The 72,089-nt window shown below is 42.0% G+C and overlaps 1 protein-coding gene across 1 annotated transcript; it reads left to right on the top strand.

Moving 5' to 3' along the window:
• Nucleotides 1-40,010: 40,010 nt before the first annotated feature.
• On the top strand, nt 40,011-48,307 carry HAS2 (hyaluronan synthase 2). The gene is made up of 3 exons (XM_058027522.1): nt 40,011-40,676; nt 45,147-45,248; nt 47,240-48,307. Exons 1-3 carry the CDS (start codon nt 40,050-40,052, stop codon nt 48,170-48,172), a joined length of 1,662 nt encoding a protein of 553 aa, XP_057883505.1. The 5' UTR covers nt 40,011-40,049; the 3' UTR covers nt 48,173-48,307.
• Nucleotides 48,308-72,089: the final 23,782 nt, after the last annotated feature.

The following is a 72,089-nucleotide window of genomic DNA, read 5'->3' as shown; positions in this document are numbered from 1 at the left end:
CTACAGGCTACAAGATGATCTGTCTTGATGTTTGCATTTGGACAGATTGACTCAAGAGAATGTCATAATTATTTATTAACAAACTCCAGAGAATAAAGTGTTTTCTGCAGGAATTAATATAACTCACATAGTTAACTCACTGACAAAAATGAACTTGATTGCTCTTTTTAATTTGGTGAAGTTATCCACTAATCAAACAGGTTTGAATGTTACTTTCTTGTGTGGTCATATCTTGTTGGAATCAGTGTTTTTAAGAGCAATAACAGTCAGCATGGGAATTTATAGCATGGGAATTTATAATTGAAAGAGTTTAGAAATCTCATAGAAAATCGGTTAAACACATCCCTCAACCCTTGAAGGAGTTGACAAACAAGACCACAGGTAATTTATGGCTCAAAAAGGAAAGCAAATTTGAAGGAAAAGTTTAACCATTCATAACCAGATAGTGGTCATAAAATTTCACCCGTCATTAAGCTTTGATACTGCAATTTACAAAACTGCTGGGCACCAGATCTCAGTGTCAGCAAGACACTCTATGGATGCTGTTATTGGAAAACTGTTTATAGATCCCAAAATTATGATTTTCAGGTACTTTGTTGTTTGCTAATCAGTAGTTTAAAATTATATTTTATTATATGTGACAACATGTGAGGCCTAATTCTTTTCAATACTCTTTTATAAGTCTGTAATTACTGATTTATGTATTTGTTTCCTCCTTCTTCCCCTCCAAAAAGGTGCTGCCATTAAATATTAATAAGCATTAATAAATACAATTGCATTCATTTTCAGTTATCAATATAGTGTTAACACTGATGACACAGAGCTCTGTTAAAGGTAGATTTACTTGGCAATTCAATACTTCCCATTCTTTTTGAATGCCTTGGGAGGAGGCTTCAAGAGAAAAAATACTGGCGTGTGAGGTATATGCCCCCAAGGAAAAAACTGAAAAGTGAAAGATGGCAACTCAACAGCATCACTGAGCCTGCTGTACCCCTGGGCAGTAAGTGCCAGGCCACCATCAGGTGTCTTCCAGGTAGCAATGAGCACATTTATGGATGTTTGCTGCTTTTACTTACCAGGCATGCATTGCACAATACTTGGTACTCCTGAATTGTGTAGATGCTGCTTGCAGAGTCTCCTGATGCAGAGTGAAAGTGGTTTGGACAGACATGACCCAACAAGCAGAGAGAGGTGCCTTCTCCATACCCTGAAGTAAGTTTGCTCAGTTAAAAGAATATTATGTGTATGATGTGGTTTGTCTCTTTATTCACATGCACATGACTTGTTTCCTTGCATTTTACCGAACTATTTACTATTGACTGGCAACTTTGGGCAATTTATTTTTTTTAAGAAACAGTGTGGGTAGTTTTGCCAGCCTCCTGACATTCTACTTCTAATGCCTTATGGTATAAAGCAATATATTCCTCATTTACTTGCTGAGCTTGTTCTAAAATGCAGTCAGTCTGTCTTCACATGAGTGGTTTGCTGCCCTATCTGTTTCTGTTCTGTTGCATTCATCTTGGCATAGTTTGTTTCTTCAGTCTTTGCTTTCAACACAAATGCCTGCTTGCATGTGAGGCTCATGGTCATTACTGTCATAGTGTTAACTTTTACCTTGAGTTCCTGCACAAAGTCTGAGATCCATTTTCTTTTGCTTTCCTTGTACTGCTTTGGCAGAATAGTCTGTTTATTGCCATAACTGCAGTTTGCATACAGAATTCACTCCTTAAAGATTTACTGAACTCTCCAGATATATTTTATGCACTTGTTTTAAACATAAATTGAGTTTACATAAGTACAGTCTGTCCAATCCATTTCTTGAAACTACCTAGTTTCATTTAGCACCTTCAGACAGTCACACTCTATTGCTTTAGAACGATTTCAAGAACGACTGTAGAACTGTCATTTTTTTCAGACATATTTTTTATTATGATGGTTCGTTATTATATGAATTGGTGAGAGAGTTTAGCAACCACAGTCTCACTTCAAATCCATTTTGTTCATCTCTATGAAAGAATAAAAAAGAAAAAGTTATAATATCTTAATAGCAGAAGCTAGATTAACTGAAGTGATTTTTGATCCAGCCATGAGAGTTTAATATATTGTGTGCATCATCAGAGCAATGGGAATCGACTCTGTGTGGATTGAGTTACAGTAAAAGAAAGGTGAATTAGGAACGAATTATCATTTGTTCATGGGAATGAATAACATTAGCACATTGCTGTCAGCCCACCGTGTCTTAGCTACAAGTATGTGCACAAACATTTACTGCCAATAAGCTCATCTGCAGGAACCCATTAAACTGATATAACAAGATATGTCAGGCTCATCTGCCTGCTCTGATGTGACATATCAATCTTGAGATGTCTCAGTAGTAAATATCATCATTTGCAAGTATTCAAATGCATTGCAGAGATCATCAGCATGTAAATGGAGCTCAGAAGAATTCTTAGCTAGCTCTCGAGTCAAATAAAGTTTTGAGTTAATGGAGTTTGCAATTTGAGCACACAACTTATATCCAACACTTTTATATTCACATTAAAATATTAAAAGGAAATGCTGTGATGTGAGCATGCACACAAATCTCAAGGGCCATATTTTACCAGTGGTGTCTGAAGCATTTAGAAATGCTTCCCAGACTGAGACAACATTTAAAGTAGACCCAAAACCAAGAAGGAGACTGCCTGCCCTAACTCAAGAAAGGAGAAGTAGGACTGTATCTGCTAATCAAACATGACAACCACAGGTGGATACTAGAGAGAATTGTGTCCTTAATGATGGTCACTAACAGCCAGGGCACCCAACCTCCTCGTATGGGACTGAAAAGGAAAATTCTGAGGCAAAACTGGGAAAAGGGAGTCAGAGTAGGGCTGCACTGCCTGCTCAAGCAGTCTGAACTTGAGATGGGAGACAAGGGTAAAGTAATAGCAGTCCTGGGTTTTGTTATGGCCCAAAACAAAAAAAACCCCAGTGCTTCTGCAGGAAGTGGCAAGGTTTGGGGAGCAGGGACATAACCTTTCTGACAGAGATGTGTTTAGACTTGGAGGTGGTCCTAATGCTGCTTTTGGAGTAATTTTGGTCAAGCAGTTTGTTTTTCCCAGGCCTCCCTCTTTCTCTGGACTGCTTTTTTAGAAGACAATGCAAAGCACAAACAAACTGCAATTAAGTTCAGGTAACACTAAAAGTCTGACCTGAATCCACAAACACAAGGGGTCTTTCAAGCTGAAGCTGGAAACTCCATCCCTCTGTCAATGGTCTCAGTATTACTTTGAAGGCCAGCTGAGATCATCTGACAAACTGAGACCACAGGTAATTGTGTAAAGAAAACAAGGTACTCTCAGGATGGAGTCAGACTTTAACTCTGTGTGGTCTGGTTTCTGTTGGGTTACAAAAATCCAGTGTTTTCTATGCCTATTGCAGGGCCCTGAAAGGATGGGTTATAACACAATCCTTTCCTAGTTTGACAAATAAACTGCAATACCCAGCTTTGAAAACTGAAAAAACTCCATCTTTCAGGTGTTAACAGTTCAAACAAAAGATCGGACTTTAAAATGTGAGTTTATACTGTTCTATTTGCTGTAATTTGCATAGATACAATGCAGGGGAGACTTTTCTTTATGCTACAGGAAGCAAGGAGTTTACATCAAAGAGCACTGAAAGGTGTTCTGTAAGTTCACAAAGCAAGAAACCCCTTTGGTCTACATATCTGGATGGAAATCTCATGAAAACAGATTATTCCATAACATTTCCAGTCATTTCTAATCCTAGCTGTCTCAGAAACATCAGAGTGATAACATTTCTCAAGTTATTTCAGTAGCCCTGGTTTTGGTCAGGCACGGGAAGCATGTAAACCTCACAAACAAACACAAGTCTGACAGACAGAGGAAGCCTCAGAAGAAAGGCTTACTTCAGATTTACTTCATCTATGGGGAATTTTTTTTATAATATTAATAAAGATGCTTTGTACTTTCATCCCAGAAGCATGGGATACCCCAAGGCCTAGTCTGTGCTTCAGTTTTTAAACTATGCATTCTGTAAGCCCAGAGCTCCTTATTGCCATGGCTAAATTTACTTTTTCAGCTGTTCTACCTATGTGAGACATTTTGTAATAACATAGATTATCTTGTGTCACTGAACTAAAATAAAACTCTATCTGGGGTAGTCCACTGTAGCTGGAGGAGAGAAATATTTCAACATACACAAAACAGAATGAAAATAATTAAAAGAAATAGCATGCACTCCTCTTGTCCTGGGTGGCTGCATTTATTTTATTTTATTTTATTTTATTTTATTTTATTTTATTTTATTTTATTTTATTTTATTTTATTTTATTTTATTTTTTCAGTGATCCTTTCTCTTCAGCAGTGCTATGGGAGGTGGTGATGCTTTGTATGCCCTTCTCTCCTCTTTGCACATACTCTTTCAATAACAGACCCCAAAGACTTCAGCTCTGCTTATTGTTGTTTGATTTCATACTTTTTGCATGCCTAAATTGGGAGTTTAGAATGCAGTTCTCTTTTTGTTATTTCCTAACTTACTTTTACTCATTTTAAACTTTTTGAATGCTTGCAATCAATCCAGTTGCTTCACAGTGGAGCCTGTGAAGCCCTAAGACCTGAAAACACTGGTACAGTATTAAATGATCAATGAATTCTCTTTTCCATAGAGTGGAGGTCCATATGGCAGATGCTGTGGCATTCAGTAGCAGTCACATTGAAACATCAATTACACCTTTTCTGCATTTTTGCCCACCAGTTTGTGTTTTCATTTAGCAATTACATGATTACAAAGGAAAATTGTGTCCAGCCGACATGAGTCCAGTCAAGATAGAAGATAATTTCTTACACAAAATAATTCTGACAGCTCATGTTTCACAGCAGTTTTCCTGTACATTTAAAGAGAACAAATAGCAGTCTGCAGCTCAGCACTGAATTTGCCAATAATATTAGCAGTCCAAAGAAAGCTGTTTGCCACTGCTCAGCAGCATTGCTTGCCTGGCTCCTGGGCTTGTTCAGTCTTAAGTAAAAGCAAGGAAATTGCAAGAAGGAAGAATGCCATGCAGGCCTTCGAGACACCAAGATTCCAAAACCAACGAGGTTTGTTTGAAGTCCCTTTATGGATCTATAGAGAGACAGTGCTACAAAGGAGAAATGCTGCTGGTCTGTGAGAAGAGAGAGATGTGCCTATGGCTGAAGAAAAACTTCTCCTGAAAAACCCCTTTGATTCCTCTTGGCTTCAGCAGAAATTGATGGATCTGACCTCTCAGCAGGGCACTGCCTTCTGGCCCATCATGTCACTTCTCAATCTTTCATTCTTCAAGATCATCAAATACATTTACATTTTTACAATTTATATACTTGGTACAAGAATATTCCTCACTCTCATGAGTGAAAGCATTTTTTTTTTTTTTTGAGTTTTGGGCTTATTTCCCATTTAAGATGGCATCAGAGTAATTTGACTCTTGAATGACTGAGGATTCCTCGTAGGGAAGAAAGAGAAGCCAGATTTTGGGAACTACCAGCTGTAGGCAAACCAAGTGCAAATAAAGGGATCTGCACCTATTAACAGTAAATAAATTTCCAGAGGTAGTTTGCTGTTAAAGTACAAACCATGAGCCTGGTAGTGCTTCTACAGCAGACACCTGAGCTTCAGACACACCTTTCCACCTAGAAAATCCAAGCAAGAGAAGGAAACGTGATCCCATTCCCCCTTGAGGTACCTGCTCACTCCAGAGAGGCCAAAAGAGACCTCTGGAAGATCAGTGCATTGGTGTCAGCCATGGATATCCTCTTCTTGCTGCATCTCACTCTGCTTTTGATCCAGACTCAGGCAGATTTCAGTAGCAGGATGGTCATTCTCAGCAGAATCATGCCTGAGCTCTGCCCATGCCCTCAGAGGTGGCCCTGGGCATTGCCAGCAGCCAGTGCTCCTGAGCTTCAGCCAGGCACAGCCCATGGGCAAACAGCCCTTCCCCACTGTCCCTCCCGGAGGTGCTTGCTGCTGGCACCCTTTGTGGCTGGCTCTGGTGCTGGCTGCCCTGCTAATTGCTCTCAGCTAGTTGTTCCAGCAAGGTTTGTTCCCAAGTAATCTTTCCCATCACCTATTTGCTGCTTTCCTTGTTGATTTCCTGGCTGCTGCCCTGGTTTGCAGAGAGGCTCTCACAACAACCCCTGCAGTGATGCAACATGCAAAACCCATGGACTCCTCACTTCAAAACCAGAGGAAAACCCTTCAGGCTTCATCCTCTGACTAGCACCTTCTTTCCCCAGTGTGAAAAATAGTACCATGTTTTCTATCTCTTTAAAATCTGATTGTTCATAAAAGAAATGGTCCCTAATACAGAAAAAAAAAATCAAATTATATTCTCACTTCATCCTACTCCATTAGCCTCTTCCAGACTCAATCCTTTAGCTTTTGAACACATACCAGCCAAGCGTACCTCTCTCATGGTAATCAGGATGTCTCCTCTACCATCAAATCTGCAGATTTATACTGACAGTGTCATTGCTAGCATTACTTTTGGTGACTTAGCTTTGATCAGTATTTTTATATTGTTATGCTCTTCTCCTAAAGATGTAATATTTTTCAGCACTGCAACATCCTTAAATAAAGACCATTATATGTGTGCAAACATTAACAGAATGACACATCTTTCATTCAGGTAACAGTTGAAGAGTTTCTTCTAAGTCAGAGCTAAATTTCTTTTGCAGATCCAAAACCAGAGGCTTCCAATGTGTAACTAAACCTTTATTTCCTTCAAAGTTTTCAACTTTTTTTCCAAAGTACAAGTCACTAGAGTGGACTCTCCAGCTACTTCAGCTGACTACCAAAACTTGTAATGGGAGTGTCTTCTTTTATCTGTGGGAGAAAGAGGAAAATGGGCAGAATTCTACATGGAATTTCACAATAGGTCTTAAAAAGCTAAACTTTATGTCCAGACCACAAGAGGCAACAGAATGAATTACAGCAAAACCCTGGTAAGAGGCTAACAGTTTGCAGAAAACACGTACATCACTAAACACTAACTAATCTGTCAGGCGTATCAAGGAAAATCAAAGCTTATTACAACATGTGCAAATAAGGAGTTGATAAAAGTGTTGAACAGTGTTAGACACAGAACAGCCCACTGGGGAATTTCCATGAGAAACACATCCATTTGGTAACAATTCCCCATCAACAAATACCTTTTGAAATCTGCCAGCTGGCCAGCTCTTAATCCATTTAGTGTGTGCTACACTCACATTAACTGCCATGGTGCTAAACCAAGTGACCTTACAGGAATACACCCATGCTAAATCTGAATGTTTATTAACCTCTATGTGATTTCCTGAAAAACCAAAAGAGTAGAAAATCTTTTTTCCACAAAATCATTTATGTTGTGTTGACCAGACTGGATGCCACATGCCCACCAAAGCTGCTTCACTCCCCTCCACAAGTGAACAGGAGAAAATACAACAAATATTACTGAGCTAAGGACCAGGAGAGATCACTCACCAAATACCATCACAGACAAAATAGACTTGAATGGGGGAAAAATTTTGAATTTATTGCTAATCAAAATCAAAGCAGAATAATGAGAAATAAAACAAATCTTGAAAAAAATCTTCCCCCCATCCCTCCCTCCTTTTCAGCTCTACCTCCTCCCCTCAGAGGTGCAGGAAGACAGAGAATGAGGGTTACACAGTTTATAACAGGTTGTTTCTGCTGCTGCTCAGGGACAGGAGTCCTTCCCCTGCTATGGAGAGGAGATTCTCCCATGGGAGACAGCTCTTCATGAACTTCTCCAGTGTGAGTCCATCCCATGGGCTGCAGATCTTCATGAACTGCTCCAGTGTGGCTCCCTTTCCACAGGATGCAGTCCTTCAGGATCAGGCTGTTCCTGCATGGATCCCCCATGGGGTCACAAGTCCTGGCACCAAACCTGCTCCAGCATGGACCCCTCTCTCCAAGGGTTCCTGTCAGGAGCCTTTTCCCCACAGGCTCACAACCTTCCATCAGGCACCCACCTCTTCTGGCATGGATGGATCCTCCATGGGCTGCAGGTGGATCTCTGCATCTCTGTGATCCTCCCTGAGCTGCAGGTGGGTCTCTGCATCCCTGTGATCCTCCATGAGCTGCAGGTGGGTCTCTGCATCCCTGTGATCCTCCCTGAGCTGCAGGTGGGTCTCTGCATCCCTGTGATCCTCCAAGTGCTGCAGGGGCACAGCTGCCTCCCCATGGGCTGCACCAGGGGCTGCAGGGGAATCTCTGCTCTGGCACCTGGAGCACCTCCTGCCCCTTGTTCCTCGCTGACCTTGGGGACTGTTTCTCTCACATATTCTCTCCAATCTTTGGTTGCAATTACTTCTGTACAGTAACTTAATTTGCCTTCTAAAATATGTTGTGCTACCACAGCTGATGGGCTCAACCGTGGCCAGCAGCAGATCCACCCTGGAGCTGGCTGGGATCAGCTCTGCTGGACATTGGGGAAGCTTCTGGCAGTTTCTCAGAAAAGCCACCCCATAGAGACCCAGCTACCAAACCCAGCCATGCAAAAGCCATACACATGTTGATTGGCATCAGTGATTGCATAATTCTTTACTTATTGATCCTGTTTCTGCTTTATTTTTGTTTTGCTTGGCAGTGGAAGTTTCCTGGGTTAAATTTCAAACTGAAACACCAGAAAAAAATAAAAACTCTTTTAAAAATGACAGAGGAGAAGAAAAGCATTTGACAGAATCTGTATGTTAATCTTTACAGAGGATGCTCAATACCAACACCACTCTATGTTCAAGATGGTTTAACAGTAAGAAAATTAAGTAATACTGCAGAGGGCAAATTTTTTCACAGAAAGGACAGGACAATCATGTGTCATCAGAGAAGTAAGTTGTGCTACTGTTTTGCTGGAGGCAGTTCCATCATTCTTTTCCTGTTTTTTTTTTTTTCATGTAAATGGAACCTTTTTTAAAATATTTTTTAAATACTCAGATTTTTAGATGTAGATTAAGATAATTTTTAACCTGTCCAAAAAGTAAAGCCATATGTTAAGCAAACTTCTTTAGCACTGACTGAGCATTAATTGTGAGACTCTGAGGGTATGAAAAGAGTTCATTTATCACAGAACCATTGAATGTCCTTGGTTGAAAGGAACCTTACAGACCAGCAAGTTCCATCCCCTCTGCCATGGGCAGGGATGCCTACTGGTAGGTTGCTCAGGGTCCCATTCAAACTTGTCTTCAACACTTCCAGATATGGGATAATCCCAACTTCTGTGGGCAACCTGTTCCAGTGCTTCACCACCCTCTGAGTAAAGAATTTCTTCCTAATAATTCATTTAACCCTGTTCTCTCTAAGTTTGAAATAATTGCCCCTTGTCCTGCCACTGAATTCCCACAAAAAAAAAAAAAACAAAACAAAAAAAAACAAAAAAAACCAAAAAAAAAACAAAACAAAAAAAAAAAAAAAAAAAAACAAAACAAAAAAAAACCCCAAAAAAACAAAAACAAGAAGGAAAACCAAACCTCTCCTTTTTCTAAGCCTCCTTTAGGTCCTGCAATGAGGTGTCCCCCAAAGCCTTCTTCTCTTCAGGCTGAAAATCCCAGCCCCCTCAGCCCATCTCTGTAGGAGAGGAGCTCCATCCCTCCCATACTGAGCTCCTGGGAAGTGCTGGTGTTGCTCTGGGAAGAGTTTCTAAGGAGTTTGATGCAATACAAAGCCAGAAAGGTGCAAATATTGATGTAGACATTTTCCTGTGCAACATTCAATATTTAATTCAATTTAATTTCAATATTTGGCTTGAATTTTAAATATTTAAATTAAGCAATTAAATAGTCATTCTAGATTTCAAGTATTGTGGCCTTGACTTAGTGACTTCTATGGGAAAATTCAGCATTAAAATTATTTACAGCTTTTTACAAAGTTACAGAAAAAAAGAGTGGTAGAGACAATTTTAGAAACTTTGTTACATACAATCCCAAAAGATTGAAAATTTGCTTGAAAATTTGTTATATCATATCATTATTTCCCATCATATCATTATTAGCCTTTTCTCCCAGGATATGATAAAATTCTTACAACCAAATAAGAAACTGCATAATAAAGCAGGAGTTAATTGTGTTCCTATACAAATTTAGAAAATAAATATACCATTTTGGGAGGGAGGGGCATTTGTTGTTGGTTTTGGTTTCTTTTCCTCAGGGCTCTTCAGTTACTGGATGTCTTCTGTTCAGTTCCCATTTCTGTCTTGGGAATTCCCAGAAAGGCAAAAAGAGATGCTGGTAAATTCAAGAAGACCACAGCCATTGCAGATGAGCAGTAAGTGCAGGAAGGTGAGGTGTCTTTTCCAAGGGCAAAACAGAATTCAGCTCTTGTCTGTTGTATGGTTGCAATCACCAAATATACTTTACCCATCAAGCAAAAATGAGATGTACTGGACAGATAGTGGTGGATCACTGATATTATCCATTAAAATGAAGGTCTATGGATAATATAATATAAATCAAATAAATTCCTTACAACATATAGGAACATAAACAAACTTTCCTTACAGCCAACTATTTTTTCCTTCCCGGATATGATACTGACGCTGCTATTATGAACAATTAATATGAGAGATTTGAAAAACAAAGATTTATAAAAATGTGGTAGGATTGGGAAACCTAAAAGCCCTTATAGTGCATGTGATTTGATGTCTGAGTAGTGAGTATATATTTCTAGTCCTAGAGGATTATTGAGGGAAAATAGCCTGGCTTGTTAACACCTGATCAGAGGGATTCACATCAGACTGATAAAATAAAAAAGGGGGATCTTGTTAAAGTGCTGGAAGTTGATGGAGTGTTTTGTTACTGATAGTCTCATTCTCAGCAATTCTAACAGTGTTTGTGCATCCAATTATAGGGGAAATTGGATACAAAATGTTATCATATCTTTAATGGAGGACTCAGGATGAGTTAGTGGAAGTTTAAGCAGGCAGGGCAGGAAAATGTTGATTAGTAGCACACATGACTTGGAAGGTTTGAGTCCTTACATTCAGGAAATAAAAGCTTTAAAAATAGTTTTACAAATGTATTGGGCTCACTGGAGCTGTTATTGCTCCCTTTTCTTATAGAAAGTATTTAGAGGAGCACTGAGCAAGAGTGGGCAGAGGAAGAGGAGTGAGCAGACCCAAGGAGCAGCCCAAAGCATTGCCAGCTCTGCTTCCCACCCAGCCCTTGGAAAGACACCGTGCTTGCCTTGCTCTTGGAGCCTCACTGGGACCCAGGAACCATCCTGGAGGTCAGAGCTGGGAAGCTCAGTGGTGACAATGATCACAATGATCACTCCCATAGTGAACACCCAGCTAAAGAACAGCACCCACAGAAACCCAGACACTTGGGGATACCTCAGCCACCTGGGCAGCTCAAGGTTTTAGGTGATACTTCGCTCAGAAGATGGGAAAACCAGACAAAAAACCTGCTCAAACTCCAAGTGGTACTGCCTCTTTTATAGCACTGTGTCCTTTCTGGGAGCTTCTGTGTCCCATCCAACTGGAGCACAATGAACACCTGCACAGTGCATGTTGGTTGGGGTGTGGGAGCTGGGAGAAGGATGGAGTGCCATATTGATGCCAGCGGGAGTGAGCCCTCCGTGCAGGGAGAGCTGCCTGCATGCCGCCCAGCCCTGACCTGGTCACAGACTTCAGAGATTTCCCACAGCCAAGCAGAGGAATCCTTGTGATCTGGGACAGCAGAAATCTGGGAGCAAGAACAGAAGATCCAGTACTGGGCTTGGAAGGTAGCTTGTCTCTGGTGGCGTGCTGTGGTTCATGAATTCCACACAGCTGGACCCATCTCATGAGCCCCATCCAGCCAGAGGGAACCTTTCAATGTTCCAGTGAAGCAGACTTCCAGGTCTGGCCAGTCTGCTTGACATCTGAATCCATGGCAATGGACTCTGCATGTTTCACTGGGCAAACTCTCCTCTGGGTGTGTTTAATCAGCTCCTCAGTCATCCTGCAGCAGTGATGATAATGTTATTGTTGACTCACCACAGGAACTGTAATTGCTCTGTCAATCTAACACTTTGTAGATAAGATCAAGATAAGATCAAGATAGGATATTGAAATCACTCGAGGTTGTGGAAGGATATAGATATATATTTATATATCCTATAGATATATATTTATATATCTATATCCTTCCATAAATATACATATATTTATACGTATATATATATATAGAGAGAGAGAGAGAGATGTATGTTGATTTCAAAGACAATCGAAATCAGTGGGAAGTTTCCTATTTATCACCATTAGTTTTAGCTTAAACCCTGTGGGACTGACATTTAAGGGAGCAAGCAACTGGGCAGGGACTGCAGAGACCCATTGACCAGTTTGCACAACAGTTTTTCCATTTGCTTCTTAATGACCTCAGACACCTCTCCCTATGACTCAGTTTCCCCATCTGCAAAGGGGGTAAACCTGACCTTCCTGGGAGAAGGATGAAAATCTACAGGCAGAAAAGGTGAGATGAGCTGGGTATTCTTATTTTGCACATAGTAATAAGAGAAGAAATTAAAAATAAAAGATGAGAAACTTAATCCATTTGAGTAAATGTGTTTCCTTCTGGTGAGGAAGCTAACCAGAAGATTTCTCAGCAGCAGCTGCAGAGATTAATAATCTGCAGCTACCCAGAGCTCAAATCTATACTGTCTGTATTCAGAGTGTGCCACTGTCAAATTCCTGTTAATCACTCAGTTGGTGCAATGGTGGTAGCTAAGGCTGATTCCCAGCCTCAGACCCTGCCCTTGGTGAACATAAAAAGCAAAACTCTCCTTGCCACTCCTTCAGGAAACAGACTGAGACAGGGCTCAGCTAGAAATCAAACTGGAAAAAGAAGTCTGGGCTCTAATCTAATCAAAGGAAACTCTCCTCACCTCTACAAAGCCAGGGTTTAGCCCTGTATCCAAAAATAAATATCAAGGATTTTCCAGTGGATATCTGTGACTTTTTAGGAAGAAGCCTGGACGGGCTCTCTCCAAGCAGCAGCAGCAGCAGCAGCCTCAGAAGCAGCGGCGTTTCCGAGCCTTGCAGGAAATGTGCTCACCCAGGCCTGCAGCAATTGCACTCCCCCGTCCTAAGAGTATTTTAGAACATTGTTTAGCTATGGCCAAGCTAAGGGTTGCTTGGCTGGAGGGTGTTTTGGAAGATAGAGCAGCCACATGCTTTGAATAACTGAATTAACTGAATCTCACATGTTCAATTATATTTCCATTGGTTTCTGCAGCTACTGGGACAGAGCAGGGGAGGACATGAGCTCCAGTCACATAGCTGGAAATGCAGAGGAGGACACAGGATTCAATAATACCTCAGATCTGCACTGTCCAGTTACAGGAGCCCTTTGGCACATGAATCTTCCATTAAGCACATTTTTGGAATCAGGCTGATGGTTAGGGAGGGGTTTGTGTTTGCTGGACAGATTTACAATAGGATCTCATTGGCCTTCTGCTCTGTGTTTATCTGGCTCTTGCCTCTATTTAAGCATTCAAGGCAATACCCCTGGGCTTTGACTGCATGAGAACCAAACCTGTTAAAGTCAAATGGCTAAAATTTGAACATCTTCCCTAGGAGCCTATGAATCCTTGGAGATAAGTAAGGAATTCTTGTCACTGAGATAATATGGACACTCAGGCTGGCCAAAGCATCCAAGTGAGTCTCCATGTGCTGCCACTTAAATGCTGGAATTTGGGGTGATTTTTTCTGTTGAAAGAGATGCAAAACACAGCTGTTTGTGTAAATCAGGACACACCTTAAATTCCCACAGCCCTCTGTTACCAGCCCAGACAAGGTCCACTGAAGGACACCTGTCACTAAAGGTCAGTGGGCAGAAAAATGCAAATGGAAATTAAAAGCATCAGAAAGAAGGTGACAGCAGGGTTCAGGGAATTTCAGAGGAAGGGTGGGCATCCACAGGGCAAGTCACCAAGGCTGACCTCAGCCCATGAAAGGAAAGATCATCACAGATGCCAGTAATGAAAGCAGATGGGGATGTGACTTAACATTGGCTTCCCAATACATCATAGACTAATTAAATTACCAATACCATAAAGATGATTTTTACCACAAAAATCTACAAGAGTCTAAAGACTTCAAAGGCAGTAAAGTCATTTTGTAGATGACAAATATTAATGAATAACTCAATTAAGAGCCCCATAAGCCTCCACTCAAATTTAAAGCTGCTTGCACCAAGTCACACAATGAATTGCCATGGTATGTTGTGAAACTTTCTCCTTATTTCAATCAGGAGATATTTTCTTCTCCAGTTTCAGTAGTAATAATCATGGCTTTGCTCTCTTTATGGCAGTGTTAATCACAAACAGTGGAGCACAAAGGAAACATACCCAACATATGCCAGCAAAAATAATGGTAAGATCTAGCCATCTTGTATTTGTTCTTGAAACAAATAAACACAATTGTAAAGATAAGTGGTTTGGGGTCTTTTTTTGTTTGTTTGTTTAAGGCTGTTACATTGCTTTTTATCTTAAAAAAAAAAAAAAGGAAAGACTATTAAATTAGTTTTTCCTGCCTTCTAGCCACAGATATAAACCACATTACACATTGCAAAATTGCCTAATGTTGATGCAATTGCTGATCATATCTGTGTTGGTCATTTTAAGGAACCAGACTCATAACTTTGATTAGGAGTCACTGATTCTGTCAATTCTAAACACAAATTCAGCCTTTGTCATGTTATGCTGGAAGTGTGTCTCAGGAAGCCACATCAATAACCTGGCATATTCATTCATTCAACTTTTATGAAATGAAACCAGAATTCTGGGGTAGGGGTTATAGTGGGGTGGTTTGGTTGTGGTTTGGTTTTATTCTAAACAGAATACCTCTTTCTCTACTGTGGATATTGATGTGATTTTATATAGCCTGAGTTCATTCAGATTAGGTCAGGGCATCCTGAATTTTTCTGTAAACTGATCAACATAAGATTACAGAGATAATCAAGAACCTGCTTCGGTATCCTTCCATGTGTATTTTGTGCAGATAAACATCACCCAAGAGAAGGAACAGCTTCCATAGAATTGCAATATCTGTTACTAAATGCAGAATTTGTGATTCTAACAGCCTGGCTTAATTTACAGAAAATTATTAATTTCCATGTTATTGTTCAGTTATTTATTTTCCCGTTGTCAAGGATTTTATTTTTTTATTGTTGACATCTGAAATTGAATCTGTTTAGCGAAAGACAGCTTCTTTCTTTCAACTGTCTGTTTATGAGACTTTCACCCCATTGTGCAAGTTATGGTGTATTTCACACAAAAAGACAAGCATTATCCACTTGCCAGAAAAAAGAGCTATTCAGCTATATGAAGGGGGTTATCTAAAAAATACAAATACTAATCCCTAACTAGACTGCTGCAAAATCTGCTCTCCTTCATATTATCTTCTTGTGTATTTGAATACACATTTGCACAGAGGGAGGCATCTCTCAAGTGATCTTCTCTTCCCTCCTTGCTCCTCTGATTCAAAACCAGCCAGTGTTCAGCCTGGCCATTTTCACAGGGGAAGCAGGAAACAAGGCAGAGTTCTATCAGCTGTGCCCCACTGATATGCCCAAATGTATCCCATTTGGGGATATCAGACAGTTTATGCAATAATTATGCAGCATTTTAGCTAAACATCAGTTCTTAATGAAGCAGATTTAGTTGCTGTGAAAGCCAATGCTGAGGGTATGAAGGATAAGCCTCTTCTCATTTAGCTGCTTAAGAATTAGGCACTTTAAAAGTTATCACTCCAGATTCCTCATGAAATAGTTATCCAAGCAACCTCAGGAAAGGATGAACAGCCATTGCCAGGGCCTATGGTTGAAAATAAGAGAATCTAAGTGACCACCTTGAGCTAAATATCTAATACTTAGATACAAAAAGTTAGCAGAGATGAACTCAAACATAAGAAGTATATGCAAAAACTACTTAGCCACCTTTAAAATTACAATTATATAAGCAGCACAAAAGAGATTTGACCAGATATAGATTGAAAGAAATTATCACTCTTCTTTAAATCTGTATATAAAAATTGTTAGAACCAAAAATCTAAGACAAGATGTTAAAAATAAGTGTGACAGGTGTATATTTAGATAACTAAAGAAAGGGCAAGGATTTTTCAAGTGTTGTCTGCTGAGCAGAGCCATATGGGCTTAAGGGGAGCTACTAGCATTTGGTGTTTTTGAAATGACACCATGTGTTGAAAGCCTTAAATTCACAAGGAAATCTACTTTATGTCATTACTTTTCTTGTTATTGATTTTTTTCTGAAGTTTTTTATTATCCACAACAAAAGTGCCCTTTTTATTTTTTAAACATTTTTATAATAGAATTAAAGGGCAGTGTTCAGATGTCCTGACATTGTGCCTCGGAGGAGAAACACAGGGCAGGTGTTCACACTTACAATTGGACAGGCAATTCCTCAGCATCACTACACTGCCAAGGAGCCAAAATTCACCGTACAAACACTTGCATGTGCTCAGCAACACCCCAGCCTGCAGTGACCATAACTTATTTCTGCCTTTATTTATCTGCAGACTGAACTTTGCAAGAATCTGCAGGAGCACCTTGAACAAGTATGTGTGCCCTGAACAGACCTAATAAATTCTGACAGCAAGGGTGGAGGAACATTACTGGTGTTCAGGGAGTAGGCCCTATCTCACCAACCCCTTGAGTAATACTGGACATTTCACTTAAAAATCTCAGAAACCATAATGGATGATCTTTATCTCCTTCAAGTGGCTGATGCAGAACAGCCCTCACAAGGGAGAATACAAAACATGTTAAATGTGTGTATCAGAGAATCATATCATGAATTACCTTGAAAAGGAAAAGACTGCTGAGATCATTGTGTCCTACTTTCTATGTGTGGGCACATACCTGTGTCAGTGCTCTGTGTGGAAATGGAGTGATGTTTAGAGATGTTTTGCTGGGCTTCTTTAGAGCAAAGAGGGCAAGAAGAGGATGAAGAAACACAGTCAGTGCTCTTTATCTGCCAAGAGATTAAAAATGGTAGTTCTGTCCCAGTGGATGGTACATGCCTGTCCCTAGAAGCAGCACTCATACCAGAGCTGCTTCTGAAAGCATCAATCTGGAAATACCTTGGAAGATGGAGGCTCTTGGGGAGCCTTTTGGTCTTATCCTGCATACAGAGAATTGTCTGCAATTACAGAGAGGAAAATGTGTCTGTTCTTGATACTGCTAAAGGCTTAGATCTCTTAAACCACAGCCAGTGACAGAAACCAGCCTAACTTGGGTGATAAAACTCTGCACTACAAGAAAAACGCCAAAACAACAAGAACCACCTTCTTAAAACTAAAAATTAAAAATAAAATATAAAAGAGTAGACAGGGAGAGATATTTGCCACCTCCTAAGAAGATTTTTAAATCAAAGGGGGACACCGTGATTAGATTATGGCCCCAGAATGACAACAACTCAACTTTCTCTTTGAACTCAGAGAGGCTCCCAGGATGAAGTGGTGTTCAAAGACAATTCCTTTGCATGAATAATATGGGGGAGGGTTTAATTACCACCTCCTCTCATTCTTCATCTTCTCTAGCCAGAAAGCTCAGGTTTCAGCAGTTTTGTTTCTCACCGACACTGTGGCAGACTGGGGGAAGGGAGAGGAGGGTAGAAATACTGCAAGGCTGGGAAAAAAGGGAAGCAGCCAGTGAGCTGTAGCAAAAAGAACAGAAAATAAAAGAAAAGGGCACTGCCTCATTCATACATAAATCAGTTTAAAAAAAGAAAGAAAAAAAGTAAAAGAAAAGAAAGAAACACCATCCCACTGATATTATAAATCTCTGGAAAGGGTAGTGTCAGAAATTACAACTCTGGTGCAAAAAAAATCCTGTATCTCAAAACTCATCTCACTCAAAACTGTTACATGAAAGCTGTAAGGCAACCATGGTGCACTGAAACCTGGTTTCACTCTGGCTGTCGGCTTAAGCAGGGCTACAACAAATGCAGACCAAGAATGAGTAAATCCTAATAATCCTAATGTTTGCCTGTGTAAATAAAGACTGAATTCATGTTGTTCTTGCCTTTATGTTGTCACTTATCCCCTTTTTAAAGGATACAATATTAAGCACTGATAATGTTATTGGCCAGTAGCACCAGACAAAGAGACAAGTGTGAGTCTGTTTTTAACAGATTTCAAATATTCTTAAATACAGTTGATTTGAGCTGATATAATATTCACAGCTTAGATCAAAAGCAAGAAACGCTCTTAGTTAATATCAGTAATAGTTTACAATCAGCCATGCTATCACTTGCCTCTGCAGATCTCTTTAAATATCTGCACTCAGAGTGCCCTCTCTGGCCAAGCCCTCCACACACACACAGAGAAAGGGATCTGCTGTGTTTCCCCCGCAGAACAGTGCGGGTCTGGCTGTGTTTCTCTCTCAGGGCTCTCCCTGTGACAGCCCCCGGTGCAGGATCCCCTCTCACTGATCTCTGCCCAGCTCCTTTGCCATCTCTGATGTCGTGTCCCCGACGAGGAGCCGCACGCCCTTCCTGACGTGCGCTTCCCTCACCAGCTCTGCTCTGAGTCACTTGGAAGCGATTCCTGAGTTGTGCAAAGCTCACGTTGGGCAATAGCAGCTGTGTGAGGAGCAGATTCCTCCCTGGCTGCTCCGTTTCCAGTGGTTTCTGACTAACTATCCCTGGCCGTGCCAGGTGTCGATGGGACACCCCACCACAGGGAACGGCTTCTCTTGCTCCCCTCCAGCCTGTCTCGGGTGGAGGCGAAAGGGAGCAGAGCAGGCAGTGAAGAGTGCACTTGGCTGGGTGCACCCAACACAAGGGCACCCAAGGACACCTGGGACCAGGAGGAAAGGATCATCCCATGCCTGATGTCTGAATTACCAAATAGATTCAGCCCAGAGTGTGAAAACCACTCTCAGAACCTTGGTCTGAGCTCAGGTTTTCACATTCCATCTTCTCCTGTGCTGAACAGCAATAGGCTTTCCTAGAAAGGAGCTCCAGCAGCTTGGCCTGCTGAGCAGAGAAGACTCATATGACCTGAGCCTATGGACAGCCTATGGAAATAGAAAGTTTTGGCCAGGCATAAGGTGCTGGAGCCCCTCCAGCCCCTCCTGGAGGTCTTGGGGAAGTGCTCCCCCAGACCTCCGGGACTTACCTGGAAACCTACATGGGCCAAGTCAGAGGCAGCCCCACAGGTGCTCATATAGTCAAGAAACACGAGCAGACAGAGAACTAACACTTAAGCATGGCCTCAGGGCTATTTATACCCTGTAGAGATGCCTGTGAGCCCCTTTTGTGCCATGTACAGTGAGACAAGCCTAACCCTGCACCACACAAGGGGCTGCTTGGGTGATTACCCCCCATCAAGAAGGTGAGAGGGAAATGGGGAAATAAATATCAGTGGGGCTCCTGGTTTCTGGAGGAACAGAGGAAGACAGAAAGCAAGAAAAAGAATAATTTAAAAAACCCTTTTAGATTTTGCTTCAATGAGCTGCTCCTCTCTGTTTCTGAGAAAGAGTTAGAGATGAGCAAGTGTAACACCATGAACGAGCTCTGCGTACCTCCACACCTTGGGGAATTTGGTTCCTGACTTAATTTACCGAAACAATGCCCAGCTGGGGAGGGGTTTGATCAGCCACCCGGAAGATGATGAAACAAATGACACCAGATGAGATGGGGGTTCCCTGCAGCAGACACATGATAAGGATTCAGAGCACTGTGCAGCCAGCTCAAGCAGCCCACACAGCTGCTGAGCTGCTTTGGGGAAGACCAGCTCCTGGAAGAGAGAAGATAAAGAAAGAGATGTGGACAGATCATCCAAGATTAATGATGGAAAAAAGTGAAAATACTAGTGAGAGGAAGCTTTCACTATGCCAGAATCATTATTAATCGCCTGCAACTCCCTGTGACTAAGAGTTGTTAAACTTCATTGGCATTTAAAAATGTAGATATTCCATTACACAGGCAAAAACCAGCTAAGATGTTGGAATATGAAAGGGGGATTAACTGCAATGGGCACTTCTAATTAATTTTTTAAGAGTATTTTTTCAAAAGTGTTTTTTAGCTTGTCTGTTTAACTTCTGGCAAGTTGTTTTTACCTCCTCTATTTTAACTTTTCCTTCTGATTTGTCAGTGTTTTTTAACTCCCATGCCAGTTTCTATGAAATTAATAAGAGTGATAGAGAAATTTCCAAAATATTAAGGTATTTCAAGCACTGGCTGAATTGGTGTCCAAAAGATGACTGAGTTTCCTAACTGAGATCAGCAGAGCCACAACCCTTAGTAGACAACACAGAAGCAAAATTTGACAGGAAGAAAGTCTTGATGGTCAGAGCATCGTTTGCTTTGATACAAAATTGTTTTTATAGAATTATCTTTTTCAATGTCTGTGATCTTTTCTCTTCAGGGTCTTCTTCACAAGTAAATCTAATGTACCACCTTTGTCTTTCATTGCTTTGCACAGAACACCATCTTTTGAATGAGACTGAAATATTTGTGAAAAGAAAGTCTGGCATTCAGGTTTCCCACCTGTTCAGCTAGAAATGGAGACCATGGAGACAAGTCTTTTGCCTAGGAGGGAAGATATCACAATAGGCACTCCCAGGCTGCTAACACACCCCATATTCAAAACTCAGGTATTCCAACAGATCTCAGCTGAAAGACCACTCTGCTTTTGAGGGCAGAACTGGCACTGGAGCTGTAGAGGCTGACAAGGCACCAGCACATGGAAAATCATTTGCAACTCCTTGTTGGGTTGGCAATGGACAAAAAGGTGAGAGGGGCAAAGGGCTGAAAGCTCCCTCTGAGGCCACAGACACCCACACAGGAGTTACCATCACTCTGAGCCTATCAGTTGTCATGTGCACCTGTAAACTCCCTGTGAACATGCAGCTGGGGGTTTCTGATGTCTTTGGTAGCTCCAATAGAGAACATGTGATTCTACCTCCTGAATCTTCAAGCTTGCCTTAGCAAGCACTGTTGGTCTGAAGTGGAGTAAAGGGGCATAAATTCACCTCTTACAAGGCAAACAGTGACAGTTCATTGAAACACATGGCCCTGTACTTCCTCTGGAAGAGAAAGGCTGGAGCAGCTCAGCAAATTCAAAGGCAGGATGCAAGATAAAGGCAGCTTTGAGAAGGAGTTGAGGTTTTGGTTTTCCATTGCTCCATTCTAAAAATAACAACCAAACTTCAGGAAGGGGTGAGGCGGTGGGTACCCTGTTTTTGCAGACTGTGAGTGTTGGTGCACAGATGCTATGAAAGTATCCCTAGCTGAGGCCTGGACTTGAGCTTGAATCCCATGGAAATGGCTTTGTAGTTCAGAGGAAGCAGTAAAAATGTTACAGGTCTCTTCAATGACTGGATTTCACCTGCCTTCACAAACCACCTCAATACTTTCATCCACATTTATTGAATAGAAGAAACTATTAATATCCCCATCTTTTCCTTTGTTATGAGGAATTGTAGCTAAAGGATAGATACAAATTCCTGCTGTGCTAGGTACCAGGAGAGAGAAAGCCTTGGTACATCCATCAGCATCAGCTGGGGACACCTGAGGGTGAATCTAGGGGCAAGCCACCAGCTGCTGATCCAGAGCACTAGGAGGAGGCAGGCTGTAGGTTCAAAGGACCCAGCAGATGTGTCTGGAAGGGAAGTGGGGAAGAAGTGTCTGTTAGCTGTCACCAACGTTGGACCAGAATGCAAAGGGCATTGGCAAAATTTTCTCTTGTTCTTTAGAGGACAGAGATTTATGAGAAGGTGTTCCCTAATTTAGTTCTGCTTTCCCCAAGATTTCTCTGTCTCCACCCTGGATGAGTCTCCTTCCAGCAAGGAGTACAACTTACAACAATGAAGAAAATCCCTGATCTTCAAAGGGCTGCAGCACATTGCCATAATGCTGTCATAGCAAGGACATAGCCCCATCTATACAGGCAAGATCAAACAGCATCCTGCAGAGTCAGGATGCTATTGCATTACAACATGATTCTTCCCCATGACAGATTTGGCCAAAAGCCAGGCAATGAAATGGGTCTGCTAGAGTGAATGGACTTGGGGTCTCAGACAGCAGTTGGAGATTTATGCTGCTGCTGGTGCAGAAATCAAATCAAGACGCTGCTCCCCAGCAGTACAGGCTCACCCACCATCTGCAGACCAATGGTGTGAAATCTGTGCCCTGTGCCATTGCTGTAGCTACACATCTTGTGCTTTTCTTTCAAAAGTGTGTTCATTGAGTTCATCGTTAATAATCATTGATATAAGTTAATACTAATCTTCAGAAAATGTGAGAAGGAAAATCCTTTGAGAATATCCCTAGGTGAGCCCATCAAGGGATCATGCTGTGCTCTCATTTTCCAATGTAACTGCCCATTCAATGGTAGCTTCATAGGAAGTGGCAAAGATCTTTTTAGTGGCACTTTGCTGCCAGGGTGTTTTAATGAAAGGCAATCAGCAGGACAGTAACCTGAAAAACTGAGCAACCTACAAAATCCAGAAATTTTTGTGAAGAGATTTTATCTGTCCTTCTTTATACATCTATACCTTTTTAGTCTTGAAGTCATGGATATACTTAAATATTTCTTGCAATATGCAGAACAAATCCATCAGTACTGTGGATTAGAGAGCAGAGAGTGAGAGAAATGAGCCTGTTAAGGCTTGGTGACTCTTGCAGGACTAGCAGAGGGACTGAGACCTTACTGCATCTATGTTAAAGGGGCTCGTGTCTGCTGTATCTGTTTGCTTCAATCATGTAGGATTGTGCATGCTGGAATTTATGGTGCATACTCATCTGAGTCACAGAATATGATAAGCTCAAACCCATTGCAAAAAAAAACCAAAAAAACCACACACCAAAATTGCTAAGGCATTTGCACAAAAATAGATTAGCATGGCCTGAATAAATGTGTTTGATAGGGTCAAGTGATAAGTTGCAAGATCTTAAGCTGCTGTAACATAATTCCCAGCAATCATATGCCTAATATGTTATCATGTCTGTGTTTATTCTAGTAAATGAAATTAATTAGAGTCTATCCACTGGTTCTGAAGGGTCATGTTAAGGTTTGTGTTCTCATAACCAGACTAGAGCCTTAAGCTCATCCTCCCTGGCTTGGGACAGTCTGACCTGCTGTCAGATGAGCATATTAAAAGAAGAAAAACAAAACAAACAAAACAAAACAACCAAACAATGACAACAAAAATATTTCTTGATCTCAGAAAGCTAAAACCTCTGCAGGTGACATTAAATGTTATGGGAGGACATGGGCCTCTCCAGAAGGTACTTTCACACAAGAGACTTTTTAAGTATCAAGTCCAGAAGGACCCAGAGTTTCAGACAGATAGCTGATAGACAATGGCATCTTTTACCACTGGTCACAGAATATGAGGGTTTGCAAAATGACTGTTTAAATAATGATTTAATGGTGGACTTGGCAGTGCTGGGTTAACAGTTGAGCTTAGAGATCTTTTCCAACCTAAATGATTATTTATTATGCTAAATTGTGTGTTTGCCTGCACAATCCATTGTGTAACAAAATCAGTAGTGTAAGCTGTGTTTAACATCTAGAAAGAGGCACACGACAGGAGCACCAGAGTCACCTTAATAGCCAGATCACTGTGTGTCCTCCAGCCACAGTGAGGAAAATCCACTCACTAGAGCACAGGAAGATGCAATGGGAGGATGTCTCTTTAGCCTCTCAACTCCTTTATGAGTCAGTCCACATCATAGCACAACAACTCTTAATTACTTCAGGAAGGTGCAGACTTTCTAGAAAGATCTTGGAAAAACCATTCAGTCCCTACACCACTCCCCTCCTGCCGGGGGGCTGTTCCCTGCCTGGGGGTCAGAGGCACAGTGGCTGCCTGCAGGCTGCACTGGGGACAGTGGGTAGCAAGGGTCACAGTTCTCCCTGACAGATGCTCATGGAAGTTCACGTCTTCTCATGGCATTGCTTTGCTTCCACCCTGGTATCTTCCTGGACAATTCCACTTCCCAGCAGCAGAAAGACTTCACCCCACAAAGGCCAGAGAGCTGATGTCACTTCAGAGCACAGCAAGCAGCAGCAGGAAAAGCTGAACTCTACATCAGGGCACATTAATACTCCCAGATAGGTCTCTGTCAATTCACTGGTAGCTCTGATGTGTCACCTAGTCCTGTGGCTTTGGTCAGGGAAAGACCTCATCATCAAGGCTTCAGTCTGACAACAGGCATAAGGCTGTATCTTTGAAATCTGCCCTCATAATCAGAAGAGAAAACATTTTCAGTGAAAGATCAGAAGAGCCAGGAATCAGCAGGGTCTGCAGACTGTCACTGCTCTCATGTTTGCTTTGTTATCAGCACATATATTCAAAAGTAGCTTTGTCAAAGGGCTGTTGCCTGTGCAAATCAAATTGTAGTGGAAAGCAAGAAAAGTGTTTGTCTGTGACGAGATCTCACCTGCTTTGTGTGGAAGCTGCTGGAGATCATTAGTACTCTCTGATACTTGTTATTTGTAAGCAGCCCTGCTCTTTTCAGGTTCATTTCCTGCTCCACAAAGCAGCACTGCCAGACATTTTCACACATTCTTGATGTTTGGGTAACATGGAGCAAAAATCTTCAGCTACTGACTGCCTGACCATGTAATAACCCAAACAGCTCAGCTGTTGGATTCTGCAAGCCAATATTCAACCCAGACCACATGCCAAGAAAATCCATGAAGGACAGAGAATTCCACAAAATAGAACCTGCACGCTTCCTAAAGCCCAAGTGTATATGCCAGGCAAAAAAGAATTTGGACTGGAAAAAAATCCGGATTCCTGGGGCAGGAATTGATTGCTAGTGTTGTCATAAAATTGCTGGGTCCCATCTTGAGGTCCTTGGTAAACTGTATGTCACAGCCAAATTTCCACACAGCCATGCTGCTCAGCCAGCTTGGAGGTGCACAGCACCACACAAGTGTTGGTTTCACTCTTGATTATTAGCTACTTTTGAAGAAAAATGTGTCATTAACTGAGAGTTGATGCTCTGATGAGGGATTTCCAGGAAAAGGAATAAGAGATATGTCCTCTGATTTCTGGTGAATTCTCATATAACATGGACAAAAAATGGGCCTCTAACTTGTGAGTGCAGCTGCATTCCTTGAGGTCTCCTGGGGCAGTTGTACTCTGATGCCTGCAGGATGTGACCCATCTCTCTTGGAGCTGGTGATGGTAGGGTGGGCCTATCAATTTAGTCATATTCACCTTCCTAACACTGATCTGCAATATGTGTTTGTGGGAAGTAACCAAGAGACCATGTAATTATTTAGGTTAAGTGGCAACTTTGATTGAACTGTTTGGTAAGCACCAGCAACAGATAAAAGAGCAGCCTAAAAATGAACAAAAGGGGTGTCCTACCTCCCTGCCTAAATCTCACACACTTTAGGAAAGCCTCACTCACTCTTTTTTTATTTGAGTTAATGAAAATTTCTTTCCAAAGGAAATTTAAAGTCAATTAAAATTTGTATTTAATGTCAGTTATATTTAAATTTTATTATTGTTGTTGTCATGATAAAACCCACGCCCTTTAGAGGTCCCTGTGTCTTTGTTCCCATGTGGTGGATGGGAATTGCACTGCCTCTGTTGGCATCACTGCTGGGAGGACACCTGCACCCACCAGGCTGTCAGAGACCAGGGCAAAGCTGCCAGCAGGCTGTGACTGGCTGCACCACTCCAGTGCTCTGCCCAGGAAGAAGGGAGATTCAAAAAGGCAACTGCCTCCAACCAGTCATGGAGGCTTCTAAAAACCACTATGCTGGCATGTGTTAAACTCATTCCAGTTTCTCCATCTGAAGGTGTCTGGGAATGTAGAGGAGTATTTCCCCATCCTGTGAGAAGCTCACTGGAGATGAGAGCCCAGCCATTCTTCCAGGGGAGACCTGGTCCCCTTCAGGGATAGTCAGAGTCTCCAGACTGGTCAGGGTCAGCCCTGCCAGGAGCTTGGCAGCAGTGAAATTGTGTGGATGAACATGTGCCAAGCTAGAGCTGCCTGGCTCTGGTCAGTCCAATTCACCAGCAGAGCCATTGTGTATAGATCTGCCTTTATCTGCATGTGCCCTTTGTTTCATGTGGTGTTATCTGTGCATCCTGCAGAATATAATGTTTCTACTTTAACATTGAGACACTCTAAATTAGACTCTCACTACTGTCACGTTAGACTATAGGCATGTGATTAAGTCATTTCTCTTAAATTAGACTTCACAAAAGAAACCTCTAACTGACCTGCTTTTCCTTCTGCTCCATGCTGGTTGCACATTAAAACCCATTACTTCAAACCATCCTGACAGGCATTTTTGCTAACAGTCACAGTCCATTCTAGCCAAGAGTTCTGGACACATCCAAATGTGCATGACTTGTTTCTAGTCTGAACCTGCCTGCTATTAACTTCTAACTTGCTTCAAGTCATGGTTTTCCCTGTTATATTAAAAAGAAATTGTTGGAAAGTTTCAATTTTGCAAGAGCTATTTAATTTTAAAGACTAATGGTTTTTGCTGGACCCTGTAAATCTTTGCATATAAATAACCCTGGAATTAAATTCCCAGAACACTGAAAGCCTCTAAAATGGCTCTATATATGGTGAAAACAACCACAGAATGTTTGGTCTGTCTACACCCAGTCTTCATAAGCCTTAAAGTGCCCATGATATTTATATTAAAATCTGCAAGTGGACTCTCAGTTACCATAAAATGATAATTTAGGGCATGATTCTGCTTTCACTTACACCCATGTGGGAGGTGGCTTTCTGTAACTCTCTCACTTCCAGCAGAATTTGCTACATGTGAAAAGAGGTGTGGAACACACCTGACGTGTCAGTCTGGTTGTTGATAGCTGCATGGAGTTTAGAGGTGGAAGGAACTGCTAGATCACTTTGTCTGAACTGCCTGTTATGGAAATCCATTCAGTTATTCTTGTAGTGGGCCCAATAATTTTCACTGAACTAAAATGTAGCTTCCAAAAAAGCATCCAGAGGATTTTAAAACACAGGAATCCACCACTCCCCTTCATTGTTCAGATAACTTTAAAGAAAGATTGCTGTAAAATGTGCCTTCTGTCTAGCATGAATACATCTACCTTCCAGTTTTAGCTTTTCATTGTTACATGACAAAGATCCTTATTTTCTCTAATTTTCTTACTTGAAGACAACTATGCATTGCAAAGAGTCTGCTTCTAGCTTTTCTTTTTGATAAGCCCTACACAATAGCTGATCTGCAGTAAAAGGGTGTGTGTAAATCCTTACCTTAGAGACAATGCAAGATAAGAGCCTTCAGCCCAGTGGGCTCAGCCCTCAGCAGCCACTGCTGGGGGACCTCACCTGTCCTGTGTTCCTGGCAACTCTTGAAGGGGCTGCTGAGGCCAGTCCTGCTGGCTGCCAGCGCTGCCTGCTCGTTCCCACTGCCGAGCAGCCCCGTTCCCTCCGAGGCCAGCTCACACAGGCACGTAGGAAATGGCCATCGAGCTCTGCAGCTGCCTGCAGCACAGGTCACTGCAGGGGTGAGAGATGCACTGCAAACTCTGCTGGCCCAAGCACGTGTGTGTGCTGGGGGTGAGTATTCACATATTTAAAGGAAAAAAGAGAGAGGAAAAATGCACATGGAGCCATTCCCTCAGGGTAAAAGTGAGTACTCAATAGCTCCTGAAGAGTGGCTTACATGCCATCAATTCATCCACTAATTTACTCTGCAGTAACCAATTTATTCAACCATGGTCTGTGTTAATCTCCCCCAAAACATATTTTGTCTGACCTCTCTCTAACAAACCCATTGCCTCATTAGACGATTAAGTCAGGTTAGTTCATTATTATTATTCTTTATGGTTGGTGACAGTCTATGCCTGTGGACAGTGACAGCCAAGAACTCCCTTCTCCTCACTGCTTGTGAGTGTAAATCACAATTAGGAGCCAGGATTGTTTGATAATGGTAACCATGTAGACATAACATAACATATATATATATAGATGTGATATACTTCTAATGAAACACATCTACATCTGGTTTCTATAGCACTGTGTGGATTGGCATTAATCATATCCTCCTACTTTTAATTCCTTCCCGGTAGGCAAAGCTAACTTCCCGACCTACGTTATCCCACTTGCCCTGACACACAACATGAGCTATGGCTGAGAAGGAAACAGATATAGACATGACAGACTCACCATTCCCATTATGTCATTTTCTAAATCAAAGTTTTGGTGTGATTTAAGTGCTGCTTATTGCTGCACCAAGATTTGTGCCTCAACTGCTGTCTCTTGATCCCTGTTCAAACCTAAGGAGCATGGGATTAAGCCAGTGGGATACTGTGTACTTCCAGAGTAATGTGCATTCTAACTATTAAAAAGTGAAATATAAAAAAACCCAACAAAATCCACAAAAACAAAACCAAACCAAAAGAAAAAAAAAAAAAACTCCCAAAACCCAAAAACCCCCAAGCAAATAAGCAAACAAAAAAGATATTTCATTTATAACAGAGTCACGTTCACTTGAAAAAATCAATCTGCAACATTTAGTTATTAACCAAACCATACAAACCCATCCTCCCCCTGAAACCTCATTTCAGAAATTATCTTAGACATGAAGTCCCCTGTTCAGGACATCCATATCCCTGAATCATGACAAGGCCACCAAGTGCCCAAGGAACACAAACGAGGCAGGCAACACCAGTTCCCCAAGGCACAGTGTTGAGAGTAGCCATGGATGGATGGACTAGGGACACCTGTGCTAATCCTCTCTCACCTCTGACAGTGCCAGAGAAAGTCTGATGCCAGGTAATCACACCTTAGGACTCACACAGACATCAAGGACTTGGTTATGTGTACACCAGTAGCAAAGCTTGCTGATGTAGCTCTTGCCTAAATGACATTCATCATTCATTGGGAACTGCAGTGATAGGACAGGGAGCAATGGGTACAAATTGAAAGAGGGGAAATTTAGGTTACATATTAGGAAGAAATTTTTCACTTTGAGGCACTGGAGATTGTGGATGCCACAACCCTGCCAGTGTTCAGAGCCAGGCTGGATGGGGCTCTGAGCAACCTGGTCTCATGGTAGGTGTCCCTGCCCATGGTAGGGCAGGCTGGGACTGGATGATCTTTAAGGTCCATTCCAACCCTGAACATTCTGTGATTCTGTGATAGTGTTATAAGCCTGGCTTACACCGGATCCTTGGCTATCAGGGTGGCTCCTGTGGAGAGGGGATCAAGTAGCCCTCTTGACACCTTTCTGCCCTCTGCCCCTGTTTGCAGCAGACAGTGCCATATGTCCCTTGCCTGATGACAGAGGTGTGCAGGGCTCTGTATCTGAAGGGTTTGTGACACAGATTTGGAGGCGGTTACTGTATGGGAATGGAGCTGCCATGGGAGGAAGGTCTGAGAGGAAGGAATACCTGAAAGCCCCGATAGAGTCTATGCTTGTTAAGTCGTGCTGTACTTTAAAGGACACTGTAAACCACCAAAAGCCAGATTGTTGCCAAAGCAGTTGTTTTGTCTTCATCCAGCCCAAATTATTTCTTACTTTATTACTGCTCCCTCTCCCCAAACAAACTTCTAACCTAGGACAGTTCTCCTGACATAAAAAAAAGGGACAGTGAGGAGGAGGGTGAAAGAGTTGCTTTCCCTGGCAATGCCAGGTTAAAACTGCCCACAAAACTCTGGCTTAAACTAGCATCAGATTTGTTATTTGAGACAGTGATGGTTCAGGGAGCTCGGCTTCAATGCACATCCTAAAGCCACTCCCCCGTGGCAGTGACTGAACACACCTGTAAATGTAACACTTCTCCGAAGTAGGTACTCAAAAAATCTCCAGCCGAGGAAACCACCGGCTTTACACCATTTACAGCACACGAGAAGCCCCCAGAGCGCTCCGGAGTTCTCCCACACCAGAAGGTAACGAGGGGCGATAACTCGGCCAAGAGTCATCTCCGGATTTCCCAACGGTGTCTGGGTACGGTTCCCTTCGTGGGCTGGACGCCCCAGCGCGGCGAGCTCTGCGGTCCCTGAGCACTCAGCGCGGGGGCAGGGGAAGCCGCCGCCGCCGCCGCCGCCGCGGGTCCCGGCCGGGGCACGGCCCCGCCGCTCCGCCGTCCAACAGCGCCACCCAGCGCCGCGCCCGGGGCACTGCCCGGGAAGGGCGGCGGAAAGCGGGAAAGCCGCCCTGAGAGCAGAGCGGAGCCGCAGGGAGCGAGGGAGAGCGGCCGGCAAGCGGCAATGGGGCGTGCTGCGAGCTGCTGGTGCCCCTGGCTAACCGGGAACCTTCGACAGAATTAACACTTCTGACTTATCACGAAACAAGACCAAAAAAATCACCCCCACACCAAAAATATACCAATCCAAAACACCAAAACAAAGCCCACAGCACAATTTTACAATTTTTAAATGGCCTAACACGTTTCCCAGCTTGTTTTAACACAAGAGGCATGGGTATGAATATCAGTGGGAGCTTCCTTGGGTATTTACTACAACAAATCTTCCCGAGAGTGAACGGGTAAAGCAGGATATAAAGCTGTGAAGTTCATCCATTCATAGACGCAATTCCTTTATTAATAAAAACCAGCAGGAGTAAAAACTGTCCCAGCCGAATAGTGGCTGTGGGAGAGACGAATCCCACACCCCAAGCCCAAGGATGCAGGGAGGGGGGAAGGTGGGGGGATCCCCCAACTGCGGGGCACGAAGAGGAAACCAGTTGGTGGCAACATATGTGTATTGTATTTCTCTGAAAAAATTTGCAACTTGGCTAATTAAATTCCTGGCGCTGAACTGGTCCTTGGCTGAGATCATGGCAATTGGGAGGGTTGGGTTTTTTTTTTTTTTCCTCCTTACAGGAGTTCCCTCCTTCTTCCCATCCTCCGCCTATTAAGTCAAGTCTCCCTTGTTAAAAGACCCCATAACGTGGAAGAGGCAGAAAAGCAGCAGCAGGAAAGAAAAAGACGTCTGGAAAATATTACCCGTTTGCTGCTGCTGCTGCTGAGAAACCTCATTGAAACAGTTACTCGGGCAGTAGCAAGGTATCACCAAAGAGACTTTATCTGATGCTGATCTCTCAAACTTTCAGACACTGCCTTGCAACTTCTCCAGGCTCCTGGCTAGCCGGGTTTGAAATAAGATCTTCAGCTTCGACCACGAGAAACTAACTCCTAATTTATTATTTCTAACTTTTTTTTAATTATTATTATTATAATTATTACTATTATTTGGGGGAAAATCCCACAACTTTTGAGCTAGAAACTGAAGCAGAGAAAGACAAATGCACGATAATTGTGAAAACACGTGGGAGAAAATGAGTAGGACTGAATAGCCTTACACGATTTTTTTTTATTATTTTCATTTTTAATTATTTTTTTATTTCTGAGCGTCTTACTAAGTCCCTGAAAAGTGCGATTTGTTCTTTTACCTCAAACTTGGAAACTATTCAGCGGGAGCAACGGTACGTGAGACCACACAGTTGGCTGGAGCCCCTCTATGACCAAAGGACAGAAGGACAAACAAGGTAGGTGATTTATGATTATGCTTCTGTCAGCTCAAGAGCAGAAGACCCCCTCCTCCCATCCCCACTATTCCAGGGAGGAAAGCTGGAATAGATCCCCAAAATACGAGTGGGGCTGGGGGAGGATCTTACCGGCTCCTACGCTACACCTATTTCAGCAATGAATAGAACCGCCGTGAGGATGAATGAAGTTTTCAGCTTCAACCCCTCCTCCGTGTAATCCGTTTAAGACATTGCTGAGCTTCAGGATCTGGGGGGAAAAATCCCCACCTCAAAAAGCCAAAAAAAACCCTACCGCCTCATAAACCCTCTGAAATTAGAACAAAATCGAGCACAGGCTGGGCAGCCGCTCCGCTGATCGCAGCGGGGAAGGCGAGACCTGCTCAGAGCCCGATCCGGCTTCCCTCCCCTCGCCTTTGCATCCAGGGCCGGGCGGGGACGCGCCGGCAGCGGAGGGAGGGCTGGCCCTGAGGGGAGGCAGGCGAGGCGGCGGGCGTGGGGCTGACGGCCCGCCTCGGCCAGCGCTGCCGAGCCGCCCGGGCGCCGCGCAGCGCGGGGAGGGAGGGCAGGGAAGGAGGGAGGGAGGGCGGCTGCCCGCGGGAGGGCCGGGAGCCGAGGGCTGCGGGGCGGGGGCTGCCCGGAGCTCCCCGCGCCGGGCCCGCCCCGGCCGGGGGAGGGCCGCCCCGGGGCCGCGGCAGCGGGGGGCGATGGCAGCGCCAGCACGGCCGGGCCCGGTCGCTCCCGCGGGCGGGGCCCGTGACGCGGCCGCGCGGGGATCCCCGGCCCCGCCCGGTGACGCCGCCGCTCCGCCCCGTTGGATCGCGGCCGCGGCGCCGGGCCGGGGTTCCCCCGCTCCGTGTGCAGCCCGCGGCCAGCGCGGGGCCCGGCGCCTCTGGCCGCTGCAGAGCCCTCAGTCCCCGGCAGCCCCGCTCGGCTCCTCTGGGAGCCGCGGTGCGTGTCTCGGACACAGAGAGAGCCTGCTGGTCAGAGCCTCGCCACGCAGCATCCATGGCGATGCTGGCAGAAGCGGGCATTGGCCCTTGGGAGGGAATTTACCCCATTTCCTGGCCCCGAGAGGATCCCCTTGTAGTACAGCACTCCTGATGGGCGTTGTCTTAGTCTAGAGAAGACGGAGAGGGGATCTCATTAATGAATATAAATATCTCAAGGGCGGGTGCCAAGAGGATCGGTGCGAGACTCTTTGCGGTCGTGCCCAGCGACAGGACGAGGAGCAATGGCCTTAAACTAAACCACAAAAGTTTCACCTCAACAGGAGGAATAACTTCTTCACGTTGAGAACGGCAGGGCACCAAACAGGCTGCTCAGGGAGCTCGTGGAGTGTCCCTCTCTGGAGACATTCCAAACCCACCTGGCCATGTTCCTGGGTCACCTGCTCTAGGTGACCATACCTGGCCGGGGGGTTGGACTCCGCGATCTTCACAGGTCCCTTCTAACCCCAAGGGTTCTGTGATTCTGCAGGGCTGCAGTGACCCCATATCTCTTAGGGCACAGCTGCTTCTCCATGTTTTGCTCTGCTTCAGAGTCTTCTGCCTTTGGGATCATTTTTCCATTGGCACCCATGCACTTTTTTGAAAGCTCACATTGCGCGTAATATGGGTTCCTTGAGGGTTATTCTGAGGACTAGATAAGGGTAATAAATCTTTCTTACCCTGTATCCAAGCATAGAAAAACTCAGATAAAGTTTTTCCCAGTAGGAAGAACTGCTCTACTGGATTCAGTGGAGTTTTTCAGGCAAGTTCACTAGGAAAAACTCAAGTCTTCATATTTGTGACATGGAAGTGTATTTGCTCCATTTTTTTGCTATTCAAGATTAGTGTATAGAGCAGCAAAGTATTCTAACCAGCAACCAGAAAACATTTCTAAACTAGATTTTTGTTTACCCACAATCCAAAATATCTGAGTAGAAGTATGATTTACTTCTTATTTCGTTTCTTGGAGCATTTGTCTGGAGATTTTTTTGTAAGTTTTCTTTCTTAACAACTAGTGTATTATTGTGTACATGAGGGTCAAATCCAACCTGCAGCCACAGAATTCTTTCCACATTGGTTATTTAAATCTGTAAGAGATTAAATTTGAGCAGTTTAGTGGGAAACATACACTGAACAAATAGGAGATTGTTGATTTGCTGATCAAAGCCTGTGCATACAGATAGAGTTTGCCATCATCAGTAATCCTGTTCTTTACTTTAAATTTAACCTCAGAGTTAACTTTAGTTTTATGTGAGCCTTTTCCAGATCAATAGCATAACAAAATCTGGAAGTTACAAATAACCAAATGTTCCAGATATGGTAATTGTGTTGTAATAAAGGTGTACAGATGGAACATAACTTTTCACTTTCCTCTCTTCAGGCTGTAGAATAGAAGAGGGAGTCTGGACGGCTGTCTTATGCTTGTGATTAATATCTACCTGGAATCATTTGTACTCCAATGATATATGATTTGATTTACCAACAAAATAAGCCTAATAATGAGTCTAAATATTGTCTGAGAAATTGTAAGCCTCAAACACCATGTACTCCCAGAGAGTGTATACAGGCCCAGATCCACACGTGCACTCTGACACACTGTCATTGAAGCAGCAGCTCTGTGGCAGCCAGTGCTATCATTCTCATTAGTAAGGAAGTAGGTATTAAGGATTATAAAGATTTCATTCTTCCTTTGGTTGTGTGCAAAACAGCCCTTGGTATGCACTTAAAGCTGTGTGTGCTGGCTTTTATGGTGCCCACCTCACTGCTCTCAGGCCTCCTGCTGAGTTAGACTTGCATGTTTGTTACAGACAGATCCCCACAGACTATGCTTTCAGGGGAATACAGGCAAGGAAAATAGCAAGGGGGGTGTTGGTTTTTGTTGGAGTTTTTTGACTAAAACCAGTTGTATGGAAGTAGAGAACAGGTGGATCTCATATAGCATTAAAAAGAGTAACCTAAGCCTTATGGAGCCCTCCAAAAATTTTGTGCATGATCGTGATCCCCATTTTACAGGTGAGGAAGCTGTGACAGAGAAAGGTGAATTCTTATTTATTTAAGGTTACCCAACAGGTGAATGACAACACTTGGAAGGAAATTGAAATTTTCAAGGCCCTGATCCACTCTTAGATTCCCTAATGTAAGAAATGGTTAAGCATTGACATATCAAACAACCTTCATAAGGGAGGTTAATCTCTACAGTAAATTTGTCAAAATATACTTGCATTTTTACCTTGAGTGTCCCAGAAATAGCATATTTTCAGAGAAAGATTTTTTATGCCTTATTATCTTGCAGTTACTACAGAACTGCAAGATAAATTATCCACTGATTTCCCTCTTCAGCAAAATACCTAAGTGCACACTTATCTTTAATGACACACTTACATGCTTTGCTGAATTCAAAGCCTCAGCACTAAGGTTGAATAGATATTTAAGAATGCAGCTTCCATACAGGCATGTAAAAATGAGATGTTTTCAAAGGTTTTCTGTGCTCAGCACTTCTGGTTTCCACAAAGGTTCCAGACAAATCTGATCTGCAGATCTCACATGTGAGGTTGATTTGTCTTATCAATTTGTTTTCAATGAGAAGGTGCTATGGAAGCTGCTGCTACAAGTGTCCCTCCTTCAACCAAATTGCTTGAGTTTGTATTGCATAGCAGTAACTGGACACCCAAATTGGATTCCTCTTGAATGAAACTAATTGCAAGGTGTACCTCTGGAAGACACTTATCAGGTATTTATTCCATTGGGTCTGACTATACTTAGTTCAGAGTAAAGCACAGAAATGTATGGGAGGGTGGAGTTAGGTCCTCAGCACCAGGTGTTCCTCTTTGCAGATCTGTTGGTGTGGTATTGCACTATTTGCTGATGTGACCACAGCCCTCGATGTGTAGAGAAAGCCATAGCTCTTTGTAACCTTTAAAAGTGAAGGGGACTGTGGTGGGTTGACCCTGGCCTGCTGCATGGTGCCTCCCAATTGCTCTATCACTGTCCTCCTCAGCAGGATGTAGGTGCAGAAAAAAAGAGGGCAAAACTCCATGTGTGTTGAGATAAAGGCAACTTGATAAAGCAAAGGCTGTGCATGACACAAACAAAAACAAAAGATTTATCTTCTATTTATCAGCAGATGATGTTCAGTCACTTCCCAGGAAGTGGGGCTTCAGTCCTGAAAAACAAATATCATAACAAATGCTTCCCCCTCCTCCTTTCAGCTTTTTTATCTGAGGTGTCACGTGGTATGGAATATCCCTTTGGTCAGTTTGGATCGGCTGTCCTGGTTATGTTCCCTCCCAGGACCTGGCCCACCCATAGCATATTGGTGGGGGAGAAAAAGTTGGAGACACATCCTGGATGCTGGGAGCACTGCTCAGCAGTAACCAAAACACTGCTGCATTAGCAACACCTTCCCAGCCACCAGCACAAAGCAGAGCACTTGGAGGGCTATGGGGAAAAAATCCATCTCAGCCAGGCCCAGTACAGGGACACAATGAGCACATTTGTGATCAAACCTTTATTACTGCCTCCTGGGTAGATATTGGCTTTTGCAACTTATGGTTAGGGTTTTTCTAAATGTCTTCAGATGTTTGGAATTACTAAGTGATAATTCTGTCAACCTTCCAAATCATTCAATCATGTTAGGTGCAAACTTTCTGTGTCTCCCTCTCTTGCTTTTTAATCTTCTGAGGAAAAGCTACCCAGAAATACTATGTGCCAATGTTTGAGTGTTGTATGAAAGGGGATTTCTGAGAGAGATGATGTAGTGAGATGGATCCCACAACAGAAGGTGCAGAATTGAACAGGCTGCAGATAATATTGATGTCTTCTGGCACCAGTACACATTGGTTTTCTGGATATCTATTTGCCCCTATTCAGTATTAGTAACAAAATAAGCTTTTTCTGTCTCTTTGCCTCCTGACTTCATAAAGGGATAAATTATCTTCAGGCCCTGTTACTCTCAGAGATGCATGAAAGCTGATTAATAGCCACGTGGAAGAACTTTGCCACAGGATTTTGGAGGAAGAAAAATTGGTACTTTACCATGGAAGTCACCAGTGTTCTTTGCTGAGTAAAGACCCAGTTCAAAACAAAACATAAGAACCTGCTGACTTTCAGTCAGGGGTCTAGATCTTAGATCTTAAACTTAGATCTTAAAAGTTAGAGCTAGGTACCATAACTACAGTAAATACTAGTCTAAATATTTATCAGAATAGAGAAAACTGGAGCATATTTTGCTATGTTCTTCTAATTTGAGATCTAAGGCATTATTCAGTGTGAGAAAGGAGTGTGATCTCTAGTGCTACAGTCAATACCCCAATCATTAGATGTACTGTGTATCAGTCATTTGTTAACCTGATGTTTTTCATGAAAGCATTGTTAGAATACTACAATTTTAGTTATGCCAGTTGTTCATAACAATGAAAATTCCCCTTCATCACAAAGGGGAATATATTCTTCTTGTATATATATTTGGCTTTATCAGGATGCCAAGAGACACAATGCCAAACAGTTCACCAGGTGGACTCTGATGTCAAGTACATGCAAGGGTTCATTTCTTGGTCATGCTTTTCCATAGCAGCCTCCAAAGAAAGGCTCTCCTTGCCTGCTACTGTACAATCACTACAAGGCATGCATATACTTGGCACTGCTTTGTGAATCAAAATGTGTGACTGAATCAGCAGCAGCCTGCACAGCATCAGGATTTAGCATATGGCTTTCACATTGCAGTTCTACAAGATGGGCTGGTGAGCACTGCTCAGCTCATTCCTGAAAGGAAAGAGCTGAAGCATCACAACAACAAATTGCTCAGTGGTAGACTGTGAAGGCTCTTTACATACACTCCCCTTGTGCATGCAAACCTTGGGTCTGCTTGCTGGAGGCTGTGTAAAACTCATACTGGGTTCAGCTCCATGGGGTTAAGTGAAGGTGCCTGTAAGGGATTTAGGTGCCCAAATTGCAGGATAGAATTATTATATTTCACTGTGTCAGGCCAGGCTAGATACTCATAACAGCACTGTCTGATCTGAAAGTCTCTGAAGCAGCTGCTGCCTAGCCTCAGTATCAGTATTTGATTCAGCAGTTCATTTTTGGTCCCAGACTTGTACAAGCATCATTTCCTTTTTAACTTCTTGGCTTAATTCTTGGAGATGGGTGGAGAGTTTTTGGCTTCTTTGCTATTGTTTGGGCATGTTAAATTTGATAAAGATCATTTCTGCTGGGCAAGCTATCAATGCCTCGTGTTAAATCTTGAGACTATTGAGCAACTTTTCCAGTTCCCCTGAGATTCAGTCATTTAAAAGACTATACATAAAACCCTCAATTGCACATACAAAGGGGAAAATTTCTTTGATGAAAGCCACGGATTTAGATCAAAACACTTTTTATTTTCGTAAGGTTGACAGAGAAAAGGAAAAAGAAGTGTTCTTTTATTAACACCAGAAAATAATTTCTTGATCTTAAAAGACTGGATTTTTGCAGTGGAGAGGATCTGTGCTGTAATGATAAAGTCAGAGAATTTGTTTTTGTTTGTTTGTTTTCCTTTTGTGCAGAAGGACTTCATAGGTAGAGCAAAACAATAGCAAATTAATGTAAAAGATGTCTGCTACAATATATAGTCATTCAAATGTAGCCACTCCAGATCTTAATGTATATCCTGTTTATTTCAGCCATATAATTCTTCATGTAAGCAGACTTTAGGACCCCAAATGGGAAAGCAGAGTACAAGTGCACCATTAATGAGACATTTACCTTGATGTTTGTAACATTTTGCATGCTTGAGGGATTAGTAAACAAACGCACTATTTTACTTCGAGGTAATCTAGAGGGGATCCATTACTTAATCTGTTTTCTAAAGCAAGTCTATTTTGGGCACTGAGTTTCAATTCACCTATAGTGGTGGTAGGCATAAGCTGTCTTTTATTAGGCATCCTTATGACCCCTGCTGTGAAAGGTTTTCAGACAGCCAGAACAGGGAGGGTCCCTTTTGCTGGCGGATGATTACAACACCTGTCAGAGCCCAGCCTTAAGTATTCAAGGAAGTCCTAGAGCCAGGGTCTGATTTCTTTAACAGTGCCTCCAAATATACATTTAGGAGGCTTCCTCCTGTCTTGAAATTTAAGACCCTAAGTAGCCAATGGAAAAAGACAAAGTCTTTGTAACCTCAAACTTCATGCTTGCCTAGTTTATTTTTATGTTGTAAGTGATTCTGTGTTGACTTTTTTGTTCCAAGCCTGTAGCTTTTCAGACATATATATAGCTGATGACAGCTATGCTGCTGTGTCTTGGTAGTCATTTTTCAAGGAAGAGTTAAAAACATATATGATGTAAGGAAGTCCTGTTCCAACTTCAACTTCGGCCAACAGATGGTGAAACAAACATGAGCAGCAGATGAGTGAGATGATAACAGCAGGGAAAATATGAATAATAGCAAGAAAACACAAATATTAAATCTCTTACTCTGAGAGGACCTAATTCAGCAAAATATTCAAGCATGAGTTTTATTGACTTGCAACACACTTGCTGGATTAGCCTTAAACAGACATCACCTGTTTTATGTCCTTCACATGAAATGCTTCTCTTGACAGAAAATATTGTCATTAACTTCTTACAATTCTGAGAAAGCCGTTGCATAAAATGGGTAATGTGATTGTCAGAAAAGGTATTTAGGTACCAATAGAGTCGACCTGCCTGCCTGCCCATACTGCTTATTTGTTTCAAGAATACCAGAGCACCCTCCGTGCCAGCCAGTTGCTCCATAGCCCAGAGTTTAGGTTAGAAACAGCCAGGTAAGCTAAATATGTAGAAGTGATCAGAATCAGCTGATGTCCTAGAGAATTTCTGAGTCCAGGGTGGAGTGTTGGCTCTGTTAAATTTATGCATATTTTTTCCACAGACTTAATCTCAGTTAAGCTTTAGCCCCTATACACTCATGCTTACGTGTGCATGTATCTATGTACACAAGTATATGAATAATGCATTTTTGCAATGGTATTGAGAAGGCCTTTTAAAGCACATGTCTGATTATATAAATATAAATTATATATATAGTCAGACATCTGTTTAAAAAATTATAAATACATTCAGGCATCTGTTTTAAGAATGTCTTTCCAATATTTTTGCAAACATAACTAAGCGACAGAAACAATTCAGGGTGGGATACTGTCGTGACATGGATAGGGGATGAGGAGGGGCTGCCCAGACATTCAGCTGTTCCAGTCCCCTGTGACCATACAAAGTGAGTGGTGGCCCAAAAGCCCCTTCTCCAACCTCCTCAGGATAATATGACAAGAGAGTCTTATCCAACCAGCCCAGGCTGCCAAAATGAGATCCTACACAAATAGCACCTTCTGTGAGGGCACTGTGAGTAGCAGAGATAATCTCTGCTACATTAAGTCTGTTTGGATTGCACTTTACATGGGGGAAGTCCTGCAAAGAGATGTTCAGTTGGGCAAGGGAATGCAGTGAGTCTGTGAGCTAGAAGCTCAGGGCGTATCTGTTGATGCTGAGATCTGTGTTGCAGCCACGTGCACCCCTTATGATGTCGTATATCAGCAAGTGGTGGCTCTGCTAATGGTTTCCCTGCTTCTTTGCAGATGTATTGTGAGAGGTTTATATGCATCCTGAGAATACTTGGAACCACACTCTTCGGGGTGTCCCTCCTGCTGGGAATCACCGCTGCTTACATTGTTGGCTACCAGTTCATCCAAACAGACAACTACTACTTCTCCTTTGGACTCTATGGTGCTATCCTGGCATCACATCTCATCATCCAAAGCCTGTTTGCCTACCTAGAGCACAGGAAAATGAAACGGTCGCTAGAGACTCCAATCAAACTGAACAAAACAGTTGCCCTTTGTATTGCTGCCTATCAAGAAGATCCTGACTACTTAAGAAAATGTTTACTTTCTGTAAAAAGATTGACCTACCCTGGAATTAAAGTTGTTATGGTCATTGATGGGAACTCAGAAGACGACGTTTACATGATGGACATTTTCACTGAAATCATGGGTAGGGACAGTTGTGCCACTTATATCTGGAGTAATAATTTCCACGACAAAGGTCCTGGTGAGACAGAGGAGTCTCACAGAGAGAGCATGCAACACGTATCTCAGCTGGTCCTGTCCAACAAAAGTGTTTGCATCATGCAGAAATGGGGTGGAAAAAGAGAAGTAATGTACACAGCATTCAAAGCACTGGGGAGAAGTGTGGATTATGTACAGGTAGGTATTAGAGCACCAGGTCAGTGCCAATTCAAACACACTTGGAAAGAAAGCAGCTTTTGTATATTTTGTGCAGCATGTTAGAGGCCATCCTAGTCCCTGATGAACACAGTGCTCCTTTCAGTCTGTTTGGAAACAGCTTGACCGTTAAAAGGGTATTTTGCTACCTTTTAAAATGGCCAGTCTATCTGTGACTGTTTTAAATTTGTGTACCAGCTACTGAGAAATCTGAAATCCTTCCCCTGCCTTCAGTACTGCGCCCTCATCCAAATGGCTTTGCTTCAGACAAAGCCAATGACCTCCTGAAAGCCCCATCTCTGCTCCTGTGGGTGAAGGTCTCGGGTGAGGCTTTATTTTGTGAGTTTGTCAGTGGCCCCATTTACAAGCAGACAGACAGGTATTTGGTCTCTCTAGGGAATATCTTGGAGAAGTGGTGAAGCTGTAAAAAAGATGGGGATATATTTTAAAGGCTTTGAAGGCCATGTGGAGCATTCAATAAAAGGGTCAATGTGTAGATTTGAAAGAAAATTTCTTCAGCTAAAGCCTGAAGGAGCTTTTGCTTCATCACTTACAGCTGCATTACCTCACTCACTGCAACTTGGCCTTTAAGGCCCTTATGACACACTACTCACTTAAAAATGAATTAGGCTGGGTCCTCTCTCCCTGTTTCCAAAGCAGCAGAGGCACATTTCTTTCCAGCTGCCTTGGATCCCCTGAAAGATTGTCTATGTTTTTGCCTTACTTACATGGATTCCTTGCTCCTGCAAATGTCCCTGCTGACTGTGGGAAGGGGAAAGGGTCATGTGTGGAGGAAGGCGGGTGGGATCAGATACTCTGGCTGGACACTGAGGACCTTTCCTTAGAATTCTAGGCCAAGAAGGCTCATTTGACTAATCCCACTGAATAGGAGATGATTTTCCTAAAGAACCACCCTCAGTTCTTCCAAGCTTCTCCCACAGTCAGGGCATGCAGCAGTCTCCTGCAGTGGAGCAGCAGCTCCCTGTGAGGTGCTCTCTGCTGGCTCAGGGCAGCTGCATGGCTGAGCCATGTGTGTTTCTGGGGCCTGTGCCCAGCCTTGTGTGGGTGTGTGCATGCTCTGCACAGCACAGCATCCACGTGCAGTGTCCCAGGGACCTGGAGGGGCTGCCAGGAGCTGGGCTGAGAGCAGCGAGTCTTCAGTGCACAGGAGGGGCAGAAAGTGAAGAGTGCCAGGAACTGCTCTGTTATTGGAGCGAAGAAAGTAAAGCCAAGATTTAAAACCCATCCTCCACCACTTCCCAAACTGAAACTGATTTATTCTTTCAAAACAATGGGCTTAAACTCTCCATTGTCTGCACTTTGGTTTTGTGCTGTGAGGAACTATGATGGGATAAAAATGCTGATTTTTCTTTTTTAGCATGGGTTTATAAACACACAGACATACTGGATTGCAGAGAAAGAAGGCAGAGAGAAAGCAGATTCATTGCAAGTTTCCTCCCTCATTTCAGCTCTTGTATTTTTCAGGGAACCTGGAAAAAATGTTTCTATTTCAATAGTCATAGCATAAATTCAGAAAAGAGAAGAGATATTTTTGTTCAGTTAACACTCCAGACCTGGCTCAGAAGGTCTAATGAATTTGTCAGACTGTAGTGCTGCTGTGAGCACAGTATGCATTGGTGACTGATGCCACAGTCACATCTACAGTCACATCTGTAGTAGAAATGCAGCCCCTTGGTGGCCCTGGCTCCTGCAGAGTCATAAAAAAATGCAGCTAAAATGTGGCTCTGTTTTATGAATAAATAAAGGTTGAGATATTTCAAATGATCCTTTGGGAAGACCCAGGGTAAATTACTTTAAACAAGCCCTATATTTCAAGGGCTAAGCAGTCTGCAACAATGATTAAGCACTTTTTAAAGTGGCCAGTCAGCACCACTGCCCAGCCTCAAAATTGTAAGCCTTACAGTTCTTAGAAGACACCCTGGAATTATGAACAGGCAATCATAAACAGTCAGACCAGTGCAGATAACGGGCTGTTACTCAGTAGTGGTGTCTCATTAAGTACTGCAAACTGCTCTGAAGGCTTGTTTCCATCCTAGAAGAGTTTATGAGTGTGTAGGTAATCAGGTGGAGGAGTTAATCTGGCAGGTATTATCAATGCAGAGTTGTGAGGTAACCAGGGTGCAATTCATCTTGGCTTGATGGATGTGCCTGTGTGGACAGTGTAGTGCAGTCTGAACTCAGAGCAGCTGGGATAAACTGTCACTGCCTACAGCAAGCTAAAAACCAGCTCCCTTAAGGTCAGTTGTCCCTTTCATGTGACTCTGTGACCCAAAGCAGTGATGTTTGGGTCACTCAGCCCTTATGTGGAAATTGTCTCTCAGGGCTGTCCTGGGCACACCCTGGCTAGGGAGGTGTCAGTGTTTTTTTGGGCTTCTAAGTGTCTGTGTTTCTCTGGTGTGTCCTCTGTTCACCTGCAAAAACCTCATCCAGATGGAAAATGATGGCTTATTAGATTTTTCCCAGAAACCCAGACATACCCACTGTGCTGGCATGCCCAGGACATGTGATGGTGTTTTGTTAAAAAAATCTAGTGTTTTCAGGATTCCTCATCCCTAATATATTAGTGATGTGGCTCATGGGCAGGCCTTTCTGCCACAGGTAAATACATCTAATGGGGTGGGAGCTGCTCAAGTGGCAGGTGCTGGAGGGAAAGCAGAGGGGCTGGGAGGCAACTGATCCCAGCTCACCACTCATGGTCACTAGAAATGACATGCCTGTCACTGCCTGAGCACCCTGGGGATTCAGCAAACTACAGATTCCCTGTGCAAAGCACTCTGCAACAGGTTTGTCCAGGAAGACCCAAGTAAAACTATAGGCATTGTTTTCCCTCATTGTTTTGCTCCCTTTCTATCACCCAGTGCTGCCACTGAAGACAGCTTTCCACTAAAGCTGGAGTCAGGCCTTGGCCAGGATACAAAGATGCTGTGGATGGATGCATCAAGTTAGTGGGAGCTGGAGATGCTTGTGGCTCTTATCCTGACAGAGATATGAGAGCTTTCATCACCTTTCTCCTCTTGGCCCCCTCTGAGTGGGCATGGAGGGGAGCATGTTGGCAGAATCCCAGCTCATCCCAAACTATGCAGTCCAACTATCCTGGGTAACCTCTCCTCTTGAGTCTGGTCCACAGCAAAGCCCCAGTGCTCTCCCCTTTCATAGAGCAGATGTAAAGGTTACTTCTCCCCTGGAGTGACAGGGCTTAAGTTGAATTGAAAGTTTGCATGAAAAGACACCAAAATTAGGATACCCATTACAAAGACTCAGCAGAATCTGTTTTGATATGCTGTTTAGGCAGAGCCACTGACTTGCTCCTACTGACCCTGTCTGAAGTCACAGGAATGCAATGTGGAGACAAACTGGAGGCAGTATGAGAATTTTTAGGGTGGGATTCAGTCAGTCAGAAGGGTGTTTCTGGGACAGTCTCTGCTCCAGTTCCTGGGTGTCTGTGAAATGAGTTCACACACGATGTGGCCAGTTCTTTCAGCTGCAGCAATACAACAAGGAGACACCCTCTTGTTTTAAACAGGCTGCAGCCCGAGTCATTCTCCTCAGAGCAAACGAAAGCAATGCCAGCTGTCTCACAGACCAGCCAGCCTGTCTGAGCCCTCCTCCTACTCTCCAGGGGAAAGCCAATTTCCTAATGTACACAGTGTTTAGTTGACTAGGAGTGTTTGTGTAGCTGAAATGCCTTGTGTGTCATTTACTTCTGCCTTGGTCTTTTGGAGTACTGAACTTCGGGACTCATGCCTTCTGGCCTTACAGATCTTTTTAAAAGAATGCCAGAGAAAAATAGCAAATAATTTCTCTACATCAAATGTCAGATCCCTGCACTAGTAGTAATACATCATGCATCTAAAATTAAAATGATTTTTTTCTGAAATATAAGATACATATTTTACATTAATTGCTAAACCCTTCTGTGAGTGAAAGAACAATTAGGTTTCTTCCCAGACTCCTACTTGGCTTTTTTTCTTTTTAATAACAAGTGCCTGGGATTTAACTCCTCGCTCTTTCCCTCATATGGCAGTGGGAAACATTTGACCAGGGTGTTCCAACTGTGTAGCTGATGCAGAGAAATTCTATGTCAGAGTAGAACAGGAATCTGCTGCACACCCACAAACACCATCTTATTCTGCAGTGCCCCATATCTTACTTGAAGAAGCCAGTCCAGTGTGCCAGTAAAACAAATGGAGCTGATACAGAGGATTGTTTGTGTGCACAGCATTAACAAGCTCTGTGTTTTGTGCAGCACTATGCCTTGCTGCCTGGTACAAGTGACCTTTAACAGAAATATCAGTGCAGACTTCAAAGTCAGATTTAATTGCATTCAGGAGAATATGCATTTAGAGTCATTATAATCACTTGCATGATTTTTATTTTCTTCTGTAGTGAACTCCTTAACCCATTTTTGTTCTTGTTTTTTCTTACTTGTAGGTCTGTGATTCAGATACAATGCTTGATCCAGCCTCATCAGTGGAGATGGTAAAAGTTTTAGAAGAAGATCCAATGGTTGGAGGAGTTGGAGGTGATGTGCAGGTGAGTGCAACAATTTTCAGATTAACAGAGGTGTTTCAGCAACTATTTGCATTGCAATAGATTCCTCTGCCTGAAATAGCATTAAATATAATATATGTGTATGTATTATATGCATATATAATATGCCATTATAGATGCTCTTTTCATACCTTAACCTTTTTGTCCATTGATTGGAAACTCTTCTTGGATGTGAGCACTGTATGGTTTTAACATCCATAGCAAGCAAAAAAGTAATATTCTGCCCCAATATGTGAAAAGGGGGGCACTGGCATTGTCAGGATTGTTGTGGCATCTTAGAGTCTCTCAATATAGCTGCTTGCTCAAGGTACCAAAGAAAAGCTATAGGGGGGCAGGAAATTGAGAACAGGTGTCCCATAGCCATGTCCAGCAACCTCAAGCACTTCAATTATATTACTACTGGCAGCCAAGATTGTTAGAAAGAAAAAATAACTTAGAAATGCTCTGCAGTGTGCACTCTGTGTGTTACTGGGTCTCCCATCTCTGTCAAGCAGGGCAATAGAAAACTTCTAAGTCAGACCAGCTCCATGTGTGTTAGGATTTTCAGCATTACTGAGTTTTGCTGATTGCTACAGCAAAAGGCTGGTGGTGCCTTTTGAAACAACTCCTTCTGCTGCAATTTGTAAAGAGAAGTGTGTATGAATATTTCTGTTAGCCTTAAGATCAATCCCCTGTATTCAGTTGGACTTTTTATGTGAGACAGAGGAGAAAGAGCTATGTAAATGAGCAAGAACTTGCTAATGAACGCCCAAGTAGTCAGAAGTATTTCAGGCATGTGGCTCATAACTGCAGAAATTAGGATTCCCACAGAAACCCGAATAGCTTTGGAGCTCTAGACTGACCACAAACCAGGCTACACAGCCCATGAATGTGAAATTCCAGGCATGTGTGAGTACAAGTGAAGGGAGGCAGGACAGGTTCAGCTGTGGCAGTGAGGGTTCATAAGCATCTGCATTGGGAAGGATGTGTGTCCTCTTTGAGGAAAGGTGACAGAATGAAGGCTTTGGGCTTTTTTTCCCCCAGTTCATTTTCCAGCATACTCCCAGCAAGCCCTTCTGCTTCTAATATGTTCTGGAATTAAAACTGACAGAAATTAGGACCATCAGAGCAAAAGAGTATTTTTCTAGTTGCAGGGCAATGTTTTATAGTTGTAGAAGGCCAAAGATCCACACACTTCCTTGTCACATCCTCTGGCACAAGGTGCATGTTGAGAACTTGGATGTGAAGCCACAGACTTGCACATCTACTTGCGCTCATGCATGTGCTGAGTGTTCAGGTTGGATGTGCAGCTGGGCTGTGCAGAAGAGAAAGACTGAGACATCTGTGTGGGCCTGAGGAAGGCTCTGCTGGAGTATCACCATATGGCTTAGGACAAGGTAACAGGCTGGTACTGCAGAGACAGGACAGGTTGCTCCTCCAAGGAATGCTAGACATGGGGATACAGTTCAAGGTTAAACCTTTAAGGCCAGACTTGTGATACCAAAAATGTAGGGCAGACACCATAGACCATGGGCTCTGCTTTTCTTATGTTCCAGCATAGTTTTGGGAGGACTGGAAGGAGTCCTGTGAGCCCCAAAGATGTGTATGGGCAGGAAACCAGCAGGAGGCCATGAACTCACCAGCTCTTCTTGGCAAATTCTAAATCCGGAAGGTCTAACTGGGGGCAAAAGGGAAGGAAAAATGAGACAGAAAGTAAGGAAATTTCATTGTGGAGAATAGGAAAAGTTGCAAGGAAAAAAAGAACCTCTTGGTGAAACAGACATTTGAAGATTTCATCTCACCCTTCCTGTCAATGTCCTGGCTGAAATGTTTGTGTAGCTCCTGGGTTTGCCATGAGTTGAACACAGGAGTGAGGTTCCCATCACAATTCATCTAATGGTGCTCCAATCTCAGAAAACTCCTTAATGATCCAATGTGCATGTTTTCTGTTTTAAGAGCTCATCTAAAAGGAAAACTTTTTTTTTATTTTGCAGATTTTGAACAAATATGATTCCTGGATCTCCTTTCTGAGCAGCGTGAGATACTGGATGGCGTTTAACATCGAAAGAGCCTGTCAGTCCTACTTTGGCTGTGTGCAGTGCATCAGCGGACCTCTGGGAATGTACAGAAACTCTTTACTCCATGAATTTGTGGAAGATTGGTACAATCAAGAGTTTATGGGCTCCCAGTGCAGCTTTGGAGATGACAGGCATCTAACTAACAGAGTGCTAAGTCTGGGCTATGCAACAAAATACACAGCTAGATCCAAGTGCCTTACGGAAACGCCGATAGAGTATCTCAGGTGGCTGAATCAGCAGACCCGCTGGAGTAAATCCTACTTTAGAGAGTGGCTTTATAATGCCATGTGGTTCCACAAGCACCATTTGTGGATGACCTATGAAGCTGTAATCACTGGATTCTTTCCTTTCTTCCTTATTGCCACGGTCATTCAGCTCTTCTACAGGGGAAAAATCTGGAACATTCTTCTCTTCCTGTTGACAGTTCAGTTAGTTGGCCTGATAAAGTCTTCCTTTGCCAGCTTCCTTAGGGGCAACATTGTGATGGTTTTCATGTCACTCTACTCAGTGTTGTACATGTCAAGTTTACTGCCAGCAAAGATGTTTGCGATTGCCACGATAAACAAAGCAGGGTGGGGCACATCAGGAAGGAAAACCATTGTAGTTAATTTTATAGGACTCATTCCAGTCTCCATTTGGTTTACAATCCTCCTAGGTGGCGTAATTTTCACTATTTACAAGGAATCAAAAAAGCCATTTTCTGAGTCAAAACAGACAGTTCTCATCATTGGCACAATACTCTATGCATGTTACTGGGTTTTGCTTTTGACTTTGTACATGGTTCTTATCAACAAATGTGGCAGGCGGAAGAAAGAGCAACAACACTACGACATGGTGCTAGACGTATGATGTTTCCGTGGGAAGTTACCCAGAGTTGTAAAGCAACCCAACGACCTTGTAGTATCTGTGGCATCAGACATATGTTGCCAAGGGAAATGGATCACTGCTGCTGGGAATAGGACACTTATATTCCTCTGGGTTCCTTTTCATCCTGCCAAAGTAAGGAAAGAAAAAAAATAAGAAAAAAATAAGAAAAAAAAAAGGGTTTTTTGTTTCCAAGGGGGGGAAGGACGCAAACCACACAGTTACGACCTGTTCACAAGAAAAGGGGAGAACTTCTGTGTTTATGCACTTTTTTTATTGTGCATATGCCTGACAGTGTTACGTTCTATATACCTCACTGGTCATGCTTATGTGTGTGGACGGAAAGAAAGGGAGTTTGGAGAATCAAGAAAAGGACTGTACAACCCCTTGCAACCTAATTTATGAACTTCTCTTTTTTATAGTTCTGTTTATAGGAAGAGTCTTTTGTTTTAGGCTGCCAAATGTAATGCCAAAGGTAAATTTTAAGAGGCCATTGGCTGAGCTGTATTTTTATATTATTGTATTATTTGTGTGTGTGTATTTTTAAGCCAACTTTTTTTTTAAATCACATATTTTATATTTTACTATCTGCCAAAAAAAGCTGCCTCCCCAACATTTTGTTCTTTAGCCTTTTTTAATATATTTGGGGACAAAAAAAATCATACATTCTCCTCCCAAATTTCTGCTGAAATGGTATTGTTCACAACAGAAAGAATAAAAAGTCTCTCTGCATCTTTGCAACTAATGAATGGTTGTTTCTGTGAAAAAGCATTTAAATGTGCTCTTTTAAGACATTTATTAGGAAAGGCATGAAATTTTCAGGTTTTGCATACAAACACATTTGTGCATAAAAAAAAAAAAGGCCAAAGGGGTAGATATGTGCAATTTGGGGTTTTTGTTTTGATAACATTTTAAAAGGGAAATTTGCTTCTCCGCTGAGAACTTAATATCCCTGGCATGCAAAATAAACCGTAAAGCAAGGCAGGCCTCCATGCCACTGCAAAAGACATTGCTATGGAAAGCATCCCACTGATTTTATATGGGACCTGAGCAGTCAAAAACTTCTGACTTGGAAAAATCTTGGGCACATGAAACTGCTATTGAATTTACTGATGGTCCTAGCTGTCCATAATCTACTACTACCAAGCAAAGAGTTCAGGTTTTTATTAAAAAAAAAATAAACAGGGAAGGAAGAACTTATCAACATTTTCAAAATGTGTGTGTTGTACTATGAAACTTCTGCAGAGTCCTTCATACAGTTTACAGAAAATAAACACATCCCTTTCTCTGACATCCAGTGTAATACAGACCCCAGTACTGAGCCCAATAATTTGTTTTTGACTACAGCATATCTACCAGAAAAGAAGCCAATTTTTTTATCAGAAAACATCAAGCCTTAGCAAATGCATCACTTCCTTGGTGCCTAATAATCAGTCCTGGACATTTATTTTGGACAATAGTTTTGAGAAATAATATTCAGGACTAAATTCTGCAGTCCTTCACCAGCCAAAGGAATGTGGCATTGAGCCCTAATATACTTTATAAAGAGCAACAGAAAGACCAGCTGCCCTTCTTAGATTCTGGTATTAAAAGCACTGTGGTAAAGCAGAAATCGGCATATGATGCTTAAAGAACTTAGAAGCATTTTCAGCTTCTCTTTTTTATGCAGACATGAATAGATTCTGCTGTAGAATGAACTGCACACACACTACCTTGTTGTCTGATTATCTTGAGGTACATGATTGCTTGAAAGTCATACTAATGTTATGTTAATGATTGGAGAGTTGATTCATGTTGATTACAAAATAGAACAGTATTAAAAAAAGCAAGAGAAACAGTAAAAATCAAAAAAACTTGACTATGCCTTTTAACTATTTATGATGTAAATTAAAGCTTGGGTTAACATTCAAATGTCAAATAAATCTTCTCATTCTATAAAAAGATTGAATTAATTGCCTGTATTTATTCTAGCAATTATTCAATGTATTTCCAATATAGGTTGTATAGTATAATTGTTACTTTCATAAATAAAATATTTTTGATAAGATTATGACTAATTCATGGTATTTCTCACCAGCACTTTTACTTTGAAGCCATAAATCTGCACAGTTTGAAGGCTGTATTTCTAATGTCACCAGCCTGATTTCCAAGAGAGAGTTTGCCGAGGAGCACCTGTGGAGTGCAGTGTGTGCCTGAGGTGGCAGGGGCTGGTCCCTGCTCTGAGAAGCAGCACAGGGCATAGGCAGCACTCAGAGTCTGTGCCAGCAGCTGCTGGATCAATTCAGTCAGAACACTTCCTTCCTTTTTTCCTCAGCTTCCTGATTTACAAAACAGGAATAGCAGTCCAGCTTCCTTTTGGGAAGCACTTTGAAGTTTATGGCCAAAGTACTTTAGAACATTACATAGGAGCTGATGTTTTCCTGCCCTCCTGTCCACTGGAAATTATCACCCTCCACAGCTTGGGAAGCAGAGGACAGGTCCATGGCCTTCCCCTGCTCCTCATCAGTGCTGTTTGTCAAGCCCCCTTTGCCCTCGCACAGCTGAAGGGCAGCTGTATGTTTTGTGTCACTGAAGGTTATGGGCAGCAGCCACTGCTGCAGGGACACAGGGGGCAAAGTGAAATCTCACACAGGCTTGCCACAGGTCAGTGACTTAGGAGACAGCTTTCTCAGCCCTCAGTGCTTGTTACCCTGTGTCTGTACTGTGCCCAGTACTGAGCACCCCAGGACAGGGACATCACTGATAAACTGCAGTAAGTTCAGTCCAGGTTGGTTTGGGCTGGAGTGGTGTCTGAGACACCTGGCTGGTTGGGAGGGACAAGGGATGGCTTTGGCAGGAGGACCCTAAGGTCACATCCAATACCTATAGGGAGGTTTCCAAGAAAATGGTTCCAGGCTCTTCACAGGGCTGCTTGGTTTGATGATGAAAATTCCAAGTTGAAAGGGGAGAGGTTCAAGGTTCAGGGTTTGGCCTGGATATGAAGACATCTAAGCAGGTTGCCAAGGCAGTGCATCCTCCCTCCATCCTGAGGGAGTTTCAAGGCTAAACTGGGTGAATTCCTGAGATGTCTGGTCTGACCTTGGAGCTGCCCCTACTTTAGGCAAGGGTTGGGGCAGAGATATGAACTCTCCTGTCATCCTTTCTGAAGCAGGTGCTGACAGCTGCACCTGCGCAGAGGCTCATTCTGTCTCTCTTCCAAACACATCCATCCTGACCCCAGGCACAAATAGCTCAGCACAGCTGGTACTGAGTACCCAAAACATCAGAGCCCTTCCTGTGACTGGTCACTCTCCTCAACGTGTTTGTGGCCACTTAGGAAAAGCTTTCAGCAGAAAAATAGAGTATGAAACAGTTCATATTGAAAGTGTTCTCAAACAAATTAAGATCTTTAATAACATTTCCTGTTTTTCATTAATAGTAAATATATTTTTGAGATCTCTGTCAAAAGAAGAAAACATGTTAAAAGAAATATTCTTGGTCTGTTTTGAACATTTTTAAAAACACAGATTTTTTTAGTCACCTTTGATAGACAGATGGTGCTGAAAAAACTCCCACAAATTATGAATTCTACATAAAAGTTTAAAAAAAATCAAAAAATGCCATGAATTGGCAATATCTCAAGTTATAAATCATTTCCATAGTAGACTAATTTGGGTTTGAGAGCAACTGTTTGCAGAGACTAGGTGTGATGCAAAACCTACAATAATCAGAGGTGCAGCAGGGAGGAAGGACCCCTCCTCTTCTGTCTGTTAATAAGCTTCATTTTGGCCAAGAATCAGGTTTCTTTCAATGAGAAATGCATGAATATTTAGCAGAACTTTTCTAGGAGGCAGAAAAATTCTTGTCAGACACATGCTGCCAAACATGTCCTGATGCACAAGCTGTTGTGAATCTGTCTATTAAGAAATTAGGCCTGAATTTGTTTCTTAGCAAGAGTTAGGATGGTAAAGAGGAGTCAAAGCTACTGAAAGTTGTTTATGAGATTTGGTAGTACTGAGGCTTTGTTGCAAATGCCACTTTTCTCTGGAGTTAACACAATTATTTTAAATAATGTACATTTCCCCCCCCCTCCCAACTTTTATTTAGCTTAAATTTGCTGCTTCAGCTTTGTGATGGATGGATGGATGGATGGATGGATGGATGGATGGATGGATGGATGGATGGATGGATGATGTGACACAAATTGTTTCTGCTTCTTCTAGCTATGGAAGAAGCATGTTATACTTTTTAGAATAAATATCATACTTTCTATAATATTTGTCTTGGCCAAATAAATCCAATTTACTCTCCTAAAATAGCACTAAGATTTCTATAACTTACCAAACTGCCTAGAGGAAAATAACCTTGTAGTTGCATTGTCACTAAATAAAGGAGAGATCCAGGCCATCTTTCTGTGCTTTGGTACAGAATACTCTACTGTTGAAGTGTAAATACAGCCTGTGGCATGTTTTTGCCATAGGCCAGAGAGTCCTGCCCCAGAAAATGCTGGACACAGGTGGCATTGATACATGGAGCAGGAACTAGCCTGGTCTGGGAGATTGTGGAGTTTAGGTGTGATCCCCATCATCAGAAGATGACCAGATTGAAAAGAGTCCTGGCTTTTGTTTTTTACTAGTCTAAATAGAAGCTATCACTACCCCACTCAGAAGCAAAAGGCAAGTCAGCTCATGCATTTACCTGACATCATGTGGGATCTTATTCTCTCAAGAGATCCTTAGATGTCATTCAGTTCTGCAGTTTTCGCACCTTTCTTTTTTCCACACGTTTTCTAAGTCTTTGGTTGTGTGCAGGAAGCAAGAAGAAATACTACCTGGGGTCTAGGACCCATTGGATTAATATTCCATTGCTTCTTTTACAGCAACCCTGCTGGGCTCAAAGTAGGGACAGCTCTGAAATAAAAGCAACCCAACAGAAGAGTCTATCCCATAGTTAGCACAGCCCTTCCCTAAATGCTGACTTTTGTAGATGCTCAGATTTGGTCAAATGTGTAAATACACATGCACCCTGAAAGCCTTGTCTACACAAGAAAGTGTGACATAACCAAAATCTTTGTGATTTCACTTGTTGTAGTCTAAGTGTTATTAAATTTGGTTTGGTTTGATTTATGTTTCTTGGGAAATTATGCTCACAACTGTGAAACTGAAACTTTTGTTTACTAGCCTGTACAAGGAAAATTTTACCTAAATTGTGGTAATGAATTGATTAAATCAAACTGGCAGAAAAACATGACGCTTTTGTGTCAGCCTATGCCAGATCAGTCTCACATGATTTACCATAAGATAAGCCAAGTGAATTTACAGCACTTTTTTTCCATGAGGTCTGCCCTGGGCAAATCCTTGCTTTGCAGTAAGCTTGAGGTAGTTTAAGCCTGCAGTGTCAGAGTCATTAGTTACATTGCATTGGCCACAGGGCATGAGAGGAAACTGGACAGATAATGTATGATAATTAAGGCAGTGTAAACTCATGCCCTAGGCTATAGAAAGCTTTTAGATGTATATGTACCTTAAACTGCTCAGGGCTGCTTTCTGGGTGAGCCAGGGGCCTGTGCCCTGTGCACACAAAGACACCTGGGATTTGTGAAGTGAATTGTGAAGTGATTGACCAAAATTTCAGCCTGGTTATTTAAGCTGTTGGAAAACTCCATTAAGACTGTGTTTTCAGAATAAGGGCAATTCCAATTTGATTTAGTAACACCTCGTCTTCTCCATATTTTTTTTTTTTTAGGTAGGACATTAAGACAGTTTACCTTTTGCACACTGGAAGTGCAACCAAAATTTTCTCGCATGATCACAAGTGTAGGATATAGGGTTGCCCTCCTGCAGGCACTGGAGAAGATGCTGAAGATACCACCTGCTGCAAAGCAAATGAAGCTGAGGTAGTGCAGGTGTGCCTCTGGACATGCACTGTCTCTGCACAGGCCAGAGCTGAAATACCTGCCTCCCACTGCCAGCACCCACTTAGCTCAGGCTGAGCAAGCAGCAGGCTGCTGACTGCATTATGCCCCTCTGAGGCACCTCTGGCCTGACAGGTGCATAGACTGCATGTGTCTGCTGATTGCATTATGCCCCTCTGAGGCACCTCTAGCCTGACAGGTGCATAGGCTGCATGTGTGTTGTACCCATGGTAGAACAGAACATGCTGGATGTGCAGCAAACCCATCTTAGCCAGGAATCACAGAAGTCGGCTGTGCATGTAAGACATCTGGTCCTGGAAGTAGAGGAGGGAGAAGAGGGATTTCATCATAGAAAGAAGCAGAAATAAGCTGTAAATAAGCTAACTCACTGCACAGCACATCCCTTTGTGGCCACATGAGCATTACTGAGGCTGCTCTGCCACAGTGCTCTGGCACTGGCATATAAGTGTGTTACCAAAGGGGGAAAAGAGTGTGAACCTACAGTGCCTTGTGCCGGGTGCAGCTGTCACAGTGCATGGTCCTCTTGGCCTACTGGAAGCAGTTTACTCCTTCCTGACAGACTGTTTTATACATACTGCAAGATGGCAGCATGATCACAGGCAGCTGCCAGATCCATTAATTTCAATTTTTATAATTATTAGTCTTTAATTCTGGTAATTAATTATTTGATGGTCATTTGGCTTAACACAATTCCAGTTCTAAAACACATTCTGTAATCAACTGGATTCATCCCATGGAGGATGCTGCCTACCCCCAGCAGGGTGTACTCCCCTGGCAGCCTGACAGATCTCACATGGATGTCTTTACCTGTTGGGGAGCCTGTGTTGTCCTCAGCTGCCAGCTTGGTCCCTCTCTTGCTTTGTCATTGCTCTGATTGCCACTTATGTTCTAAATTAAATTAAAGGAGTGTGAGGTTCTGGCCAAATTAATCATGGCTGGGAATCAACACTCACATTTCTCTTGCAGCTTTGAAGTCTGTCTAATCTCTCCCGTTCTCACTATAATATCTGAGATGTGATGAGGGCTTTGTAAGTACAGACAGATTGCAAAGTTAATGAGCACATATGGATGTTTTTTCTCAGCCATTATTCTCTCTGTAATTGTGGTGGAAAGAATCTGTCAGCAGAAATGCACTCCTCAGTAATACATTGCTGTAGCATGTTGGTAAATGTTGGGGAGAGTGCTGGTCTTTGCAAGAGTGTTCTGCACACGTGATAGATCACTCCATACCCTTTGTTTGTTTTGGTTTTTTAAAACAACTAACCAGTGAAACATTAATTTGGAAATATATCTGGCATTGACTTCAGCTTGCCAAGAACTATGGAAAGTCTTCTGATCAACCCAGTGTTAAAACAAAACAGAAAGCTTATTATCCTTGTGGGTCTCTTCCTGTGAATTTTGGGTCATACCGTATGCACTAACAAGGAAAGCCCTGGGAAACTCAGCATCATTGCATGGGACACCTGTATCCCTTTGTTTTCCAGCCACTTCCTCAAATCTAATTTGTTACTTCTCTGTTTCAATCAGCACAGCCAGGCAGGTATAAAGCTAAAGTCTTAACCACCCATAGCAATTACACATTTCATAAGATTAGGCAGGAAACACTTCATAAATTCCAGTAGTTAACACTTGTTTTAATTGAATTGCTCCCGAAGCTTGAATGGAACTGGTATTTCTCTGCTCTGAAGGTTCCTTTTCCCAAAACACAGCTGCATAACAACAAACAGATGTTTTCCAAGGGAGATAAGGCCACATTTCCAGTATTGGTTAAGTGATGCCTCTTTTTTGTACATTTATCATGTACTTCTGCATGTATCTAAAATAGTTGGAAAAAACCTTTGGTTTGATTCACCTACATTGAATCCCTTGGCATTAACAGAAGTTTAAAAAGATCATGCAATTAGCACGAGTTTAATGCATATGAAATAATTTGCTCCTGATTTGTCATCTTGACCACAGGCAGAACAAGTCACCAATGCAGGGACACATGTTTTTCTAAGAAAGCAAAAAAGAAGCAAATGGATCATTCCTTAGATCCATTTAGGCTACAAAGCATGCTATGCTGGAGGACTATATCCTAGCAGAGCAGCTTTTACCTGTTTGTATGAGACAAACCACTAAATTAACTTGCCCAGGAATACTGTGCTTTAAAAGACTTGCCTCTAGACTGATGATAAATAGTATATATTGATTTAGAAATAGGTGAGGCATTGCAAGATGCTCCCACCTTTATACTTGTTGCCATAGAAATTTTATGCTTTGCTTTCTCACTCGATTCAGCATCAGGTCAGCCAGGTTAATGCAAACCATGCTCATCAGTGCTTATTCAGGTAAAATACTTGAATAGCATTATCCAGGCAAATATCAATCTCAGTCCCTTTTATGATCCCAGCTGTGGAGGCAACAGCAGCAGCCAACAGCCAGGGTTATTTACTTCTTTGAGAGTTACAGCTCCATCAGAAAGCACTGTCTGTCTTTGCCCTGATACAAGTAGACTGTAATCCAGCTGGCATCATTCTGTGCTGCTGCTGCCAAACTTCTGAGAGGGAGGGGCTGCATATTTTAAAAACCTTGTCTGCACATGTCAGTTTATTTAGTATATGTTAAGTCATTTATTTTAATCAAATAGATCAATGAAACTCTTGAGAGTTTATTCAGGCACACCTGTTTTGTTTTTTCTTTTAAGCCTCTGTTATTTGGAATCAAAGCCAAAAAAGCCATTCTTACACCACAGTAAGTCTGTTCAAGAGTAGAATAGAAGAGGCCTCCTCCACAGATTGTCCTATTATTATATTCATGCAGTAAAATTCAGACAGTAAAATTCAGACAAGCCACAACTCATTGCAAACAGGAACATACAAATGCTAAAAGGCTAGAAGGAGCAGTCTTATGTTACTTACATAGGAGCAGAATACTCTGGAAAAGTATGTTCCCAACCCACAACTCTGATAGTCCTCAAAAACTGGTTGTTTTCAGAGGAAATGGGTTAAAAGAAGAGACCAGCAGCAGAGGTGAGCTTGTGACTTCTGCAGGTTTTTTTGTAACTTTCAACCATGAGTTAATTGAAAACTGAAGAGAATTGAAGAGAGTTTTTTTTCCCAACTCTAATGGCTATAAGGTCACTGTTGAATTTCTTCGTGTTAAATTCAACACTAATTTTGCTTTTGTATTTAGCAGACAGGTAAGAAATTCTCCATTTAAGGAACTCTGAAGCCCAGTGAAATGCATTCTCATTTAACATACCTCTGTTAAAATGTGAGTCCTCAGAAACTGTTTTCCTCTTAAAGTTCTAAGTATGTTTGTTAACTCTATATGTATTCTGTACATATAAATGCTCAATTAAACCAGATTTCCTCCAATGGAACTCTAAGATTTCAAGAACATTTTATAAACCTGTGTGAAATGTTTCGAGGATGCATCAACTGGCATCATTCAATGCTGAATAATGGCCAGTTAGGTTAGGTTGTGGCACCATTACCACTTCCTAGAGTTTGAATAAAATTTCAATCACCATTTGACTGATCCCCAAATGCCACAAATATAATATGGATTCTAGGCAGATCTTGATGGTACCCCTGCTGAAACATCCTCTTTGAAATGCTATCTCTTTTTTCAACTAGGTGTCATATATTGGTTATCTATATATTTTCACCAACCATGTAACTTATAGTGGTTCCTTTGGATCATAAGTCCTTGCTCAAGACATGTCCTGTGAAACGTCTTGAAAGCTTCATCAAAATGAGAAGTTGATGTGTACAGCTTCCCTCTCTTATGCTCTCTCTGCTGTTGCAGTTGACTGTATTTGTTCCCAAAAAAGGACATGTTAGCTAACTTTATTACTTACTGTTTTCTATCCTCCTTGCTTTTCTCCTGCCTTCCTTTCCATGATGCCAGCCTCCAATCCACTACCATGTCCAGGAGAGTTCCTGCTGGTCCATAAAAGGTTTTGTGTTAACTCAGTGAATGCTCAAGGCCATGCTCACTTGCATAAATAGCTTTTTCAGCACAGTCTTTCCTTTCAGGCCAGACTGTAGATATTGAGTAGGAGTCAACAGAAGGCACATGAAGCTGGACTACCTCCAGTCCTATCAACTGTGCCTTCTGCTCCTTGCTCTGAGGTAGTTTCCAAACTATGGTCCAGAGCCACCACCAATATTCAGGCAAACACAAGCACCACAACCATGTCAAAAAATATGGAGGTGAATAATGAGTTTAAGGCTTTCTCCATCTGTTCTCTCAAACCCCAACAAAACTTAATCTTCTCTTCCACATTTAATGTGGCAATCAAATCTTTAATTTCACTTCTTCTCCCTGATAAGTCTATCTTACTTCACTTGCTTGAGCTACCAGAACTGAAAGCAGGTGGTTGCTACAACATGTTTTGGAGTGGTTCAGAGCACTTTACATCCTCTATCTAAATGTACTGTGCAATGATGAAAATTTGAGTCTGTGCTGTTCTTAAACCTTTAATCAGTTCTATCTGTAAGCTAAAGGAGGATTCCCTTCATTTTCTTTCCTAGACCAACACAGGACTTAATGAATTCAAGATGTGTATATTCTAAGTCACTAGGGACACTAGGATAATGGGAATTACCTAATTGACACATACCACCACCCACACACTTCATAAAATCCAGTCTCAAATTTACTGGTATTCAATTCAGAAGCAGGCTTTTCCCAGTGTAGCTCCATGTAAAACTGCTACACGTTTCTGGTCCAGTGTTGCATAGCTACGGGTCCGGTCTTGTGAGGTACTAAGCCCATACATATAGTGGAGGAGGCAGTGATTTCTGCCTGCATCTACAGGTCTAAATTCAATGTGCATTTTGCCTGAGGAAAGACTATTATATTTTATTTTACTTGTCTTAATAAAAATTCTTTGAAGTGCTAATTATCCTTCTGCTGCCTCTTGTTGGTATCTGCAGCATGTACTGCTCTGTGATATTTCTATCTTATCTGTTTACTATTTTCTAGTGAGTGCCTTACTATGAGCAATTCATTCCTTCATTTGCTCTTTTACCTCCTTGTAACAACATTTGAGTTCAGGGTGGAAACTTCCACTTCTCTGCTGGAAGAGATCAGGCAGTTGACAGAATTTTTGCCAAGGTATACAGAATTTCTACACAGGCTTTTTCTACCTACTTGGCTATTTGTAGCCCATTTGGTCCTCTCATACTTTTGTCAAGGTACGATTGGTGCCTTCAGAAATGTTGCTTTTTTTTAGATTTGGGGTTGAGACCAGGTTTCAGACCCCCTCTCAAATTCTGTTAGCTGAGCTACATGCCAGAGTGCAGCATATTTTAGCAACTGTCTTTTATGCACTTCATTAAGTGTAAATGTAACAAGCATCTCAGTGTTCTCCATAATGAAAGGATTCTTTGAGTGTTAAATACTCCTTTGGTTGTTTTTAATCAAGCTTAATATGTGTGAAATTTGTGGGAAAGACAGTCCCATAGACTAACAGCAACAACAGGTACAGCCAGAAATCCCAACATGCATAACATATGCATAACATAGCACCACCTTCCTTACCCCTTGGCCTACTCAGAAAACCTTGTTGATCAATTTTGTTCTCATGGACATTCAATTGCAGTACTCCCTGTTGCCTTTCAGCAATGATATCCACAGGTGGCTTTTTGATATCAGAACTTAAGGAGGATGTGCAAATACCACTTGGTTCCTTATGCAATTTAATCCACTGTGGAGCTTTATGGAATTTAATCCACTGTGCCTTCACAGCTGGAAAAATGGGCAAGACCTTTTCACAGTCGGACAGCACCATGCTAGCCATCTGCAAGAATTGTGGGGGGCTAACTTGTCACTTAGATAATCAGATTTTAGTAAAAATCTCCCAGCTAGGGTTATCTTGAAGCAAAGACCCAGAGCAAGTGGGACAGGTTTATGGGTTTGTTTCAACTTCATTTAAAACAATAGGCTTGAGGTGTTATTTGCCTGTTCATTTCAAAGGGTTGTTAACTAGATGGCCAGTGCTGATAAATGTCATCACATTATGTCCTTTTTACAGTATGTTCCAGATCAAAAACCTGGACTGAGCACATGTACCCTTCTTGTGTTGCCTGCTTACAGAGCAATTATGTCCTGGGCACATTTTAGCCACTGCAGAGCAAGGCAAACCCATCTTAAGTTGCCTGTCCCGGAGGAATTTTTTTCAGGTTGACTTGGGAACACTCAAAAAGCATGGTAAAGGTGAAGAAAAGGAGAGATGAGGAATCCTAGGGAACTCCAGCAGAGAGGAATGCTGGCAGGAACATCCAGCAGTGGATGTCACAGTTTCCTATGATGTGACCCAGGTTGAGTGTTCACCTCCCCAAGGGCTGCACTCAGCTGTGCAGTAGCAAAAGTGTTAAGCAAGTTTATTTACAGCCTATTCAATGCTGTTGTTGGTCTTATAAAACTTCTTACACACATTATGGGCTGACAAATATATTTCAAAGACTGTACAACGACATAGCTTAAAATGAATCATGACTGCCATGTAAATCAAATGCAAAATTCATTTTAATGCTCTGAACTGCATTTTCCCCCTTCTTTTTCTTAATTCTTTCTCATTTCTTCTTCACTTTTTACTCTTTTCACATCTTGCCAGAACAGTCTCCTAGACACGGGTACACCTCTGGTTGTTTACTCACTCAGTGGCAGTGAAACATTTTCATATATCTCCTTCACTGGTGGGATAGATAGATAGATAGATAGATAGATAGATAGATAGATAGATAGATAGATAGATAGATAGATAGATAGATAGATAGATAGATAGATAGAAATATATTTAGTTATAGACATATGTAGATATATATATATAAACATATATAGATAAACATCTTTTGTACAGAGTTTGTATATACATTTGAATGGAACTGGAAGGAAAGGTATCACTTTTCCAGACATAATTCAATCATGAACTAAACATCAACAGCTTTCAAAACTTTAAATGAACTAAAATCCACAAATTTCTTTTTTTTTGGTCATGCCCTATCTCATCCATCCCAGTGGTTTCCAGTTTTTCCCATCTCTGCTCTCCCTCCCCTGACAGCTCCAGGTCTGTCCATTGCCCCTCTCACCACAGAGATGCTTTAGTAAAATTCATGTTTTTTCCACACACCTGGCAAACTTTTGCTTAGGTTTTAAAAACAGGAGGGAAAAAAGCTCAGGAAGTTGTTTTCACTCCCAAATTCTCTGAATTCAAGGAGTGGGAAAGAGATGTGGTCTTTGAACAAACCACACATACTGAGGTACAAGGCCTGGACCCCTGAAATAGCTTTTTTTGCACTGACAAGATGGAGCTACTCTTCCTTGTCTACTGCACTGTGAAAGAGAAGTTGAAGTGAATTTGCCCTGAGCCAGTGCAAAAGCAAAGTGAAGCAGCAATGCCCCACATATTCTGATTTCCAACTAATTTGAGCAAAATCTACATCGAGCCTCACTAAGTCAGAGCCCTTCTCTTTTGGTCCTCAGCTCCAACTTGAACGATCCCAGATTTTTCCCAGATCCTCACACACATCCCTGACAATCCCTGGCCTTCCCAGAGAAGGGAAAGCTGTAACTTGAAGAACGGCGGCGGCTGCTCCGTGCTCGAAGGCCGCGGCATGGCCCGGCTTTGATGTGGCTGAGCTCCGGAGCCCGAGCGGCCTGCGGCTCCTAGGCTGGCATTCCCGAGGCCATGGATGATCCCGGCTCCTGGGCTGGCATTCCAAAGGGCCATGGATGATCCCGGCTCCTGGGCTGGCATTCCCAGGGCCATGGATGATCCCGGCTCCTAGGCTGGTGTTCCCGAGGCCATGGATGATCCCGGCTCCTGGGCTTGCATTCCTGAGGCCATGGATGATCCCGGCTCCTGGGCTGGCGTTCCCGAGGCCATGGATGATCCCGGCTCCTGGGCTTGCATTCCTGAGGCCATGGATGATCCCGGCTCCTGGGCTGGCGTTCCCCGGGGCCATGGATGATCCCGACACCTGACTCTGACAGCGACAACTCCCTGAGGGCTCTGTCCTGCTTGGGAACCAGCCCAGCGGGCAGCCTTCAGTGACAGCCCAGCTGGAAGTGGGGCACTTGTGCTGAATGAATGTTTCCATTTTGTGAGGAACAGCCTTGGGCCTGAGGGCCTGAGCGGGAGCCTGACAGATTGAAAGCGTTTCGATGTGGGGATTCAGCTGGTCCCGGGACAAAACAGAAGCCAATTGTGAAATCCGGAGACATTTCCAGATTTCCCCAGTTTGTAAATGGGCATTAAGATCTGTTCAGTGTATAACTTCCACAGGAAGCCGCCATGGGTCATTGGTTTGTCACTCCCTTTGCTTCTTCTTTTGTGACATCCTTCCCCTGAACGTATCCTCCACCTTCCACTTGAAAGAAATAAGAATTTATGAAATTATTTTTCTTCATTACTAGGCTCTGTCCACAAAAAAATTGCAGAAATGAAAAGTGTAAACAAACAGTGGCCATAATTATTTATAAAAAACTTTTTTAATACCTATATTTTTGTCCTGAGGGGAAAAAAAAAATCAAACTGCATAATGAGAATTGGATTTTTTTTTAATTGACACGCTAAATCCACTCACATTCTGTCCCAGCTGCAAACTTACACATGAGCAACACTGTAACACATTCAAAAGATTGTTCATAATATGTGATTTAGGGCTGGGCCATTCTATAAATTAGGGTTTTAGGTAAAGAGCCTTTTATTTTTCTGTTCTGGTGTATTATACTAGGAAACATACAACTGATGAAACCCACTTGGATTATTAATCGTAGCCTTTAATCATAAGTAAGTCTGTATAGTGCCAGGTGACTTGACAGATCAATCAACCCACCCCAGCCTTAAATAGTTCCTCTAGAAAGAAAAGGAGAATAAAAAGACATCACCGGTGTCCTGTATTAGTTTGGTTAAAAGCACAAGGTGTTCTTTAAAATTTGAGTGCCAATACATGAAACCAAAATATCTCCTTATTTGCCAGCATGGCCTGGGACATGCTCCTGCTAGCCTGGACTCAGTAGCAAATCTTGTCTTGAGCAGGTGAAGTAGAGCAAAAACCTGAGAGTAGAAATATTTTGGAAAGCCTTTGGGAGCAGCCTATCTATCAGGTGTACTGGGACTAATTCTCCAACCTCAGGCATTTTTTCATCAAGAAGTGTAAAGAAACATTAAATGCAACGTATCAAAATCTACTCTCTCAGTTGGAATAAATCAACCTTAATTGGCAGATTTATGCTGACTTAACACCAGTTAAACTTATAATGAGTTTTGGATTGCATTCTACACAGTGCTCACATAAATTAGGATATTTTATTACATTTTTACCAACACTTTTTCCAGCAAACTGAAATGGACTTAAGTTGTCCTTTTAAAACAATATAAATACTTCTGCATGTCTCAACTTTGAGAATGTCCTCTTCTTCACTGCTGCTGCTGGGTAGCAAGTGATTTCTGCTGATAGTTATCTGCTTGCCAGAGGATATGAATGTGCTAATCTTACTTCCAATATAAACAACACTTGGGGCAACTTTTTGCAATGTAAATGGTTTGTTGGGCGAATTTTATGACACAACTTGTGTCATCACAAGCACTGGTCATTGTTTGCTTTTCTTTAAAATTAAGTCAAAGTATTTCACAGCATTGTTTGGCACCAAAATAAATTAGGTCCATTTGTGTATGGTCGAGGTGAAATTGTGCACGTAGGCATTTGTACTCAGTTTTTAAAAGGCATGCAGTCATCAAGAATTCAGAAGACCTGAACTGCATGTAATGACTTAGAGGGTTTTGTCAACAATTAAGAGAATTGAATACACAGAAAAAAAATACATAGGGCTTATGCTTTTCCTCCTGGGTTACTGAGATGTGCACTGACATTGTATTTTCGGGCAATTGTTCATCTCAAGAAAGGATGGACATTTACCCTGGTTGGTTACTGTTTGCTTAAAAATTGCACTTCATTTTTTTTCATATGAATTTGAGACCTATGAAGCTGCCCAAAACCTACAAGTCAGAAAAACTCAGTTTGAGTCTTTCTGTTTGTTTCTCCAGAGTAATTTTAAAAGACATTTAAAAAACTGCTATTAACTAAAGTGAACTTCACATTTCCAGTCACTGAGCTCACTGGGAGATGAAAGGATCCTCCTGGCCATTGCTCAGCACTTTCCTTTCACACTGCCCTGTCCCACCATGGAGGTTATTAACTTTTTACAAGCACTGCTCACATCCTCTCTTTGATGGATGGTGCTAAGCTTGTACTTAGATTACAGGATTTCCTAGCAAGGCCATTTCGCTATTTAGAGGGAGAAAATTTTAACACAAGGTGATTTTTCATATCAACCTCTCCATTCTCCCCATGTAAACTTGCATGGGGAAATTGTTTTAAGGAGTTTCCCACCAGACCAGCCTGAGGCCTCAATGGATGGTGATGGGTGTCCCAAGCACAGGGTGCAGTGACAGGTTTTGGGCAAGTCCTCCCCTGCTTTTCATGTCCAACTGCAAGCTACAAGGAGGCCTTGCCCTGGGACTTCAATGCTGCTCTCTTGCAGTTCCCACTGGGACACAGGAAACCTGGCGTGACCTCTGGAAAGACTGGATGAGAATAGAGAGGAAAGGTGGCAGAAAGAGGGGAAAGAAAGTACCCTTTTTCTTTTCTGAAATCGTTCCATTTCAAAGTGGAAAAAAAAAAAAAGGAGAGAAGGTGGAAAGGGAGGCCATAGGGGAAGAAATTTTCCTGCTACCTCATTACTCTCCACTCTCTGTAAACTCCCATCTGGGCCAGTTTAGATCCTGCCCTTCTCGCCCCTCTGGCCTCTGCACCTAAATTTCTCACAACCTTCTTCCCAGCTGGAAATGTAAATCAAGACACATTCAGAATTTTAAAACAAACCAAAAAACAAAAAACCAAAAACCAAAAACCAAAAATGAAACAAACATGAGTAAGAAAGCCTCATTCTTCTTTATGGATTATGTAAAAATAAATATATCTGTTTTTCACTGTCTCTAACTTTCTGTGATTTCTAACTGAAGTTTCATGACTCATGAACTTACTTTTCTATCTAAAAAGCTTACTAGCTTTGTTTTTTTTCCTTAGTGGAAAAAAAAGCTGACACCAGATGTTCCTTTAGACCCTTCCCTGTCCTGACTGAGTAAACACCAGAGACAAACAGGCTGTTCTGTCATCTTGCTCCTCTCCAGAACACCAACAGTTTTAACACTTAGTTAAGAAAAAGAAATTTAAACTGCTACTAACTGCATTTCCAGCTAAAGATATGTAAGTCTTCACTCTTAAAATTAAATAAAAGTTTTTGCTCATGAATAATCTGACTGTTTATAAGCAGTGTGGTATGATGCACAGATACAATAAAGCCCTTGTGCTGTCCGAGACCTTGGCTCAAATGAGTGTGTCTCCTGGCCCAGGAGAGCAAGAGCCTTTTCTAACAGCTGCCTGTCAGTATTTTTAAACCTTCTCTCCTAAAATAACATGCCAATGTTTGCCTACCTGAACTTACAGGAAGACTGAATGAAAATTTGTGGGCACACCACTGTAAATGGATTTTGTCACGGTTTTTATGATGTCATCAGATTATTTATCATGCTGTGCTGAGAAACTGACAATTGCATTTCCCATTTCAGCCCCCTCATCTCTGAAGGCATTTTTGAACTCTTTTTTTTTTTAACACCTCTGAAAGTAAGGGGTTGAAATTGTGGAGAGCAAACTACCTCTCCTGAGGTGAAGGTGAATGCATTTGATCCATTCTGCCAGCTGGCATTCAAGCTTGCCATGTTGCTTACGAATATATCCCAAAGCAAACCTCAAAAAACTCCACCACACAGACAATTTTAATTCCTTCCCTGTTGGTAACACCACTACATTTGTTTAGTAGCTAGGCATGGGATTATGGTACTAGCTAGTATTTTATCTTCTACTTATTTTATATCAAGACATTTGAGAGAGATGAAAGAGTAAACAAGCTCTCAGGTCCCAAGATATTTTTGTACTGAGACCACTACATCTGCAAATTACAGGTATTTTAAACTTTTTTTCAATTACACACACATAAAATATTAGATCACTGCATGGGTAACTAATATTATTTTAATATCACCTTTCATGTAGAAAAATGTTACTTCTACCTCAGTCTTTGCTTAACAAATAATTCAAAGAACTAATCTTGGGTGTAGGTGTTTTCTCATCTTACCAAAATTAGTTAAAATTAAGTTTCACTCTATCCTTGTTCATAGTTAGAAGATAGAATTAAGTATCTTCTGGGATCTTCTCATCCATTCAAAAATAGATGCCTGCTTTCACATGGACACAGGTAGAGTTTTTTCCAGTAGGATCCTGGTGTGCCCCAGGGCAAGACCTAATCTGTGTAAGCCATTGTTTTCCCTATAGGCAGTAAAACACATTTATGCATATGTGCATTTTGCAGCACGAATTGTACCCGGTGATTTGCATCATAATTCCCGGAGCAGATCTTCTTCACAACCCCGGGGGTTTGGGTTGCAGCACTGGGATGGGTGGAATGTGTTTGTGGATGGTGCTGAGGGATTTCAGACTGCAAAAGCTGTCCCATACAGGTCTGAGGACATCTGGCAGTGAGGAAAGTACTGACTCCTACTGTCAGTGGGAAGCAGAGCCTGGAGCAAACCCTCTGTAGCTGGGAAGCCAGTTGCTTCATGCTGGGAAAGGTCCTGAGTGGGAACTAAAGCTCAAAATCTGTGGGTGATGTGGGGAGGAGAAGCTGGGACAAGGGAGGGAGCAGGGTCACTAAAATAGTTAGGAAGCCTGTCTGGAATCTGCTGTTTCAGTAGTGCCAATGTCTTCAACTTAAATCAGATTTCTCCTTTGGTTCCCAGCAGTCTGCAATGCAGCCCTTCCTGTGGAAACCATGTGCCTGAGGTTGTACTTAAATAACTTGTAGAACTGAGGGGCAGCCATGGGGAGGACTCCATCTTAGAAAATTCTATTTATGAAACATTAAGATAGAAGATGGTAATTTTTGGGGCTGCATCAGAGCTGGGGATTTGTGGCAGGGTGTCAAAAGCTTTTCCTTGTATTGTTTTGGTTTCTTCTGAACTTGCAGAGTAGTCCTGCGTCCTTCAGTATTATAGCCATCCAGATGAATCAGGGTGATAAATGGTGAGAAATCACTCTGCAATTTAGCTACATATGGAAAACATGCTTTGAAAAATGTGTTGTTGTCTTTTTAGAGGTGAATGTGGAGATTTTCTAATCTTAGATGTATTTTTGTGTCTTTAGTTTAGTTTCTGAATATACATTTATGTCTTGATTCCACCAGAGTTAAATTTAAGATTATATTAGTTTTGCAGTCAGGAAGAAAATTATTTATCCTTGCTTGATTCACATTTCTGCACCATTAATTAATGGCAAGATGAATTTTTAAGACATAAGGTGCTTTTTTGTTCTTCTCCCAGGTAGGACTTTATGACAATGGCAGATTGAGAAATGAAGACTAATTCCTGTCCACTTAGACAGAATTAGACTCATCTGTGCTTCAATTTACACATCCAGACCACATTACTGCAGCTGGCACTGGGTCACCTGTTGCTCCTACTTTACTGCTGAAGGAACCAGGGTCAGGCAGACTGGAAAACTCCACAGTCTGAAATGGTCTTTTAACTTTTGAAGGATGACAATACTGATGTGGATGATCTGGATGTAGCCTACATCTGTGATAATATAATTACTCTCTAAATAGAAAGCCATTAACACTAGTTTAACTTTGGATAGAGATACAAGTTCTTTGAATTTTAGTTCCTTGAGTGTTTAGAAAGAGCATGTTAGCACTTAAGAGCATAATTTGATATTGTAAAAATGTGTGGCAACAAAGTTCATAAGCAACATGAGTAAGGATAAATGAATGGAGAGACTTTTGTGTTATGCAGGAAAACACTGAGTCAGATGCAAACCATTCACTTTCTCCAGTATGCAAAAATATGCCCATGCAGTGAGCAATGTCATGCAATACATGCAATATGAGGAACTTGCTGCTGTTTCCTTGTATCACTGCATGCTAGCAAAAAAAAAAAAAAAAAAAAAAAAAAAACAACAAAAAAAAACCAACTAATGAACCAACCAAACAAAAATGTTGATTTTTTTATTAACCCAAATTCTGGGATGAGTTTCAGAGTGCCAGAGAAATGGCAATACTCTCTCATGAAGTGTTAACAAGGTTGAAGTGTTGTCCAGGTATAGTTGCTGTAGAAACTCATGCTGTTGCTTCATTCTTTGCTCAAAAAGACCATGCAGCCTTCAATAAGAAGGAAACTCCCTCTCTCCACATAGTAAAAACCAGCATCCCCTGAAATGACAATCTTGGATGTCCACCCTAGCATTCAGCACAATGTCACATGTAATTAATGCATCCATGCAAAACAGGGCCACAGGCCATAAAGAAGTGGTGGGAATACACCATGGGCTGTAGGAACCCTATTTTGCATGTGCAAACCTTATAACCTGAGGATAGTCTCTAAGGCATTTTGTGGGGTGTTCTATATGGAAACAGGGTGTCTCAGAAAGTGAATACACTGAAGAGCATTCTGGATAAATTTACTTGTCTCTGGCATTATCAGTCTAATGTTGGTAGTTTCTAGAGAAGATTTAATTTAAATATACAAAATAAGAGACTATAAATCAGCATTATTATGTTTATATGTTTTTCTTGTGAGATTGATAAATTTTGTTTGTTTCTTGCTTCATCTTATCTTCTTTTAGTTACTCTTAATTTTCAAGATGCAGTTGATCCCCATTTAATTCAAACATTTCAGATTCTTGTTATGAAGACATTACCTTACAGAACTTCTAACTGCAGAGCAGACTGTATTTAACTAATTTCAAGGTTTCATATTTAGGGGGTTATGAGAAGTATGGTCCCCACATGCAATATCTTCCTTCAGGATGTCTGAGGTTACATTAATTATCAAGCTTCCAGGAGAGGAAGCATTAATCATTTGTCTCTGTACATTGCTGGGATTATTCCAAAACCTCCTTCCTTTTCTCTGTCAATATAAATCCAGTAAGGAGAGAAGAGGAAGGTTTAACATATGGTCAGAGATAGAGAGCATGTCCTTTTCTCCAGAAGCATACATCAAAGATTTGCAGAGATCAGGCTGATTCATCAGCAATGCTCTTAGGCCAATATAGGGCAAAGGATGTGAGTTAGTCACAAGCAATGTGACTTTTGACTTCCATAAACAATTTTTACAGATGATACAATAAATTTATATTTTCCTTGCTCTGCTCCCCCATTCAATAATCTGCTGTACTCCCTTTATAGCATTTCCTTTTGCCCTTATCTCCAAGACAGTAGAAAGAGCCATGGAGGTAAAACCTGAAAATCTCCATTCTTGAGCAGAGTCCAGGAATCAAACTCAAAAAGCCATATCATGAACCAGGATGCAAGCAAATGTTTTGTCAAATCAGCTTTGTCCTTAGGATTCAATGTTCATGGTATTGATAACATGAGGGAACTGATAACATTACAATGTTCTTGAGGCACATTGCCTGTTCATGTCAGACACAGATGAAGTTTTCCAGAAGAAACACAGCTAGCTAAGAATAAGGTTGGCAGTTCATAGAAAGATCAATGCCATCTGCATGGAGAATTTTTCATCTAGAACTAACGGTGATACTCTGTTCTCAGCTACACGAGAGAAGCAGAAGCCCAGGTTACTGCAGCTAAGCCAGTGGAGCTGCTCAAAATTGCCAATGGTGTAGATGTACTTGATTTTCAGAAAAGTGCTGGGAGCCTTGTTATTCCTTCCCTTTTATGCTCTTGATATGCTCAATTTCCAACTAATTCTTCTTTGTGCACCTTTTCAAACTATAGGCAGTAACCCAGGCTTTCCATGCCTTAGGGAATTTACCATTAGAATCTAAGCCATCTGATCTCCTTTTCTGAAATCTGAGTAACACCATCCATGTGAGTTTGTTTTCTACTACACTGTTCCAAAAGCTAAGGTATCCTGAAATTATCTTGGTGTCTAGAATTGCAGGGTCTAAGTAAGACATAGGCCAAAAAGATCAAAGTCACACTGGAGACATTCAATGTGTCACAGTTCTATAGCTTTCTTACATTAGGCTTCTTTCCCAGAAATGCAAAGAAAGGAGGGTAACAGAAACCTGGGGACAAAAGATTTTCTCCTGCTCTCTGTGGAACTACAATGAATTAGAAGAATAAATATTATATAATTAAAAGGAACAACAGGCTTTGGAGGAACGATGTCCTTATGATCAAAAGGCTGCATCATACCTTAAGCTAAAGAGTTTTTCTATTTTGACTGTTTAACCACTTGGATTTGCTTTTTTTAAAAAAACAACTCTATGACCCTGAAGGGTAAAACCATGTGGGAAAAGAGCAACTGCCTGAGATTTTTGTCCTGCTCTGGAACTGCTGCACCCTTGTGCAAGAGAATGAACCTTTCCTCGAGCATGTTCCATAATCACTGGGCCATTCTCTTGGTTTCAGTCGTTCCCTGAGGCATCCAGTCCACATCGGCAGTCAGTGTGCTTTTGCAAATGAAAAAAAGGTGATTCTATTAGTCAAGACCCCAAATCCACACTGAAGCAGCAGCATGCCAAAGTGCACAGATGCTGTAAATGCATGCATAGTTCGAGTAGTGCTTCAGAAAAATGTAGTGTAACTCATTACTTTCCCACAAAAGAAACTGCTTTGAAAAATAGGAAACAAACACATGGCTTTAAATGGAACTGCTGATTTTGATGTTACTTATAAGGGAAAAGTCAGATCACACTGGAAACAACATGGATTTTTTCCTCATTTGATCCACAGAAGAAAGGAATTTTTCCCCCTAAAAAATTTAGAGCTTTTAAAATAAAATAAAAATCTCCATTTAAATTTTTTGTGTTAGTGAATTCTTTTCAGTATGACATACAGATAGAGAGGACTTTTTAGTTAGTCTTGTTTTGGAACAAAAAAATTAGCCATTTTTTAAATAAGTAATTTTGGAATTAGCTCCACTTTTGCATAAATCTCTGTCCTGCCTCATCCTGTTTTACAGTTCCCTTTCTGTGCAGACTCTGGCAGAAGTCAGCTTGCTAATTCCCAAAGACTTGAATTAGCCACATGATGGTTTTCATAGAGCTGCTAAAACATTTGACTCCATTAAGTGGCCAATAATATGTTTACATTTACAAATGGCTTGCTTAGAAAATTCCCACGGAATAACCAATGCATTGAAATAATTTTTTCAATAGATTCAGGCTCTTTTGCTTCAGTTTTGGGAAGCTTCATGTAAGGGCAGTGCCTACATGCATGTGCTTGCATGCTTAGATGTAGGGGACCGCACCAACAGATGCTTTCAGGGAGCAGGAGGCAGAATTGAAATGTTTAAGTCTAAAACTACAGTCCACAAAAACTTGCCTAGCCTTGCAGGAGATAAAAAGAGCCACAACAAGTGATCATTTCCCCTGTGAAATTCACTGGATACTTCCAGTGCTTGACAGCTTGACAGGTTTGCTGCTATCCCTCCAGGAACATTTTGGTACCTTTCTTATGACTGCTGTCCTTTGAGACTTGCAAACTGGCCAGTCCCACTCATATCCCCAGAGGTCTGGTCCAGCCAGTGTTTCCTGGAAAAGTTGGATGTGTACTCACTTCTGCACACGGCACAGCCAGCCTTGGATGAATCCTGCATCTGGAAGGGAAGCAGAACTGTTGCTTTTATCTGACAATTTAGAGGTTTAAAGCATTTACCCAGGAAGCTGAAGCTCCAGGCTTTACTCCTCCTCAGCCAAAGGCAGTTCCAGCTCAGATCTGCAAGGTCCCTCAGGAGCACTGGGAGGGAACATCCTCCTCTAAGTATGTCAGAACTGAAATGTGTGCCTGAAAAACACCGAGTCAAAGGGGCAGGAATAGAGTAAGCCACAAACGGGTGGTGTTGTCCTTGTGTCTAGGAAGCACAGACTTCAGGCTGCACAGCACAGTGAAGATCTTAAAGAATATTAATAT

Source organism: Melospiza georgiana, chromosome 1, assembly GCF_028018845.1.
Source record: "Melospiza georgiana isolate bMelGeo1 chromosome 1, bMelGeo1.pri, whole genome shotgun sequence".
NCBI lineage: Eukaryota > Metazoa > Chordata > Aves > Passeriformes > Passerellidae > Melospiza > Melospiza georgiana.
The sequence above is the reverse complement of the archived record's forward strand: the minus strand, read 5'-3'. Positions and strand labels throughout refer to the sequence as shown.

What these genes read in the sequence shown, in the direction of transcription:
- HAS2 (XM_058027522.1), top strand. Translation starts at nt 40,050, where the DNA reads ATGTATTGTGAGAGGTTTATATGCATCCTGAGAATACTTGGAACCACA. An exon ending in GAAGTGTGGATTATGTACAG is followed by an intron (nt 40,677 to 45,146) that starts GTAGGTATTAGA and finishes TCTTACTTGTAG; the next exon opens with GTCTGTGATTCAGATACAAT. An exon ending in GAGTTGGAGGTGATGTGCAG is followed by an intron (nt 45,249 to 47,239) that starts GTGAGTGCAACA and finishes TTTATTTTGCAG; the next exon opens with ATTTTGAACAAATATGATTC.